Genomic DNA, 72,089 nt, shown 5'->3' with positions numbered 1-72,089 from the left:
ATTTTTTTAAAAAGCTTCTGATCATCTGTTCATTGCATTCATGATTGTGCATTCATGATTTCATGTTTCTGTTTTTAAATATTTTTTAAATTTATTTTAATGTATATGTATTTTTGAAGGACAGAGAGATGGAGCATGAGCAGGGGAGGAGCAGAAACAGAGGAAGACATAAAATCTGAAGCAGGCTCCAAGCTCTGAGCTGTCAGCACAGAGCCGGATGCAAGGCTTGAACTCAGGAGCTGTGAGATCATGACCTGAGCTGAAGTCAGACGCTTAACCGACTGAGCCACCCAGGTGGCTCCCTAATATTTTTAATAGTAATAATATTAATACTGATTATGCTTTTCTAAAAGTTAAGGAGAAAGTATTTGAGATGCCTCAATCTCTGAATGTATGTACTTAGTTTCACCTAGAAAATATTTGAAGAAAAGACTCTAAAATTTAAAACAACTGAATATTAGAACAAAAGCCATTTATCTCTCGTTTAAAAAGGAATCTTATAACAACTTGCAAAGCTAAATTAAAATTCTTAAGTGATTCTGCTTTTCAAAGTCATAATTGTTAATAAGCTGAAACATCATAATCCTTCTGGGTTCACATAATCCTTTAGTGTGTGAGAAGTAGAAATCTTTATTGGCAATTAGTAAATTGCAGTAATGGTATGAAAATAAAAGAACATTTTGTCACTCTCTAAAACTTTAGTTTTCTATTTTTAATGTGTTCTATTAACCAATTTGAAAAAGGAAAAAAGAACACCACTTCGTTGTTTTTGAGGTTGTGAACATTTCTTGGGCATTTGAAATGATCTAACTTTAAAGTAATTGTTATTATGTTATTAACTATTGCACGGGGATGTAGTTCGTAATTATTTACTCTCTCACCAGTAAGATCATCTAGGATGAGATTACAGAAAAAGTAAAGAATGGTGGGTCTGATATACAAATAATTTGAATTTGGGCTCGTTTGCTTAAGTAATAAATTCCATATTGTTTGACTTCTTATTTAGCCAAAAACTTTAAGTGAAATTTCAAATATGCAGAAAATAAAAAATATGTTAATACAAATAGAATTCCAACAATTGTCATCAGGAAAGAAATGTGTTCATGCCTCTGGTTTGGATCGTAAACTCATTGTGACACCTGGTGGATATTGCTGAAAAGGCAAGTAACAGCTTTATGCTTCCAAGAAAGCAACCACTAGCCACCTGTGGCCGTTGAGTACTTCAAATGTGGCTAGCCCAAACTGAGAAGTAATATTCAAAGACTTAATATGAAAAAAAAAAGTATAATATCTCTCTAATAATGTTCTAGGTTGATTACATGTTAATATTCTGGATATATTGGTTATGTAAAATATATTATTAAAATTAATTTCACTTGTTTCTATTTACTTTTTCTTATGTGGCTATTAAAAGTTTTAAAGTTACATTTGTGGTTCACATTTATGGCTTGGATTATAATTCTATTAGACAGTACTGTGATAGCATCTAAGCCTTAGATATTACTATAAAGGTATTACAAAATTTCTCAACTCATTAGTGAAGATAGGAAAAAGATTTGCAATTTAAAATTGATAGATGTGGTAGGCAAAATTTTAAGAAGACTGCCAATGATCCACATCCTTTTGTAATCCCCTCCCCTTGAGTGTAGGACCTGCAAAAATGGTGAGATATCATTCTCTTGATTAGGGCACACTATATGGCAAAAATGAAAGGATTTTGCAGATGTAATTAAGGTCCTTCATTAGTTAACCTGGAGTTAATCAAAAGGGAGATTATTCTGGGTGAACCTGCCCTAATCAGAAGAGCCCTTAAAAGAGACTCAAAGTAGCAGTAGACACTCTCCAGTTGGCCTAGAAGCAAACTCATGTTGTGGGGAGAGACACGTGGCAGGGAATGATAGGAATTTCTAGGGGCTGGGGGACTCATATCTTTATAAGAAACAGAGTTCTGCCAACAACCACTGAGCTTGGAAGAGGACCCAAAACTCAGATGAGTTACAGCTCTGACAGCTTCATTACAGCTTTCTGAGATTCTCAGAACAAGAACCCCAGCTAAGCTGTGCCTGTGCCTGTGACCCACAGAAACTGGAAGATAATAAATATTGTTGTTTCAAACTACAAGTTTGTGATAATTTATTTTGCAGCAATAGAAAACTAATATACTATACCTTGAGCCATTTTTACTTTGCTTTTTGTGTTACGATCATATTGCTAACAGTAATATTAGTAACAATAGTTTTTTTTTTATTTTTCACCTAAGACATACTCATCATAAGAAGTCAAAACCAGCAATGAAAACCATAACTTTACTATAGCACACACTCAACTATAACGTTATTGTCGCATGCATTTTATCATAGCACATAAATGGAAATAGAAATAAATGCAAGAAAATTATATAAACCCTAACGTAAACCTTTCAACAGAGCTGTGCTACTATGTAAATTATAGTAGCCCCAGCCCAGAGCTATTTGAAATTTAAAGCAGTGATACATTCTTTTCTCTTTATCATTTAGTGGTGTTTTGACACTTACGGTCACTCGACTTCTAATGTTAAAGAGAAAAATGTGTGCTGGTAAAGGGAATTCCAGAGTATATGGAGAAGTGAAACCACTCTTCAGGAGCTCATACCTAAGCTGGGACCTCTAAAGAGGTTTTAACAATTTAGAAGTTCATCTAATGTCAGAGATCTTTCACTCTGCTGCCTTGAATTCCCAAAATTTATAGCGTAGTCTTGACCCACAGTTACTCAAGTTGAAGATTAGCTCAAAGGATAGTGGCACACAGAGAGCTGTGCCTGTAGCCTTGGCAATGAGTCTCTCTGCTCCTCAAATCAGGTTACTATTCGCCAAATGCAACATAATTTTTCTGTGCTCTCGCAAGCCTTTGCACACACATTTTGCTTCTCCTGGAATGAGTTTTCCATTGCTTCCATGCCTGGAAAAGTCACCTCTTCTGTGAACGTTTCCCATTACCTTCTGTTGATTTCTTCAATAGTTTTTGCTTTTCTCTAGTTAGTTTCTTTTATTCAGTGAGGCCAACTAGGAGAACAAGTATGGCAACACGGACTGGGTGGCAATTTTGTGATTAATTATCTACACTGATTTCATCAGGGCTGGTGGGTGAAAATACATATTTGTAAAAAAAAAAATTCTCAAGTACATAGGCTTGGATACACATACTTATACAAAAAATAAAAAATCCCTCTCCTTTTGTTTCTTTCTTTGACCACTTCCCCTGGGATTGCATTAGACCCACTCCTTGGTTTCTCCCATTTGCATACTATGATAATACAGGGAGTTATCTGTCCCCTGCTTGTTATATCTCCCTAATGTCTGCTAGTATCAGTCCAATGGGTCTGTTTTCTCACTATCCTTGTATTTTGGTTTCTAATTTTTGTATGAGGCTTTTCTTTCTTAAATTACGTTTTTCTATGTCAACACATTTCCAAATACAACAAGACCTACTTTTATATCATATTACATTTCTTGTCACCCTAAGATAGAGTTAATTGTTCTTGGCACTATAGTTTCAGAACACTTTGCAGACTTCTGTTACAGAATTTACCATATGGTATAGTAACTACTTCACGTCTGTCTCATAGGGGCCAATGACAGGCTGCCCCAAGATGAACCCCTTTGGCATGAAGACTATTTTCAGTTAAAAAACAATCAAAACCCAGCAGATGCAGGAAAAGTTCTTTACCTGTGCCCCAACTACCTTGATCTCTGAAAAGCAACAAAACGAAATAAAATACACTAACTTAATTAAAACGTTTCAGACAAACATATTATCACTAATAGTAAATTTCCTATCCCTTTTCAATAAGCTAATGTTTTTTATTTTTTTAATATTATTTTATATTTTTTTTTATTTTTTAAGTTTATTTATTTGAGAGAGAGAAAGCACGAGTGGGGGAGGGGCAGAGAGAGAGGGAGAGAGAGAAGGAGAATCCCAAGCAGACTCCATGCTATGAGTACGGAGCCTGACGCAGGGCTCCAACTCACAAACTTCGAGATCATGACCTGAGCCAACGTCAGATGCTCAACCAGCTGAGCCACCCAGGTGCCCCATTAAAAAAAATTTTTTTTTGATGTTTATTTATTTTTGAGAGAGACAGCAAGAGCAGGGGAGGGGCAGAGCCCAAGAGAGGGATAGAGGATCCAAAGTGGGCTCTGCGCTGACAGCATCAAGTCCAATGTGGGGCTCAAAGTCACAAACCATGAGACCATGACCTGAACCAAAGTCAGACAATCAACTGAGCCACCCAAGGGCTCCTAAGCTGTTGTTTTAGATGTCTGACTCCATGGGAACAGGAAAAAGAGAACCGGCACAGAAATGTCAAATTTGCAACAGTTTGTGTCTCCTCCTCCTCCTCCGGCACCCATAGGGAATGAACCATTGTCATTATCTAAGATTTCAGAGCCAGAACTTCAACAAGAATTTAAGAAATTGTAAAAAATGTGACTTTCCTGTAGGTGAAGCTGACGTTGTAGATTTGTAGAAAAAAGAAGCAAGTGAGGGCTGAAAAGAAGAATATGGGTTCTTAAGGAAAGAAAAAGACTAAAAATGCACTCCAGTTTTCCTCACTGAAGGTCATGAGTACCCTTGAGGTGTTTTGGTTAGTTTCACTTCTCATTACTGGTGATATTTACTTTGATAATTATAGTGTAGAAAGGTTTTTAAAAGGGAACATTTTTCGATTCCTGTATTTATCTGAGTTATTATCTCTGTATGAGCTTAGCTATTGTTTGAGCCTGTCTCAGTCAAGTTTATTGGCAATTGAAATCTATTTGCCAACAACTTAAGGAGCACTCATTTTAAACTAAAGTACACCCCAATCCTTAGACGCAATCCTGCCTCACGCTTCATAAAGCCGAATCAATAGAATCATTCAGATCCAAGGTTAACTCTTATCTTGGAGCCAAGCTCATTCCTATTGATTAAACTTTTTCGCCTTATTATGAAGAACAAAAGGACCTTGGGAGGGCTGTAGGAAGAAAAGCACCATAAACAATCAATTTACGACCCTTTGAAATACCAATTAATTCATATAACTTTTACTTCCATCTTCATTCCAAATATAATAGTGTATCTTATTATTTATAAGAATTATTTTTCATGATTGATGAAAGGCTTTTCAAATGCCAACTGCTATTAGTGTTTACTAAAATTATTTCAGGAACAAGAGGAATGGAACTAAATCAGATTTATTGCACAGGAAACAGTCACAGAGGTTGTTTTTTTTTTTAATTTTTTTTTAAGTTTATTTATTTATTTTGAGAGAAATAGAGAGCATGCACAAGTGCACATGATCAGGGGAAGCACAGAGAGAGGAAGAGAGAATCCTAAGCAGGCCTTTCTCTGTCAGTACAGAGCTTGATGCAGGGCTTGATCCCACAAACCGTGAGATCATGATCTGAGCCGAAATCAAGAGTCAGACACTTAACTGCCTGAGCTATACAGGCACCCCTACAGATGTTTCTTTAAAACTGAAGAAGAGGGGGACCTTGGTGACTCAGTCGGTTAAGCGTCCAACTTTGGCTCAAGTCATGATCTCGTGGTCTGTGAGTTCTAGGCCCGCATCGGGCTCTGTGCTGACAGCACAGAGCCTGGAGCTTGCTTCGGATTCTGTGTCTCCCTCTCTCCCCACCCTGCCAACTTGCTCTCTGTCTCTCAAAAATAAATAAACATTTAAAAAAAAAACTCGGGGAAGAAAAAAGTGTATTTGTGGGTGCTTATTTCTAAGAATTAATCTGTTTTTAAGGAATTCTAATTTAAGTTAGAATTGTAATTGGCACTAGAAAAGTACTTCATATTTTTATTGTCTCTGCCTTTTCTCTAAGGGCATTCCAATATCCTTTTTATTTTGTCTTCATTGACAAAAGCAAATATACAGATAATTGTAAGGATTAAAGATTTTTGGAGCAAAACTAAAGTTTACCAGAGAAGAAGGAACTCTGGCTCAAGATGGTAACAAGGCTGCAACACCAAGTCTTGCTTGAGTTTACACCCTGCTCTAGAAATTTCAGGCTGGCTAGCTCCCAAAATCATATGAGCCAATTCCTTATAATAAATAAATATGCACACACATTCTCTGAAGAACTCTCACTGAAATAGTAGGAATACACTGTATTTCCAACTACAAACACATTTGCAAGAAATGTCAAATTCCATTATTTCTTATAAATCAAATTAATTCCAAGTTCCCATCCCATGAGCCAGCAGAAAATTCTTCTGGGTCCCTAAGATTTCACAAGCATCCATCCTCTCATCTTTCTTTATTGTATTGTCCTGCGATATCTTCCAAGGCCACAGGTTCCTGAAGACAGAGAACTCTACTCATTCCATGTCAGACTTGAGCACTAGAATCTTTGTCAAAGCTGGGAGTCCCATTGTCATGGACCAGCTCTCTGGGAGCACCACACAGATGCCTTGCCAGTTCCTGAGGGTACTGGCAGGGACTAGACTGTGGATCATCACTATTCTTGAGGTTCATGAACCTCCAGCCCCACTCTTGGGGAATTTCTCTTCTGTCATTCACTTCCCTCAAAGGGATTCAACTCTGAGCTATTCTTTAGAAGCTCAGTTCTCTCCATAAAACAAAAGAAGAAAACAAGCTGTTTGCAATTAATATCTACTTTCAATGAGGTAATACAGGTTCTTCTTGAGATGAGGAAGAACAAAGGCCAAACTATCTGCTTCTAATGGAGGGGAGATACAAATATAAGAGGAGAAAACTCAAATTAATGTAATAAAAAATCATCATATTCATTGACATTTTGGTAAATACTTACAAACCAGCTCTCTGTGGGGGAAATGAGGGGAAGAGAGGGGGGGAAAAAAACCCTCTGCTTTGTAGGAATTGCCTATTTCCATGTTGTAAATATTCCCATTGTGGTTGATTTCAAGCTAATCATGTGGCATGACTGAATACAGTTAGAAAGAGATGCACACTAGCACATAATCATGCAGTGTTGCCACCATACAGATATAACACATATAATCTCACGAGTGTGGAGAAAGCTGAATATTTAGTACTTATATATCTACTACTTTAACAATATATACCATTTATTTGTTTGCAATACAATTTATTTAATTGTTAAATTTGTATAATTTAATTTTTTAAAAATGGCTGTGTTTAACACCTGTACACGTAATTCCTAAAAATTGATCAATCCACTTTTAGGAACTAATGCAAGCTGTAAAAAATATCAAGAGTGGAGTGCCTGGGAGACTCAGTTGGTTAAGCATCCGACTTCAACTCAGGTCATGATCTCACAGCTCTTGAGTTCAAGCCCTGTATTGGGCTCTGCACTGACAGCTCAGAGCCTGGAGCCTGTTTCAAATTCTGTGTTTCTCTCTCTCTCTCTCTCTCTCTCTGCCCCTTCCTTGCTCACACTCTGCCTCTCTCTCTCTCTCTCAAAAATAAATAAACATTTAAAATGTTTTTTAAAAATAAATGCCAAAAGCAAACAGCTGGCTGCAGCCCACCACTGATCCTACTGCACAGGGAAAAGCCCCAGGCCTGACATTGATGGGAACCCAACATAATGAAAATTGACTGAGCTTCTGCAAACAAGGGCAACAGACCCAAAGTTCATTTTCTCTCTTCAGGATAGACAGAAACCTTATCTGTTCAACTTAGGACATCTAAGTTTTCCAATCAGATCTGTCTTACTGGTTACCATGTACAACAGCAGTTCCCCAATTTGTTGGTCTCATGACCACTTTGTGCTCTTAAAAATTATTAAGAAGCCAAAGACCTTTTGTTTAGGAAGGCTAAACTCTCAATATTGAACATACTAGAAATTAATTCTAAGAAGTTTCTTTAATACATATTCATTCATTTTAAAATAACACTAAACCTCTTACATGTTAACATAAATAACATATTTTTATGAAAAATGAAAATAATTACCAAGAAAACAAAAATGACAATATTTATCAGAACAAAAAAATAAATGGAAATAGAAATATTTTTGTAAATTCCTTTAAATATCTGTCAATGGAAGATGCTTGGATGCTCATATCTGCTTCTTGATTAAAATATGTGATGAAAATTCAGTCTCACACAGATACACTGTTAGAAACGAGAAGACACTTTACTTAAAAAAATTATTGTAAAAAACATTATTTGATAATACACCATGACTCGACAAATGCTAGTTTTTTAAAAAGGTTAGTTGTAATGTGGAATCTGAAAATATATCAACAAATTTTCCTAATCTGTTACATTAAAATGATCCATCTTGCACTTTTTAAAGTTATTTTACCCACTTGTAATTTTGTTAATTCAGGCAGTCGCTGGTCTTTATGGTTTGTTTGTTTATATTTACTTATTTTTAAGAGAGAGAGTGTGAGCAGGGGAGGGACAGAGATGGGGCTCTGAGCTGACAGCAGCAAGCCTGAGGCAGGCAGAGCTGAAAGTCAGATGCTCAATCAAATGTGCCAGTGAGGCGCCCCAGGCACTGGTCTTTTTAAATAGATCAGTTCAGGGGTGCTTAGGTGATTCAGTCAGTCAGTTAAGCATCCGACTCTTGATTTCAGCTCAGGTCATGATCTCAGGGTTGTGGGATGGAGTGGGATCAAGCCCCACTTAAGGCTCCAGGCTGAGCATGGAGCCTGCTTGAGATTTCCTCTCCCTCTGCCCCTCTTCCCCACTTGCGCTCTCTCTCTCTCTCTCTAAAATGAAGAAAAATATATATATCAGTTCAATTAGTTGTGTCGATTTTCCAAATGTTCATTTTTTCTCAAGTTTTTATTTAATCCATTTACAGTTAATTAACATATAGTGTAATATTAGTTTCGGGTATAGAACTCAGCAACTCATCACTTACATACCAAACCCAGTGCTGGTTATAAGTGCCCTCATTAATACCCTTCACATATTTAACCCACCCCCTCACAATCCCCCTCCAGTAACCCTCATTTTGTTTTCTATAGCTAAGAATCTATTATGGTTTGCCCCCCCTTAAATTCTGTTTTGTTTTGTTTTGTTTTGTAAATTCCATCTATGAGTGAAATCATACGGTATTAGTCTTTCTCTGACTGACTTATTTTGCTTAGCATATACTATCTAGCTCCATCTATGTCATTGAAAATGGCAGGGGTGCCTGGGTGGCTCAGTCGGTTAAGCATCCGACTTCAGCTCAGGTCACGATCTTGCACTCCGTGAGTTCAAGCCCCATGTCGGGCTCTGGGCTGATGGCTCAGAGCCTGGAGCCTGCTTCCGATTCTGTGTCTCCCTCTGTCTCTACCCCTCCCCCGTTCATACTCTGTCTCTCTCTGTCTCAAAAATAAATAAACGTTAAAAAAAATTAAAAAAAGAAAATGGCAAGATTTCATTCTTTTTATGGCTGAGTAATACTCCACTGTGTGTGTGTGTGTGTGTGTGTGTGTGTGTGTGTACATATCATATCTTCTTTATCATTCATCATTCAGTGGACATTTGGGCTCTCTCATAATTAGGCAATTGTTGATAATGCTGCTATAAACATTGGGGTGCATGTATCCCTTCGAATTAGTATTTTGGTATCCTTTGGGTAAATACCTAGTAGTGCCATTGCTAAGTCCTAGTGTAGTTCTATTTTTAACTTTTTGAAGAACCTCCATACTGTTTTCCAGAGTAGCATTCCTACGAAGACTGTAAGAGGGTGCCCCTTTTTCTGCATCCTCACCAACATCTGCTTTTTCCTGTGTTGTTAATTTTAGCCATTCTGACAAGTGTGAGGTGATGTCTTATTGTAGTTTTGATTTGTATTTCCCTGATGATCAGTGATGTTGGTCATCTTTTCATGTATCTGTTAGCCATCTGTATGTCTTCTTTGGAAACATGTCTATTCATGTCTTCTGCTCATTTTTTAACTGGATTATTTGTGTTTTGGGTGTTGAGTTTGATAAGTTCTTTATAGATTTTTGGATACTAATCCTTTATCAGATATGTCTTTTCCAAATATCCTCTCCCATTCCATAGGTTGCCTTTTAGATTTGTTTATTGTCTCCTTCACTATGCAGAAGCTTTTTATCTTGATGAGGTCCCAATAGCTTTTTTTTGCTTTGGTTTTCCTAGCCTCAGGAGACATGTCTAGTAAGAAGTTGCTATGTCAAACTTGCCAATGTTAAAGAGGTTACCACCTGTGTTCTTCTCTAGGATTTAATGGTTTCCTGTCTCACAGGTCTTTCATCCATTTTAATTTGTTTTTGTGTATTGTGTAAGAGAGTGGTCCAGTTTCATTCTTTCACATGTTGCTGTCCAGTTTTCCCAACACCAACTGTTGAAGAGACTGTCTTTTTACATTGGATGTTCTTTCCTACTTTTTTGAAGATTAGTTGACCATACGTTGTGGATCCATATCTGGGTTTTATATTCTGTGCCATTCATCTATGTGTCTGTTTTTGTGCCAATATCATACTGTCTAAATGACTATAGCTTTGTAACATAGTTTAAGTCCAGAATTGTGATGCCTCTAGTTTGCTTTTATTTTTCCAGATTGCTTTGACTAGTCAGGGTCTTTTTTGGTCCCATATGAATTTTAGGATTGCTTGTTCTAGCTATGTGAAAAATGCTGGTCATAGGGGCACCTGGGTGGCGCAGTCGGTTAAGCGTCTGACTTCAGCCAGGTCACAATCTCGCGGTCCGTGAGTTCGAGCCCCGCGTCGGGCTCTGGGCTGATGGCTCAGACCCTGGAGCCTGTTTCCGATTCTGTGTCTCCCTCTCTCTCTGCCCCTCCCCCGTTCATGCTCTGTCTCTCTCTGTCCCAAAAATAAATAAACGTTGAAAAAAAAATAAATGTCTGATAGGGACACCTGAGTGGCTTAGTTGGTTGAGTGTCCGACTTCAACTCAGGTCATGATCTCACTCTTCCTGACTTCAAGCCCCACATCAGCCTTGCTGCTGTCAGCCTGTCAGTGCAGAGCCCACTCTCTCTGTCCCTCACCTGCTTGCACTATCCCAAAAATAAATAAATACTTTTTTTAAATGTCTGATAGAACTCCCCTGGGAAGCCATCTGGCTCTGGACTTTTGTTTGTTGGGAGATTTTTGATTGCTAGTTCAATTTCTTTGCTGGTTATGGGTCTGTTCAAGTTTTATATTTCTTTCTTATTCAGTTTTGGTAGTTTACATGTTTCTAGGAATTTATCTATTACTTCCAGATTTCCCATTTTGTTGGAATATAATTTTTCATAATATTCTGTTATAATTGTTTGTAGTTCTGTGGTGTTGGTTGTTCTTTCACCTCTCTCAATTTTTTTATTTATTTGGGTCCTTTCTCTTTTCTTTTTTTTTAATTTTTTTAATTGTTTATTTATTTTTGAAAGAGAGAGAGGCAGAGTGCAAGTGGGAGAGGGGCAGAGAGAGGGAGAGACACAAAATCTGAAGCAGGCTCCAAGCTCTGAGCTGTCAGCACAGAGCCTGATGCAGGGCTTGAACTTGTGAACCACAAGATCATGACCTGAGCTGAAGTTTGATGTTTAACCAACTGAGCCACCCAGCTGCTCCTCTCTTTTCTTTTTGTTGAGTCTGGCTAGGGGATTATCAATTTTATTAATTTTTTTAAAACAACCCACTCCTAGTTTCATTGATCTGTTCTACTGTTTTTGTTTGTTTGTTTCTATATTATTTATTTTTGCTCTGATCATTATTATTTCCCTTCTGCTAGCTTTAGGCTTCATTTTTTGTTCATTTTCTACCTCCTTTAGTTGTAAGGTTAGGTTGAATATTTGATATTTTTCTTGTTTTTTGAGGTAGGTCTCTATTGCTATATATTTCCTTTTTATGACTGCTTTTGCTGCATCCCAAAGTTTTTGAACTATCATGTTTTCATTTTCATTTGCTTCCATGTAATTTTTAAATTTCTTCTTTAATTTTCTGATTGACCCATTCATTCTTTACTAGAATGTTCTTTAACCTCCATGTATTGGTGGTCTTTCCAATTTTTTTCTTGTGGTTGACTTCAACTTTCATAACATTGTAGTCTGAAAATATGCATGACATGATCTCAATCTTTTTGCACTCATTGAGGTCTGAACTGTGACCTAGTATGTGATCTGTTCTGGAGAATGTCTTATATGCACTTGAAAAGAATGTGTATTCTGCTGCTTTAGGATGAAATGTTCTAAATATATCTGTTAACTCCATCTGGTCCAGTGTTTCATTCAAAGCCATTGTTTCCTTGTTGATTTCTGCTTAGATGATCTACCCATTGTTGTAAGTGGGTAGTTCCCTTCTATTATTGTATTATCATCAATGAGTACCTTCATGTTTGTTATTAATTGTTTTATATATTTTGGTACACTCAAGTTAGGGGCATAAATATTTACAGTTGTTAGATATTCTTGTTGGATAGAACCCTTTATTATGATATATTGCCCTTCTTCATCTCTTGTTACAGTCTTTTGTTTAAAATCTAGTTTGTCTGATATAAGTATTGCTACTCAGGCTTTCTTTTGATGTTCGTATGCATGGTAAATGTTTCTCCATCCCCTCAATTCCAATCTTCAGGTGACTTTAGGTCTAAAATGAGTCTCCTATAAGCAGAATATAAATGGGTCTTGGTTTTATACCCATTCTGACATGCCATATTTTTATTGGAGCAATTAGTCTATTTACATTCAGAGTAATTATTGATAGATATGAATTTAGTACCATTTTATTACGTTTGTCATTGTTTCTGGAGATTTTCTGTTCCTTTCTAGTTTTTGTTGCTTTTGTTCTTTTTTCCAAAAGAGTTCACTTTAATATTTCTTGCAGGGATGATTTAGTGGTCACAAACTCCTTTAGTTTTCATTTGTCTGGGAAACTCTTTATCTCTCCTTCTATTCTAAATGATAACCTTACTGGATCAAATATTCTTGGATGCAGATTTTTCCCATTCAGCATGTTGAATATAGCATGCCACTCCCTTCTTGCCTGCCAAGTTTCTGTGGAAAGATCTGTCACTAACCTGATATGTCTTCCCTTCTATATTAAGGGTTTCTTTTGCCTTGTTGCTTTCAGGATTATTTTCTTATCTCTGTATGTTGCAAATTTTACTATGATACATCTTGGTGTTGGCCTGCTTTTGTTGATTTTGATGGGAAATCTCTGTGCCTCCTGCATTTGGAAGTCTGTTTCCTTCCTCAGATTAGGAAAGTTTTCAGCTCTAATTTATTCAAATAAATTATCTGCCCCCCTTTCTCTCTCTTCGTCTTCTGGGACTCCTATGATATGAATGTTATTACATTTTGAGTTCCCTAAATCTACTTTTGTGATCCAGTATTTTTCTTTTCCTCTTTTGATCAGTTTCATTATGTTCCCTAATTCTATCTGCTATGTCACTTATTGGTTTCTCTGCTTCTTCCATCCTTGTGGTCATTATACCCAGTCAGTTTCAAATCTCCATTATTGCATTTTTCATTTCAGCTTGCTTGGTTTTAAGCTCTGTTATCTCCGTGGTAAGGGTATCCTTGATGTCTTCTATGTTTTTCTCAAGCCAGATAGTATCCATATGATTGTTGCCCTAAATTCTAAATCAGGCATCTTATTATATCTGTTTCAATTAGATCCCTGGTCATGACATTTTCTTGCTCTTTCTTTTGGGATGAATTCCTCCATCTTGGCATTTTGTCTGGGTCTCTGTCTTCTCCCATGTATTAGGAAAGCCTGTTATGTTTCCTGCTCCTGAGAGTAATGGGTTTATGAAGAAGAGTTTGTATAGAGCCCTGGACCTAGCACTTCAGGAAATGTCACTGGTATATGCTATATACCTTTTGCTATTGTATTATGGCTTCTCTATCCCTCAGGTTAGCCCTCTTCTTAGTTTTTCCTTGCCTGCAGTGAGGAGCGTACGGACCTTTCCCAAAGTGTAGTGACTTTTAAATACATGTGCTCTGGTCTGCTTGTTAAAAAAGACCTGTGCTATTCCCACTGAAGCTCAAGCTTTGGAGAACTTTATGTTCAGTAGACATGGTGCATGCATGGGTTTGTGCTGGTCTTCTGAGGGAGAGGCCTCCTGGGCTAGTTCTTGGGCACACCTGCCCACGAAAAGCACTACTGGCAGAGCACTGCAGGGTAGGATTTTGTGTAAGCAATTTCAGTGGCTAGTGTTGGTACTGTACTGTTTACTGAAGTTAGTTTATGCTGACAGGAGGGGGAAGGATATAGCACCAGCCAGCTCCTTTGTGCCCAGAGAAAGGAATTTGTGCTCCCTGCTGTCAGGGAAACTGTCCCAGAAAAGGAAACAGTTTCCCCTCCTGAGTCCTAGGTGTTTTTCAGATAGCTGCTTACACACTGTTTTTGTCCAGGTTGTTTGCCTGCTGGGAACAACACAGTGCACTCTGGGCTCTATCCCATCCAGGCCAGCTTGGTTTTAAAGCTCCAAACTTTAGGGACCTGGTGTGGTGGGGACCTGTGTTGGTCTTCTAGGAGAGGGTCTCCACACTCTAGGGTTGATGCAAGTTTGACTCAGGAGGCAGTTGCACCAGAGCTCAGGAGCTTGCTGTTTATAAGCAAAGTACATAAAAGAGCCAGTGTCCAGGTTAGCCACTCTTAGCAGGTGTCTTTGCACCTATGATGAGGGGCAGGGAAAGAAAATGGCACCCACCAGTTCCTTTGTCCCAAAGAGGAAATTCCACCTTTCTCAGATGCACTCCAAAATGTGGGAACCATCTTTCCTGGAGCACTGCAGCACCCTCAGGGCTCTATACCAGCCATGTCATAGGTCTCTAAAACTCTAGTCTTTGAGCCCCACTGGCTGCAAAAACTCACAAAAATCAGCCCCTCTTTTTTTCCCAATCAGTGGCTTTGGGGAAGTATTTTACTTGTGCAAACTCCTGTGCATTCCTCTCACATGTGTGCACATGGGTGTGCCTCTCTCCACAACCAGTGCTCCCTCCCCTCCACAACACCTGTGATCTGTTTCTCCCTTAAACCACAACTCCGTACCTCCAACCTTCTAGGATGTGGCCTTTTCTCTCCTCTTAGTTGTGCAGTTTGTTCTTTCTGAGTCCTCAGATCAGTCCCTTGGGTATTCAGAATGATTTGATATTTATCTATCTGTGTTCCAGGCATAAGGCAAGCTTAGGGTCCTCCTACTACTCTGCCATCTTAGCTCTTCCCTCCACATATTTATTAAATTATTTTAATAATCACAAATCACATTTGTTAATATTACCACCATGTCATTAGAAAAATCTTTAAGTATTATAAAGCTGTCAAGCCCATGATGACAAATCCAAGTTTCTCAAAATTCTATATTTTGCATGAAAGATTGAATTTTATCATTGACCACACATAATGTCAATGATTTTCCTTGAAGCTTTTTTCTCACTTAGTTGTTTTCCAAGAAAATATTTGCCAAATACCCAAAATCTGAATAAACGTAGTTCATCAGTACCTCTTTCTTTGTTTTTAGTTTATTTATTATTAGAGAGAGAGATAGAAAGAGAGAGCATGAATGGGGGAGGAGAAAAGAGAGAGGGAGAGAGAGAGAATCCCACTGTTAATGAAGAGCCTGATGTGGGGCTTGAACCTATGAACCATGAGATCTTGACCAAAGCCAAGAGTCAAATGCTTAACCAAATAAGTCACCTAGTCACCCCATATCAGTCCCTCTTTCAAGCAAAAATTCTGTTCCATAAGAAAAGCAACTAATTCCTCTTTCAATCCTAACAGTTGCATAAATGCTTTTCTTTAAGACAACCATTGTATTTCGGTATGCAACAGAAAAGCATTATAAATACTTTTGATTTTGCCACACAGAATGCCACAAAGACATGCTTAGGAGTCAAACTTTAATAAAATTAATAGTTCATAATGTTACCAAAAATTGCTTTTGCATTATATAGTACAGATGTTAACACATATAAAAAGCAAATAAATTCCCAACTTTATTATGAAAATAAATTTGACCTCATGGATCCCCTAAAGGTTTTGGAGACTCCCTGTCACTAACATCTATGTACCTTAATTTGAGAACTTCTAAGCTACAACATTAGAGTACCAGGAACCAAGGAATTGGCACAATTCTCCCATTTATCTCCTGGCAGAAGTGGGTAACTCATTACCAAATAACTGCAAATTTATGTATTAATCCCCATGCCAGACTAAGCAGAATGCAAAGGCCAAGTTTGTATGGGACAGATTAGAAGAAAACCAGGAGGAGGGCATTTGCAAGCTTTCAAAAATAATCTAATAGGAGGTTGAACCTAGGGTAGTAAAAATCACAATAGAAAAAAGGAAAGATATCGAACAATTTAAGAAGAATTGGAAAAGTAAACATGTTAATAATGCCTTGGCTTTGAGAAAACATGGCAGAGATGAGGTAAAATACAATCAATTTCTTAAGTCCAACATTGGTGGTACAAATAGAATAAAAAGTAGAATCAGGAGAAAACAATGGAAAAGAAAAATAAAATAATAATAAGTGGCATTTACTGAACTTTTACTATTATATTAAGCTGTATTCTAAGCACTTTAGTTTTAGACACCTTTTAATTTTTAGATTGGAGCTTTAATTTTTTTTCTTAATGAGAGAGGATGCTAATAAACTGACAAATTGTAAAATCTGTCCTGCCTCTTTGCTAGTGCATCTTTCTTCTTTCTCTTTTACCATATTACCACTATAGTATCTGGCAACTGTGTCATAAAGACTATTAGGCCCAAGACAAAGGGTAACATTAAAATCTTAGCATTTTAAATCTTTAATGTATAAAAACAAAAGTACATGCTGATTTAGTAAAGGGAATGTGGATCAGTCAACACGTTAGTCTGTGAAATTATTGCTATTAAATTAATAAATACAGATTACGTGATGTTAATAAAATGAATATCAATGATCCCAGGAACCCTTTCCTGGTATTCATGCCCTATGTAAGTCCCTTCCCTTGAATGTGGGCTGAACTTAGTGATTTGCTTCACAAATAGAATACAGGAAAAATGGCAGACTATCACTTCTGAGATAAAGTTACAAGTCTGAAGCATACAACTTGTTCACCCTTTCTTCCTCTCCCCCTTGCTCATTCTGATAGAAGCCAGCTTTCATGTTGTGTGTCCAATGAAGAGACCCACCTAGTAAGGAATCTGAGAGAAGTCTTCAGCCCACAGACTATGAGAAACTCAGACACTAAGCCAAACAGCCCATAAGGGTATGAATCCTGTCAAAAACCAGGGTGAGCTTAGCAGTAATTCCTTCCTTATTCAAGCCTTCAGATAAGATCACAGCCCTGACTACCCCTTGACTTCAGTCACAGGACTCAGTAAGCCAAATTCAGATTTTGGACAAACAGAAAATGTGACATGATAGACGTTTTTTGTGTTAAGCTGTTGTGTTACTGAGTTTTTGGGGAAATTCATTAAGCTGCCATCAAGAACTAATACAGATGGGAATAGTTTCTCAGCATTCATTCATTTGTTCAGTGAGTATATATTGGATGTCTTTGTGCCAGTCACTAAATCAAGGAGAGGGGAAGGCAACAGGACTATGACATGGGCCCTGCCTTCAAAAAACCAGTCTGATGAAGGAGATAAATAGGTAAATAGATAACATGCAATATCTATAATGACATAAGAAAAAATTACATAGTACTATAAGAAAGAAAATAACTAACTCTATTTGAGAAGACTTCATTTAGTAACCGACATTTGGCCTAGATTACAAAGTCTAAGCACATTCAGATTCTATTACATGTACTGATTCTGTTGAAGCTGCTAATTCCAGAAACCAAACCAAGGAGACTGCATGTAGTCATTTTTGAGGCACCTACATACAGTTATTAGATAAAGCCATGACAGAGAATGAGACTTTTTCAGAGAAAAGCAAAGACTTCAAGACACATGTAGGTAAAATACGGGAAGACAATGTTTGATAAGATGAATAAAAACATGATTATAAAGTGCTTGTCTGGGATGACTTTGGACAAAGACCAAATTTTTCCAAACTGGAAAAAGCTTTCTGAAGGAGGTGATAATTTTAGGAATTGTTCAAATCATTCAATAATGAAAAAAGTGATTTTTTTTAAATATGAAGGGGGTTAGTACCAAAATCAAAAAAATTGATTACCAAATTAAAACAGTACACAAAAACAAGTACTTTTGCAAGAAACTAAACAGAGAGATATGTAGTTTTCTAATTAGTTTAAAACTACAAAATGAAATCTTAAATTATAATTTAATCATTTTAAAAATCACTTTCACCAAAATAAATAAAAGCACAGTACCAAAAGTATATGGCTTTCAGTATATACAGGTTAAATGGAAAACTGAATACCAGTAAAATCTGTGCTGCCTAGTTACATAAAAACCTAGACTTTGAAGAAAAGTGTTCGTGACTCCTTGACTTACATAGGTGACTCTAGACAACTAATGTGTTTTATATAAGCCTAAATTTTTTACTTGAAAACTTGAGGTTATTATAACTGCATCTTTAAAACCATATCTTTTGTGAGCTCATATTAGGTAACATAAGTGAAAGCACTCTGCAAATGTTTAAACCACTAAACAATTCTTGTAGCTGTTCAAGCAAGGCTATCAGACTATAAGCACCAAGACTAATTTTCAGATTACAGCAACTTAAAACCCTACTTTCTAAGCAACTGACAAAAAAGTGTATTTTGATTTTTAGCCTTGACATATGGAAATGAAACATGAATTACACATTGGATTCACACATAAATGTCAGAAAATTTCCTTGATTTTTTACATGAAAGTTACTCCATTTGGAAAATCTGTTGCATTTTCATAGGAAATCAATAACTTGATCGAAGCCATGAAATAAAGTTTGCTGAGTTTACACTGACTTCTTTCACACAATAGCTCTTTGAGATCTGGGTGTGCTACCTACCTTTGCCTCACAATATGGAAAGGAGACCATTTACTAAAAGAGACTATTTGCTCTGTGTATCTTTGAGTTTTGTTTGCACTTGACATTTGAATTAACATGTTCCAATTCTCACTCCAATTTATTTGAGTTTATTGTACCTGGTTAAAAAAAAAAACCTGCAGGTGAGTCAGATAATAAACTGTGATTTACTAAGCCATTAATTTTCAGTAATAAGTAGGAGTCAGAAAGCTGCACACACTATTGGGCTATAGCATTCAATAAGACAACTGATAGTGAATTAACATGTCACTTTCTATATCCTATTCTGTATGCCTCAATGAAGCAACTGGCATTTTCTTCCTCTAATAGAAGTTAGATAACCTACTCCTTTTAAAGAAAAATCCTTACCTTACAAGAACATACAGAAAAGAATATATTTTAAACACATTAAAAACCCCAATGGTGGGGCGCCTGGGTGGCTCAGTGGGCTAAGCGTCTGACTTCAGCTCAGGTCATGATCTCACAGTCCATGAGCTCGAGTCCCACATCAGGATCTGTGTTGACAGCGCAGATCCTGGCACCTGTCTCAGATTCTGTGTCTCCCTCTCTTTCTGCCTCTCCCTGGCTTGTGCTTTGTCTCTTTCTCTCTCTCTCTCTCTCTCAAAAAATAAATAAAAGCACTAAAAAAAAATTTTTTTAAGCCAGTGGCATGATTTTCTTCAACAGTATTCAATAGGAGATGAACTGAAGAGGAAAGGTCCATTGTGGAAAGAGACAGAGCAAGGAAGGAAAGACTGGTCTGGAACGGCTGCAGAATGCTTCCCAGTGAACTCAAAAGTTACCTGCCTATCCACCCTGCTCTCCTTACCTTTACCCAATTATTTTTCTTTTAAGTGGACTATGGAAAAAAACTTAACATGTTTTTACCTTTACCTCCAAATACCTTTATTGTACCCATTCATACTCCATTTCTTCTGATTATAGGGACTAGTATTGTCCCAACCTTTCCAAGGAAAGCATGTCTTCCTATGTCCTCCATGCAATCATATTCAGTCCCCTTGACTTTGACTAATTCACTTATAATGCTACATCTAGGCTGTCTTTGCCCTCTCAATCCATAAACACATTCAAGCTTCCCCAATATCTTAGATCGTTCCTTATTTTCATCATTCCCTCAATCTACATTTTTTTCTTTTACTGCCAATATCCTTAAGAGTCATTTATATTTATTGTCTTCATATTCTATTTGATTTTTCTGTTACTTTCATTATTACAAATGTTAATATAATGGATTTCATTTAGATCACCAGTGCCCTCCTAACTGAAAGGGCAGACCTACGCCGGCCGACTCCATCTTGTTCTGTGTCCTCCACCTTGACCACCCTCCTCCCCTTGAGTAACCTCCCACTCACCCGTTCAAACTTCCCGATCAAAACACGCCCAGCGACCTGCGTAACAGGACTCCGACACTTCCCCAGCCAATCGGCTGAGGCCACAGCCATTACCCCAACTGCCCCTAGACCCCAATAAAACCTTTGTGCTTTTGAAACTCGCTCTCTCTCCCCGGCATCTCACCGCTGCATCGGTGCAGGTAGGGGATTGAGCTTGAGCTAGCTCAAATAAAGGCTCTTTTGCTTTTGCATCGGACTCGGCTCCCTGGTGGTCTTTGGGGATCATGAATTCTGGGCATAACACTAACCAGAATCAAAGGCCTTTTCCAATTGTAGTACTTTCACCCATTGCATTTGACATTTCTCCTCCCAGAAATTCTCTTCTCTTGGTTTTGTCAGCACTGTTCTTTCCTTGCTTTCCTTCAACCTCTCTGACAACTCCTTGTTGTCTTGTTTTCTTCAATGTCTTTGTATGTTATCTCTTCCTGTGTAATGAATCATCCTAAAACTTAGAGGCTTAAAACAATAAATTTTAACTAACTCAAAGTGTCTGTTGGTCAGGGATTCAGGAGCACCTTGGAGTGGGGAGATGGGGCCATTCTGGCTCAGGGTCTCTGATGAGAGGCAGTTAACACATTGACTGGGGCCACAGTCATCTAAAGGCTTGAATGGGCCTGGAGGATCCTCTTTAATGATGTGTCTTCCACATGGCTTTTGGCAGAAGTACTCAGTTCCTCTCCACTTTTTTCAGATGATTCAGTTCCTCACCAGCTGTGTGCTAGAAGCCTCAGTTCCTCACTACATGAGTCTTTCTGTAAGTTGCCTGAGTGTCTTCACAACATGGCAGAGGACTTCCCCCAGATCAAGCAAAGAGACAGACAGACAGAAAAGCTGCAATACCTTTTATGCCCTAGTCTCTGAAGTTGTACACTGCCACATTTACTTTAATTCTATTTGTTGGAAGTTAGCCACTGAGCTCAGCCCAACACTCCAGAAGAGAGGAATTAGGTTCTACCTCTTGAAAAGTATCAGTTAATTTGTGGACATATTTTTATATTACCACAGACTTGTACATTTCATCCCTTGAATGTTACTGTTACCTAAGGGTTTCATCTCCATGCTCTTGCACTCTTGCTTTATTTGCTTTCTTGGTGATCTCAACTACTCCCATGGTTTCAAGTGCCGTCTATATTGTTGAATATATCTGTCTATATTGAATCTCAAATCATTATTTGAGATTCATTATTCTAGCACTGACCCCTCTTCCAAAACTTGTATTTGTAAATATTTATTTATTTATTTATTTTGAAAGAGAGAGTGTGAGGGATTAGGAGCAAAGAGGGGTGGGGGGGAGGGAGAACCCAAGCAGGCTCAGCGTTCTCAGCGCCGAGCCCAACACAGGGCTCAGTCTCACAAATTGTGAGATCAGGACCTTAGCAGAAATCAAGAGGAAGACACTTAACTGAGCCACCCCGGTGCCCCCCAAAACTTGTGTTTGTAATGTCAACTGCCTATCATACATCACCAGAAAGCCAATTCAGCCTAAACAAAATCATATTCTTGTTTTCCTCTCTCCTTGCTTCCAATTCAGCTTTCTTCTGTACCTTCAACCCAGTTATCCAAAATAGAAAACATGAAATTATCCTCAAGTCACACCTCTCCTCACCTCTTATATTCTTTGATATATTCTCATTGTTTATACCTCCTAAATAACTCGCGATTTATTTCCTCTATCCATCATCACTATCTCTGTAAAGGGTGCCATCATTTCTCTCTAAGACTACTACCATAGCGTAATCATTGATCTCTATGTCTAGTCTCTCCTCTTTCTAATTTATCTTTTGTCAGATTTATCTTGGCTAAAATATATATCTGAGATCATACATCTCTATAAAAACCTTGAATGGCTCACTAATAACTTCAATTTAAAGTCCACGTCCTTTAAAATGATATAGAAGGTCCTTTAAAATCTGATCCTAAAACGTTTTTAGCTTCATCTCTTGTCACTGTGTTAACACATCTTCACCAAATCATTGGTGTTCCCCAAAAGTGTCATCTGCTTTCACAGTCATATGTTTGCACATACTATCTTCTCTGTCTGAAATATCCACTACTCCCCACTCTGCTTGGTAAATTTGTATATTCAGAGTTCAAACAGCACCTCCTCTAAGCTCCTCTCTCTGACTTCTGAGGTGTGAAGTCATTTTTATCACACCATTACATCTTGCATATACTGATGGCATATCTTTGTCACCTATATATATAATGAACGTTTTTAGGGCTGCTTCAATTTCAGATGTTCTGTCTTTATTTCTGTACATGAATAAATTTGTCAGACTATGTTTCCCACTTTTTAATTCAGAAAATGTTACTCCTCGTGACATTCCTTGTACCCTCTAGGAATTCCAGAATAACTAATTGCAGGAAGACACTTTCTCTCACAGAATTTTTGGAATATTGTTAGATTTTATGTTGCAGACACGCACCATTAAAGAGGCAAAGAGTCATTTCAAGCCCAGAGCACAAGTAAATATTTTATTAGCATTTATACCCTTCTCCACATTGCCCATTCCCCATCTACCACAACCCCCAACACACCTTTGCAAACCCACATTTCATAATAAGCAGCTGAGATGTCATCAGGAGAACTGGAAGAAAGGAAGCCTACAAATGTGTCTCTATACCTAATTAAAGATGTTTATCTTCAGAAATCTCATCTATTAATTTTGTCCTTTTCTTGTGGAATGTTGGCATTTAGTGACATATATAGCACATCTCCATAATTACTGGAAAATTCCCCAGATGGAACTGGATGCTCAAAACATTTTGGCCCAGAGGCTTTTATTAAATTCATCTCCATAGATAAATACCAAAACTAAATTTAGTCTTACAGAGAAAATGGGAAGGAACTCTCATCTCTCACCTTAGTTCTCAGCCATCATTTACTTTTTTTTTTTTTTTTTTTTTTTTAACACATTTACGGAGTTCCTTCTAAGAGACAGGTTGTGTTAGGCACTTTTAAGGCAAGAGACTCAGGATCCCTACTCCCAGGAAGCCTACATCCCAGGGCAAGAGACTAAGAAACCAATTAAGAAATAAAGAAACAAAAGCACAAAGTAATTACAGATTGTGGCAAAAGCTATTAAAGAATTGAGAACTAATGAGATAGAGACTAACTGGGAGCAGGGGATGGGAGCCCTTTGTATATAATGGTCACAGATAGCCATTTGGAGGAATTGGTATCTGAACTGAGACCTCTGCCAAGAAAATGAGCCAGGCACGTGGAGATCTGGAAGAAGAGTATATATACCCCAAAGAGGGAACAAGGGCAACCATACCCTAAATGGTACCCTAACCACAAAATGCAGGTTACCAGCAGATGGCAGTATCCATATATACAAGAAAAGAAATATAGACCAAGACTGAAATATCTAACATCAGAATTTCATGTCTTAAATTGAATGTCCAGTGCAATTCATCCTAACTCTAAACGTGTAGCCATGTTTTTAAACCAACTCCAAAGTCAAAATTACCCTGTCGACAACCTCCTACATGAAAGATTCTTCTTCCTAAGTATCCCTGTCACAGTTGCCTCTTCTCACTTTCCTCCCCGAGCTGCTTTTTCTATATTTGCCTTTTAAATGTTGTTCCCCTGCATTCCTATTATTTTTGCTATATATTCCCTCTCAAAGTTGTCTATTCCCACTGACACCCATATGTTCCAAAGTCTCTCCTGAGTTTCCAATAAGCCATATGTCAAATATCCACATGCCATTGGATTTCTCCACATGAATGTCCTGCTAGCACCCAAAATTCAACACAACAAAAACTGTGTACATTACTGCCTGCCTTGTCTGCACACTCCATGCATTACCGATGTAACCTACCTAATATCATAACTGATTATTTGGCCATGCTTGACACGTGGAAATCCTCTCCTTACTTTCTGACTTCTTCCCCCTCAGCTCCCACACCTAGTAGCCCAATCTCTCAATTTTGCATTCCTAATATTTCTTGGAACAAATTCCTTTAGAAATTAATGAGTCAACACTAACTTACTTCTTTACACTATGACTTGGATCATATAGTAATATAAACTAATAATGTGCTTACTATCTGCCAGGCACTCTAATTCACATGCATTAGATCATTTCATCCTTCTAACAGCTTTATAAGCTACGAACAGTATTATTATTTCACTTTTATATATAAGGACACTGAAGCTTTGAGGCATTCGGCAATTTGCCTAAAATCACTCACAGAAGTGGAAAGGATGAGGTTTAACCCACACACTTCTGACTCTAAAATTTGATCTTTTAAACACTGTATCACAGAGAAGTAGAAAGCTAACTTTCATAACAGAAAAATCAAGGAATTAACTTGATGGTTCTTTCCAGGAACAAACTTACCACCTCAAAGGTTTTAGCATTCTGGGATAATTGGCACTAAAAGCAGATATGTAGGCAACATGGTATTTGATTAATTAAATCAGTTATTCTAAAATGTGTTCAGGTAGCAGATGTCTGGAAGTTGTGGTGTTATTTGGACAATAACAAAAAATATATACATTTCACAAAAACCTAGCTATGTGTCTAACAGAAAATAAGACTATTTTTTATATAATATCCTCAGATTATTTGTAATGTATACACAACATTCTTTCATCGCATGAAATATTTTATCCATTACTACTTGTTGCCTCTTTGTTCATTTGATGATCTGCTTACTAAAAATGTAGCAATCTACTAACTTTTTAAGAATAAATGTGAGGGAGAAAGCTTGAAATTGAGAAAAAGACTTTCTTGCAACAGCTCAAGCAAGAGATGTGGTCCTGATATAAGGTAGTAAGGTGAGAAGGGCAAAATTCGAAAAATATTTAAGAGGTAGAGTAATTAGGACTTGACTGGATTTGGAGGTTGAAGGAGGAACCAAAGATAACTCACCAAAGTTTCTATTTATGGTGCTTGGAGAAAAGGTAGACAGTTTCTGTTACATACCTAAGGCTATATATGAAAAGCTCTAAGAGTGTAGAGAATATATTGGATACAGAGGGGATAGGAAAAGTTGACCTAAAATGGAGAGTATAAACTGAAATAACCAGATGAAAAGTAGACACTCTTGAGCTGAGGAAAGTGTAGAATCCTCAGTATTGAATTCAGAGGGGCGTGGGAAATCATCAGAAAGCTATTACTAGGGAAATGACATGATTGATGGGAAATGGTTTTAACTTCAATGAAGCAAAAAATATTTGGAAATTGTACATCTTGATATCTTGACAAATGCCATAATAACTATTATCAGAATGACACCAAGGAATATTTCAAATAGCAACAGATAAGTCACCCACACAAGTCACCCATTTAAGAAAATTTTGTCAGTGTAGGTTGAAGTGAAAGTTTACAGAATTGAAACTCAAACTGACAAGTTAAAAGAGATTTTACATGCTCTATTGAAACATTAGCAAATCTTTTGTAATAGTTTATTATTTTGGAGAGAAAAAAATGTCTTAAAGGAAACTGCCTACATGTCAGAAGCTTTTTGAAGAATCCAACACTTAAATCAAAATACTTTCTAATATGTACTGCCTCAACTCATAAAATGCATCAGTAACTTACATGTCCAGATTAGTCTTGTCTCTATGACAAGACTTTATTTAGAAAAGCTAGCAGTCCTGTCTCTGCTCACCATCAGAGCAACAGCCACAGCATAGATCGATCCTTTATCAGTCAGGGTCTATTGTTAGAGCTGCCATAACAAAATATTACAGACTGGGTGGCTTAAACAACAGAAATTTAGATTCTTATGACTCTATAGGCTACAAGTCCAAGATCAAGGTATTGGTTTCTTCTGAGGCCTCTTTCCTTGGCTTACAGATGGCTGTTTTCTTGCTGTGGACATGTGGTATTTTCTTTGAGTGTAGGCATTTCTAATACCTCTTTGTGTGTTCAAATTTCCTCATCTTATAAGAATACCAGTTAGATTGGTTTAGAGCCAACACTAATAGCCTCATTTTAACTTAATCGGATCTTTAAAAGCCCTAGCTCCAAATACAGTCACATTCTGAGGTGCTGAGATTAGTGTTTTTAACATATGAATAAAGGGGGTATAATTCATCCCAGGACAGAGTCCTTAGTTGCAGACAACTAAAATCAAGTCTAACTTAACTCAAAAGGGAATTTATTGGAAAGATTGCTTACAGAATTTAAGGAATCCTGGAAATCTTAGTAAACCAGAATCTTGGGAAGCCTAGAAACTAGGCTAGGAAAACAAAAGCAGCAAGAGATAATAGCAAAGAATGCAATTAAAGTCTAGTACAGATGCTGCCACTGGCCTACCACCACTGGACTTGTAATACGTTTAATGCTCTTTAGGGGAAGAAAGGAAATGGGTCAGAGGGGAGGGATATAAGCTAGAGTTTGTCAAATATAACATCTTTTGTAGCTTTGCTTTTAGAGCCATGTAATTATTTTATAGTTATGAAACAAGGGTTGTGTCAAAATGGCTTGGGGGTAACTTTCAAAACCTGCCAATGGGCCAATATGGGACAATTTGAGGATCAGTGCAAATTATAACTCTATTTGTATGGAATTATACCAAAATAAAAGTATCATTCAAAAAGAAACAAAACAAAACGAACTCAACGCTTCCAGAGTCTTGTCTCATTCCTTTGAGAGCAAAAGCCTTCTGCATAGGTAGCAGATAACAGGAAGAATCTGCCTAACTCTAAATTATGTATCTAGGATTTGGTTGAGATAAGGGAAAAGGAAAAACTTGCCCCCTTTAGCTGGTAAAGTAGGAATTTTAATGTAATGGGGAATTTCTCGCTCACACATACACACACAGGGAGGACCTTTGCTTTGTTTTCGATCTTGGATCTCTACCCCTTTCTCTTTCTTCCCCCATTTTTATTGGTACAAGTAACATATAACAGTGTGTAAGTTTAAGGTGTACAACATGATTTATGCATACACTGTAAAGTGATTACTACTATAAAATTAGTTAACACATTCATCTCACCTCACATTCACCTCACATAGTTACTTCTTTTGTATGTGTGAGAGACCTTTTAAGATCAACTACTCTCAGCAATTTTCAAGTATACAAAACAGTATTATCAACTATGGTCAGAAAGGACCTTTGGATGTTGGGTAGCAAAAAAAAAAAAAAAAAAAAAAAAAAATTCTACTTCAATACCAAATCTCCTAGAGCCTAGTGACTCAGGTTTGAAAAATACATTCTGATGTCTTCTAAAGATGTAGTTTTGGGAATGGTATCCAAGGCAGTAAATTCTCAGCCTGTCCCTCAAATCAGCCAGACATTTTTTTGCATCTTTTTTTTTTTTTTTTTTTGAGCTCTTTTATGGTGGGCATTTACTTCAGGTTTGGTCCTGGTCCCACTATTCCCTAATGTATTTCACTCATCTTGACACCCAAGTTTATATCCCTGCCTTCTGGGCATTTGAATTTGTAACCCCAGACTACAACATCAAACTTCATTTAGTGGAAGTTCACTTTGAATTATGAAGAAATAGAGTAGAAGGTCATCCCTACTCCTATTGCCATTTTCTATTAGAGACCGCAAACAAGAATTACCTTATTTCAGAAAATAGTGAATTCATTGACTGAGACTTATTTCTAATCTGTGAAGGAATAACTATGAGAGGGAGAGAACTATCAGAGAAGATACCACATTTAGAAATGTATATATTTCCACCTGAGGCCAGGAAGGATCTTTTTTTCTCTACATATCACAACTTCAGGGCAGAAACAAAAGCAAAGGCTATAGGCAGAAGGTATAATAAGAATTATGAGCCTGGGGGTGCCTGCGTGGCTCAGTCGGTTAAGGGTCTGACTGCGGCTCAGGTCAAGATCTCACAGTTCACGGGTTTGAGCCCTGCATTGGGCTCTGTGCTGACAGCTCTGAGCTTAGAGCCTGCTTCAGATTCTGTGTCTCCCTCTCTCTCTGCCCCTCCCCTGCTCATGCTCTGTCTCTCTAAAATAATAAACATTTTTTTAAAAAACAGAATTATGAGCCTGGGGCGACTGTTATAATTTATGACATTCTAGATTCTTTGTATTTTCCCTATACTTGTTACTTATTATTATTCATTAGTTTCATGATTGCCAGTAAAAATTCTTCAAAAAACAAAGGACCCAAAGTGTATCTTTGAAAGCACTAAAAAAAAAAAAAAAAAAAAAAAAAAAAAAGAATAAATTAAGGCAACTACATTCCACCCCTACAGGAAGTCTTAAAGGAGAGGATCTCCAAAGAATCAAACTGATTATAACACAATAAAGGGGGAAGCAGGCTGGGTCCCTCTGTGCTCTAAGAACAACTACAAGAACAAAAGATAAACAAGGAAGTAAATAAGTAAGTAAAAGACAGCATAGTCCATCAACCTGAGACAAGAGACCAGATGAAGTAAATTTCATGAGTGTATACACAGACAGTCCCCAACTTATGATGGTTTCACTTACAATTTTTTGACTTTACAATGATACAAGACTGATATGCATTCAGCAGAAACCATACTTCAAATTTTCAGTTTTGATCTTTTCCTAGGCGTTTATGTGATAAGATACTCTCTTCTGAAGCTAGGCAGAAGCAGCAGCCACAGCTCCTGGTCAGCCACATGATCACGCCATTCTGTTTTTATGCTTTCAGTACAACATTCAATAGATCGCATGAGCTATTCAATACTTTATTATAAAATAGGCTTTGCATTAGATGATTTTGCCCAACTGTAAGCTAATGTAAGTGCCCTGAGCACGTTTAAGGTAGGCTAGGCTAAACTATAATGATCAGGAGATTAAATACATTATGTGCATTTCAACTTAGACGATATTTTCAACTTACCATGGGTTTATCAGGACATAACCATAAGTTCAGGAAGCTCTGTATATACACACTTCAACATTATCTATCTTAACATAGAAAGCTACTATTCAAATAATCAATTGCAGTAAGTAAGGAGATTCCTAGTTCTCTTCTTATGGAAATTAATGGAAAAGATTTTAATTTTGTAATGCTTTAGTTTTAGTTTTGAGAGAGAGAGTGCACTCATGAGCAAGAGCAGGGGAGGAGCAGAGAGAGAGGGAGACAATGGATCTGAAGTGGGCTCTGCGCTGACAGCAGAGAGCATGATGCAGGGCTGGAACTCACCCATCAACCAACCCCAACCGCGGTAACATGACTTGAGCTGAACTTGGACGCTTAACCGACTGAGTCACCCAGGCACCAAAAAGAGATTTAAAACCTTTAACTATAAAGATGACTCCGGGCACGACAATACTTCCTAACAAAAACAGTTTAATAATCATGGAACAATAACAGCCAAGCATTATATATTTTTTTTTAAATAGCATTTTGGTTTATATAAATATTAATGGGCACCAATCACTCATTCAAGTATTTTTTCAAACAAGACCACTTTTGTAATGTTAGTGATAGGAATTTAGACTTCAGAGTTTAAATCCCTGTCTCAGCCTTTACTATGACCTTGGGCATGTGCCTTCCTTTCTGTACTTCATCTATAAAATGCAAATAGTAACAATTCCTACCTCAAAGTCCTTGTAATAACTAAATAAAATAATGTGTGCAGTGTTCCCAGTAGTTCCCAGACTTTCAAGCACTTCATGAAAGCTGTTGAGATGTGCTCTTCACACACAAACTACGTTTGGTTAATTTCACATTAAATTTGGGTTTTTAGGTTTCATCTAGGCACTTTCCTAAAATCTGAAAATAACTTGTTAAGTATTGGACATCAAAAGATTTCAAGTTCCCCTTCTCTGGGAGGTTACTCCTGGCGCCCTTCAAATGAAACTTTTTCATTTCTTTATAAACCTTCACAGGAACCTGAAGCATGCTGTGCTCGCCGGCCGACTGGCCCTGTTCCATCTGTGCACGAGAAGAAAGTAACTGCATAGTTTGGCCCTGAGTTTTGGTGGCTGCTCCGCGATCATTCAGGATAGAGACAGTAAGGGCGACCGTTAACCGAACAAGCAGGATAAAAGAATCTCCCATCTTCAGCGAAAAAGAACGCGAAGGAAGGACCCAAGCGCAGCCGGCACCAACCAGCTCGCCCCACTGATCCTGAGGCCTGCCACAACCTAGAGAGCCAGGTGGATGAGCGACATCACAAGTGACGCCAAGTCATTTTCCCACGTCCCTTCCCTGCCCCCTCCAGGCCTGCCGCGGCACAAGCGCACGCGCAGCTCCACTTCCGGGCTCCGCTCCTCGCTACCCACCATGCTCTGCGGCACCGACCTGTCGCAAAGGCCGCATTTCTGTGGTGAGTGAGCGCCTCGCTTTCCGTGCGGTGCGGCGGCGACGGAGGCCCGTGTCCTCTTCCTCCTGCCGCGGGGCCAGATCCCCTGACGGTGTCCAGCTGCGCTTAAGTCTGGCCGGTGCCACCTCTCTCCGCAATGCCCCCCAAGAAACAGGCTCAGGCCGGGGGCAGCAAAAAGGCGGAGCAGAAAAAGAAGGAGAAGATTATTGAAGTGAGTACCCAACCCCCCTCCCCCACTCATGCTGCGAGCCCTCAGGGAAGCAGCCTCCTGGTCCCCCGCTCCATGGCTCCTGCTCGCGTCTTCCGGGGCGACGTGTCCCTCTGTTTGGCTCTGTGTAGCCCACTGCCCCTTCTCCAGCCCCGTGATGAAGCTCGCTACCTCTCATCGCTATAGTGACGCTGCTGGCGCCCCCGCACCCAGCCTTTGCTTTGCTTCTCCGCCCACACGCCCGCCTTCGCCGACCCCGGTTCAAGAGGGCACCCCCACTCCAGTGCCCGCTTCAGGGATTTTGTCCTTCTCCAGTCCTTAAAATTGAAGACGTTTCTAGGCTTGTGTTTTTAAAAAGTACGCTGAATGGGGTCGGGCTAGACTCCTTCTAGCAGGCCGGCTCAGGACGAGCTTTGTGTTCTTTTTTTACCTAACATTTAGAAGTACTAGTTACTTCTTTCGAGCCAACAAGTTACCATTTCGTGGTTTTCCGATCCATTTCTAAACTGGTACAAATTGCATAGAGAGTGGAGGTTTCTTTAAGGTCTCAGCCCACCGATTTGTACATAGCTCTTGATATATACGTTGTAAATTACATCGACAGTGCTTGAAGAGATTACGTTTCAATGTCACTAGCTGTGTTGTGTCGTATCTGAATTTATTATATATATTCATTTAGCGCACTGAACCTATATAGCTCTTTAATGGCAGAGAATACTGTTGACGTTCTTGAATGTGTTGTGTTTGCCTTCCAACGACTGCTAGTGAGTTTCTGAAGAGAGTGAACCATCAGTGAGTTTTAAGTAGTTCTTCCTGAGCTTTGGATGTAACTGGAAAAAAACATGACCATTTTTCTGCGTGTGGTATATCGGAATAATGGACAGTCTTTGTGGAATCGTCACTTTTTACTACAGCCCGACCAAAATGCCTGTTGGGTGTTTTGAAATGATAAGTTTATTTATAAATGTTTACTATTTTTAATATTTGGTATTTACAGCCGTGAAAAATAGCAATGAAAGCGCTCAGGGCTGCATAGTATAAACTTAATCAGTACTTGTGTTTGTTTCTTTTCACATAATTTTTAACGTTGCTGGTTTAACCTGCCTATAAAGAATTCTAGTAATCTTGGCCAAGTTCCAATTCTGAAGCAGAACCTGTATTCTAATTGCCAATTTGTACTATTTAGAACTGTGAGGAAGCAACATAGCCAGAACTTTAAAGGCAGACTGACTGTCATCTTCACATCTGTGTCTAGTATTATCGTTTTGAACAATCTGGACTACTGGCACTTAAGTAGATCCCTGGGAATGGTGATCTGCTAGCATTCAGTGCTGTGTAAACCAAGGATATTTTAGGGGTGACATTTTACTTGTCAGTTTTCTTTACTGAGAATGAATTAACATGATACAAAGTGAAATTTCCTTGTAGATAAGAAATTAAATGTTACCTGACAAAGTACCTCATGTATTAGTGAGCTTTAACTCTATGTAGTTATTTGTTTCATTTGTAATTGGTAGGAGTATTTTTGTTTTAAGTAATTGTGAATGAAAGTCATTGATAGTATTTATCAACTAGGAATGTCGATAATGGCTTTGTTCATCTTGTACAAGGTTATTCTTAAAGTAAAGAGGAAGCAGCCTTAGTTTCATTAATGAAGACTTAGCCAAAGAAAAAAACAAAATTAAGACAGTTGCATTCTTTCATTCTTTAACTGACAAAAAAAACCCTAACAGAGTGGTGAACTTAGCCTGTCCCCCCCCACTCCCATTTATCATAAATGATGAGCACCTTTTTAAAATTTTTTTTATTTTAATGGATGTAAGGTTTTGCAGATGGAAGTGTGTTGCATGGATATTTACTACCACTCGAGAGGTACAACAATACTGTGAATTAGTGTTAAGTTTTATCATTTGTTGTAAAACTAGATTTATAGAGAAAATTCTGTTACCCAGCCTAGTTAGGAAATAATATATTCCTTTTTGTTAAATACTATAATAGGTGCCTTTTTTTTTTTTTTTTTTTTTTTAACTTTGCTAAAGCCCTAGCATGTCTTGATGGTTAGTGCATGGGGTTAAGGATAAAAATTGATTATCCGGAGCTAAAACTGATGTACCTCTCATCAGCAAAATTGAGTGAATTTCTGTATTACAGAGTTATATGATTCATGGGTTAAATGAGATGACATGTAAAATACCTGACATATGATACATACCCAATAAATGGCAGCTACTATTATTTATTAGTATTATAAATAAGAACTAGTTAGGAGAAATAATCAGACTGACCTATACTGTCACTTGAAATAATTTCTTTCTATTGCCTACATTTTTTCTTTCCTTCTTTAAACCTCCCAAAATTTATGAATTCATTTGGATTAATAGGTATTTTTTTTTCTGAAATGAGTATATCGAAAAGGTTATGGTTCTGTTAGACGTTCATGCAGTTGTCCCAAATGGCATATAGCATTTGCTTTCTTATAGCTAACATTTAATAAACTGAAGTCAGCTTTGAGAAATAAAGGGTTTGATTATGGAAAGAGAGAAATAATCTTTGTGTTTGGGACAAATAAATAAAGGATATCCAGCCAAGGACTTGTAGCAGCAAGGAAGTAGTAATAAGACACCTATAGAGATGGGATCTAGATGTGTGAAGGATGGAGGAAGAGAAATGATTGGTTGCCAATGAAAAACTTAAGTCCAAATCAACTGTTGATTACTTGAAGCTAGATTAACCAGCTGCAGAATATCTCTTGTATGAATGGACAACAAAAATACATTAGACAGTAAGTACGGGGGGGGGGGGGGGGCGGCGGTGGGTGAACATGACCAATTAATGAAATAAAACAATGCTAGCCTCTATTTACTCTAGTGACCCAAAAGGTAGACCACAGTTATCTTGGAGCACTAGTCAGTATTGACCTGCTTTCCCAAACCCTTCCTTTTTTCAGATATCTTGTTTAAGGAGTGGAGGCTGGCTGTAAAAGAAGCATGAATATATAATAAGGTGGGAAAGGGAAGAAGGCTCAGTTTTTTTTAATGTTTATTTATTTTTGAGAGAGAGACAGAGACAGAGTGTGAGCGGGGGAGGGGCAGACAGAGAGGGAGACACAGAATCTGAAGCAGGCTCCAGGCTCTGAGCTGTTAGCACAAAGCCCGATGCAGGACTCTAAGCCATGAACCTTGAAGTCATGACCTGAGCCAAAGTCAGATGTTTAACCAACTGAGCCACCCAGATGCCCCAGAAAGGGTTAGTTTTAAATGAAGTCTGGAGTTCACTGAATGTTAAGGCTGTGGATCCTCAGGGAGCCATCCTTTTTTAAGAAATACTACCTGTTTTCTAAACTCCTTTGTATTCAGTTTCCCAAATCTGAAACACGCACACAGACACCTACACACACTGTTCCTTCCTTATAACCTAACTTTTGGGGCCTTATTGATCCAGTGAGGACTATTTGTTTTATTTTAACCATGATTTGGATTTGATTGTAACCTCCAGTCTTCCTGTCTCATATTCCCCAGACCCCCAAATCCAGGATAATCTTCAGGTAAGTGTTTGTCCTAAATTCAAGAAAAAGGGAGAAAGTCCTTTTAAAGTATTCCAAATTATAAACCATTCTATTTTCACTAGGTGTTGTTGATACCCCAGATCAACAATGTGGTATTCAGAAAGCTTTTTTTGTACCAACCTGCACAATAACCTAATTAGGTTTCTCTGGGAAATAGTTTTTCACAGTGGGAAGAACAAAGACTTTGCTTGGAGTCAAATATACCTTGGTTCGCATATCATCTGTGTCACTTAATAGTTAACTCTTACTGAGCCAGACATAGTTATCGATGTGTTGGAGAAAGGAGAGAAGACAGCCATCTACAAGTGATAAACTTATGCAGCTTCTTTAATTCTCTCAGTAAGATAAGTATTATTACCCTTTTTATAATTGGGGAAACAGGAACAGAGATTAAGCAATTTGCCCAAGGTTACTAAACTGGCCATTGGCAGAGCCAGGATTTCAACCCTGTAGGTCTGGCTGCAGAGTCCTTACTGTTAACCAGTGTGCTATACGACTTCTTTATAGTGAATCTTTTAACTTTCATAACAATCCTAAGAGGTTAGAGTGGGACCCACTTTATAAATAAGAAAACTGTGGCAAAGAAGGTAATTTGCCCAGTTTTGTTTGAGATTAGAACTTTGGCAGTCTGACTCCAGAACTCATAAATCGTCACACTATACAGTCTGACTTAAGAATTATTGAAGATTTCTGAGCTTCAGTATCCACATTTACGGAGTGAGATAATAGTACATCATAGAATCGTTAAGAGGATTCAGTAAAATAATATTGAGGTGTTTAGGTTTCGTGAATGCTAAATGGATGTGTCCCCTGTCTCCGTGGAAAAAATAATTTCTGAGCTCCAACCTAATTAGAGACTTTAAAAACACAACTCATTCATTATCTCTTAGGCTGGTTAATTATGTGCTAAAGCAGTGTAATTAAACCTGAAAAACTGTTTTTCTTCAGGGATCTGGAGCTTATATACCTCCACTAGAATCTGTTGTCATGAGTATTTCTTTCTAGCTGGTCAAGTCCCCTTAGAGGACTTTTGTCTTTCCTAAATCTTTATATGTCAGTATCTGCCTTGATATTTGGCCTTGTTTATTCATAGTTTGTTCATTTTCTGTCGTTAACGTTTGGGGCATGGTTTGAACTCCAGTTATGCTTTTCTCTGGCGAGGCATATGTAGATGCTGTTGCACTTTTGATACTGATTTCTTTTTATCTAGGGTTTTCCATCTTCCCTGCCCCCCATGAGAGCTCACTTTTTGTAAAAGGAAAGTATGGCATTTCACACTAGTTGATGTATGTCCTCACCTCTCTTCATATGTCACGTTATACTTGACCATCTTTCCTTCTTAATGAATTGAATGTTAAATTTTCTTACCTAAAAACAAGGAAAACCAGCCATTAAAAAACTCAATTTCAGCTTGTATGTACCTTCTTTTTTAAAAAAATTTTTTTTTAATGTTTTTTTTATTTTTGTGACAATGCAAGAGACAGAGTGTAAGCTGCGGAGAGCAGGTAGAGAGAGACACAGAATCTGAAGCGGGCTCCAGGTTCTGAGCTGTCAGCACAGAGCCCAATGTGAGGCTTGAACTCAAGAACCGTGAGATCATGACCTGAGCCGAAGTTGGACACTTAACCAGTTGAGCCACTCAGGCTCCCCACCTTCTATCTTTTTTTTATATATACATGGGTTATAGAAAATTCATGTAGAATTTTGTAATATGGGATATTAAAACACGAGAATGGAAATTTAAGTAGGGGAAAGTGAAATTTTGATATATGGATGGATATAGATGTGATGAATGAATAAAAAGAGAACTTTGTAGAGCTAAACCCCTCTTCAACTTGTAGTCTTAAGAACATTGATCTATTTTATTGATTCTGAGATTCTGCAAAGTTATGTTGTGTTGGAATGTCTTCACATACTAATCCTATCAATACTGTTGTTCTTTTCCAACTTGTCCACATAGGTATTCTTTACCTATAATACTTTCTTCCTATTATCTTGTCCCTTTCCTCAGAAATAATACCAAAATAAAGGCTTCAAAATAGTCCATTTATTTCAGACTAAATTCCTCTCAGAGGGTCTCAGGTCCCTTTCAAAAGTAAAGACCTTTTTGCCTCTTCCTTTTTCAAACCCACCCGTAACCGAGAATGAGAAAGAGATGCAAACTCCATTTTAAAATTAAACATATAGGGGTACCTGGGTGGCTCAATTGTTTAAGTGTTCAACTTTGGCTCAGGTCACGATCCTCATGGCTTGTGAGTTCAGGTCTGCTTCGGGCTCTCTGCCCTGAGTGTAGAGCCTGCTTGAGATCCTGTGTCTCCCTCTCTCTCTCTGCCCCTTCCCCACTTGCATGCGCTTTCTCACTCTCTCTCTCTCTAAAAAATAAACACTAAAACAAATTAAACTTCTATTTCAACCTCAACCTACAAAGTTTGGTAGTGTATGGATAAGTGGGTAACTGGCTCAGTAGAACAGAGCATTCAGGCCTGAGTGCCACCTAGGATTGTGTCGTTAAGAACCAAGTGGATTTGCTCTGCAGAATTCTGGAAAAACTCAATAATGGGAGGCACTGGTTAATGCAGAAGATGAGAGGCTGGAAACTGAGGGTTACAAGTCTTAGAAGTAGCTGATGGTTCTTATCTACAAAGACTAAGCCAGATAATTTTCCCAATGAAAAATCAGGGGTGGAATAAATCAAGAAGCCTATGTTTCTGGAACTCTAGGCACAAAGGAGGTGGAGGGGAGAGTAGGAGTGGGGGTGGTTAAAATATGAGACTGAAAGGAGTCTGTGCAGTGAAATGACCTAAGAGACACTCTCTCTCACCCGCTCCCTTCTCAAGATCTTTAGTCAGGCTTAATGCACTCCTAGGCAGAGGATCCTTCTGAGAAACAGAAAAGCCATTAAAAAAAAAAAAAAAAAAAAAAAAAAAAGACTTCAGATACCAGTATTTGGTGATTTCCTGACAGCCTTGCCACCCATTCATCTAAGGATGGAACCCACACAGCAAGCCTCCTGTATTAGTTTCCTAGGGCTGCTGTAACAAATTGCCACAAACTGGGTGACTTAAAACAACAGAAACTTATTTTCTCACAGATGTGGAAGCTAGAAGTCTAAAATCAAGGTGTAAGCAGGGTCATACTCCCTCTCAAAGCTCTAGGAAAACATCTTTTCTTGGGTCTTCCAAGATTCTGGCGGTTTCTGGCACTCCATGGCATTCCTTAGCTTATACCTACTCAAATACACACTCAGACTTGTAGAGTGGCTTCTGAATGTTTTTGTACTAAATGCTTATGAATAGATAGCCAAAGATCATCAGTGCCTTGCACATAATAAGCATTCCATATGTGATAGCTGCTATCATATTAATAGCTTTCACAAATTACTATATTAATATTCCAAATTTAAATAAGGTATCGCTTTTAGTTAGGTATACCTCAATTTTAGTATTTCCATATTAACAACAGCTAGGAATGTGTACGTTTCAGTAATTTGAGTTCTATAAATTTAACTGTTTTGAAGGTCTCCTGGCTAGCTCAGCATGCAGCTCTTGATTGTGGGGTTGTTAGTTTGAGCCCCACATTGGGTGTAGAGATTACTAAAAATAAACTTTAAAAAAAGTTGTTTTGAAAAGATAACTTACCAAAACAGAACAAAACAGTGCAGAACTTAATGCATCTTATGCAGTATTTCCCAAAATGTGTTCAGTACTACACAATCCTGTAGGATACTCTGAGAAGAATGCATTCTGAGGTAAAATAAGATGTGGAATTGCTCCTAACTATATCCCTTCTGGTAAAGGCTCTAAGATATTGTACGCTTAAGAATTAAAAATACTGTTAACCAAGCATTTTCTTAAACTTACTTGACTGTAGGTCATCTTGTCATGTATCACAATTCTGCACATCCAGAATTTATATTCAGAAACAGACTTTGGAAAAAGCATCATAGAGTAACAGGTTTAGTAATGATAAGTATGTATTAAATTGTAAAGAATCCTGGGTCATATGTTGCCTTGACTTGATGTTTTAGCGTTTTGCATGTCTATATAGCATAAGAAGGAATAGTTTTCTTACCAATAATTAAATGAAAGAATGACTTTTAGATATGACTGAAAAAACAGATAAAAAATAATATAAATTGCTAAGTTATTTCTGTACTCTTTTTCATTCAGGATAAAACTTTTGGTCTAAAGAATAAGAAAGGAGCAAAGCAACAGAAATTTATCAAGGCTGTCACTCACCAAGTTAAGTTTGGTCAACAAAATCCACGTCAGGTAAATAACTTAAATTTCTGCATTTTCTTCATATGAATGTAATAAGGCGTCTGTTACGGATAAAAGTATTTGGCATGGTAATTGTATTTCAAAATGTAATCCTCTAAAACTTTTCTGCATCTTCCCTTTGTTACTCAGCAATACCTCTTAGATATTCCTCCAAGCCATTTTGATATAGCTCTAATTTATTCTAATGGCTGCGTACTGTTCTAGGATGTGGATGTACTATATCCATCTGTTTCAACTATTTATAAATGATCCCTTTGTTTCCAGCGTTTTGACACTAAGAACAATTCTGCAAGAAGTATCCTTGTACATGTGTTCTTATAGGCATTTGTGCTTTTTTTTCTGTGGCGTAAATTATCTATGACACATTTCTAGATCAAGGGAAATGGATTTCATTTTTTCTTCCAAAGGAAATGGATTTCTAATTCAATAAATTATGTCCCTTTCTGTAGAGATTGTAATACTTCACATTTTCATTTTCAGTACATGAGTTATAGATACTAAAGTTCTTTTTAAGGTTTTCCAATCTGGTAAGTATAAAATGAGATCTCATTTTTACTTTGTTTCCCTCACTACTAGGAGTTTGAGTATCTTTTGTTTTGGTTTGGTATGTTTTTGTTTTGTTTGAGTATCTTTTCATATGGTTGTTGACTGTCTGGGTTTGTACTTTTCTGACTTGTCTATTCATATCCTTTACTTTTCTGGATGTCTTTTTCATGTCATTTATGAGAGACACTTTATGTCTGCATTACAGATAATTTGTGATGTTTCTATTATATCTGCTATACAACAATTTTTACTTTTTGTATTGTTAGATATGTCTAGATTTTTTAAATAATCTGCACTACTAGATCATGTATGTTTTCTTACAGTCTATAATTTGTCATAAATTTTTATGTCACAAAGTTAATTTTCTTTCAAATGAATAGCCACTCATACCAGCATCATTTACCACTGAATTGAGATACTACTATTGACATATAGTAAAGTCTCAAGTATGTTAGGATCCATTTCTGGATTCTCTTTTATGTTCTATTTATTATATGTCCATAAACTAGTGTCACATTGATTTTGATTCTTGTGGCCTACTAACATATTCTATTAGATATTAAAGGGAGTCCTTTCCCCCAGATGTTACTCCTTTTATATTTTTCTTGGCTACCTTAGGCATTTATTCTTCCATATGATTTTGAAATAATTTTATCTATTGGCAGTGCATTCAAAAAAAGTTAGTCCCTTTTCTTCGAGTTATTTAAATCTTTCACTTTCTTGAATTTAAGAATTTACAGACCTGCATCTTTACTTTTAAAATGTACTTTTTTCACCACTCTGTCCTTTTTCTTAACTTTTGGAAATACTTTTCTTTTCATCTGTGATATCAGAATATATATTTGTGATCCCAGTCTGAAACAAATTTCTGTCACTCAGATTATCTCTTTAAATTAGTGCCTCCAACATAGAGGCACAGCCAAAAACTATTAATCTTCCATGGTGCTAATTTAGTAGCCTGGTTTACTAAAAACTCATGCTGAGATCTTGGAGTCAGATCAATTTGGGTATGAATTCCCCTATCTTCTTTGTTATATGATCTCAAGTTATTTAGCAACACTGGTCTTAATGTGTACAGTGGAAGGGCACTTACCCTTGTAAGGTTCCTATGGTCGTTAAATGAGAACATAACATAAATCTTCTGGTGTAATACAGGTGTGTGGAAATAATTCACTTTTCTTCCCTTATCCCTTTTTTCAATCCTATTCTGCTCTCCATATTTTCACTTGTGGGAAGTATATTGACTGGTAATTTTATATTTCATAGACCTGAGAAAGTCATAACATTCGTGGTGGTGGTAATTGGGATTCGTAGTACATTCAGGATTATATTTTTTGATAATTTCTTGGGTACCTGGGCTTTTATCTGTGAAATGAGCAGCAGTCCTGCTGTTAGAGCCAGGCAATAGGCACCCTACTGTAGGTCTTGTGTTGCAGAGGATGACCCTACTCTTTCGCCTCCAGACATAGCTCTCCCACAGGCAAGGAGTCAGTGAGGTCAAGGGAATTTGTACCATCTCTCTCCACAATAGTTCAGGGCCTGCAGAGGTCATGTTACCCATGTTTATCTTAGAGTATCTGTGCTGCCAAGTAGCACATATGCCTGAAGTAGTCAAAGGTAGGGTGTGTGTTCACTTCAGTGACACATGTATGACAAAAGAAGGGTGTGTGCTAGGAGTGTGGACAGAGCCTGAATCCATACCATATCCTACCCCATACCTTCCACCTTCATGCACTCACATGATGGGATGAAATTCAGGGTGGGAAGAGGAGGAGGAGGAAGGCGTTGACTGCTGCCATGCTCCAGTGTAGAACTCCATGGAACCTAAGCATTTTAAATTTGAACCTGTCCTTCCAGGTCACAAGGTATATTTCTTAAACAGAGGTATAAACCATACTTTGTTTAGCATTAGCTTGATTTCTAACTTACAAATACTCTAACTTACAAAAATGGTTTATGAAGCCTCCGTTGTACTCTTGCTCTAGGCCCCATAAATGTTAGACATGTGCCTAGTGAGCAAAGATATTTTCATTAAGATAAAATGACTTAAATTTTTTCTTTTTAAAAAATGGTTTATAATTTTTCTGTTTAAACACATCCCATCACATCATCAAAGTCAGGATTTGGGATGTCTTTAACCTAGCATTTAGTCATTCCCTTCCTAAAATTTCTTCTTCCATGAATACTTCTTTGTGCTGGATTTCTATCTATTTCTTTGATGTTTCTTGGACCCTTTTGTAGGCTTTTTAAGGTTCTGTTGCCTCATTTAATATTGGTATTCTTCAGGGAACTGTGCTCTTGTCACTTTTTTTTCCTTGTCACTTCTTCATGCTGTCCTATCTCATATACCCTAAAGTTTTAATTATCTATAAGCTGTTTCTAAAATTTTTATTTTAAAGCAGACCCTCTCTCCAGATACCAAGATCCATGTCCACTTGCCTTCTGAGTATTAGCTCTATCCAGATGCTCTGTAAGCATCTCGTACTCAGTATGTCTAAAACTGAGCTCATCTCTAATTTCTACCCTGAAACCCGTTCCTCTTGTATTCCCTGTCTCGTTTAACAGCACTAACCATAAATGTAATAATTCTAGACTCCACCCTCTCGCTTACATTTTATATCTAGTCAGTCACTTAGTAGTGTCAGTTCTGCCTCTTTAAGAGCTCTCTCTCTCACTTCTCTCATCTTTTCTGCATCCTTGCTACTAATGTCTATGTTAAGCTCTTGTGTTTTCTTGCCTACAGCAGTTGCATTAGCCTCCTAATTTTCCTTGCCATTCTTTGGCTCCTTCTAGTCCACTTTTCACACAGTTGCCATTGTGATCTTTATAAAACACAGTCTGATTATGTCATTGACTTACTTTAAGCCTTTGAATTTTCCCTGTCACCTACTGATACAGTCCAAACTTTTCATTGATGTTTCTCATACCCTGTTCCTTCTGGTCCCTGTATCTTTGCATTGGCTGGCTCACTCTGCATTCCTTTCCTTGCTCATCAGAAGAATTCATCCATAAAGTATTAGCTCAGTCTGATTTTTATAGGCATGTAGGTAGGCATTCCTTGTTCCCAGAGAACCACATATTATATTATAGTTGTTGACATGTCTGTCTTCCCACTAAATTCTGAGCTTCTTTAAATAAGCATCTTTATCTTTTCATCTTTGTATTCCCTGTCATCTAACATAGGACCTGACATATAAATATTTGGATGAATCCTCTAATCATATTAGGTATGTAAATCGTGTGCCTGGGACTGTGTCATATGTCATATTTGTTTTGTTTAATCTCCCACATTGACCTAGCTCAGTGTTTTCCCACAAGGGTACTGTAGGTATTTTGGGTGGTACAGTTCTTTATTGCGTGGGACTGCGCATTTCCTAATGTTGGCATTTCTGATCTTCAAAACGCACCCACATGTTTCTGGGGAGTGGGTGGTTGTCATAAGAAAATCCCAGGTGAGAACCACTTACTAAAAAAGCTGGGCATGTAGCAAATGCTTAATAAATGCTTATTGCTGTAAGCTTTTGAATATGCTTTTTACTTGGCATGGTACCATTTATAAATTTTTTTTAAAGTCAACTGATATAAAATCTCGCAGTTTCGTTTAAAAGTTTAACCACACTATTTAATATATACCGAAAAGCCATTGTAACACTGATACTAAGAGGTAAGGACTATGTACGTGTACATGTGTGAATGTTTTGTTATGTTAGTGATGCTATAATGTACTATTGTATAGTGAAAACAATTTTATTATATGAAATCAAATTACATATTATACCTGGGAATATTATAGGTAGCACAAAGTGAAGCTGAAAAGAAGTTGAAGAAAGATGACAAGAAGAAAGAATTGCAAGAACTAAATGAGCTGTTCAAACCTGTAGTTGCTGCTCAAAAAATAAGTAAAGGTAAACTTTAAATGTGAGGGTATTATTTTTATCAAATAATACCAAATATCAATATCAATATCAAATCAAATATTCATGGTTAAAAACTCTTAATTTATTTTATGAATACACAGACAAAAAAAAAAAAAAATAGCAGAAACAGACCCATAAATTACAGAGAACAAACTGATGGTTGCTAGAGGGAAAGGGACTGGGGGGCGATGGGCAAAAGGTTGAAGGGGAGTGGGAGGTACAGGCTTCCATTTATGGAATGAATAAGTCATGGAGATAACAGGTACAACATAGGGAGTGTAGTCAGTGGTATTGTAATAGTGTTGCATGGTGACAGATGGCAGCTATACTTGTGGTGAGCATAGCATACAGACTTGTCAAATCACTGGGTTGTACTCCTGAAACTAATGTAACATTGTGTTATCAACTATACTTCAATTAAAAAAAAAAAAGTCAATTTGTTTTAATGTCTATTTTCTTCAGATTATAAGCTGATGTGTCTGCTATGGAAATGATCCTTCCTTTGTCAAAATCTGTATCAGTGACTTTTTTATGAGTCCTTTGTTTATCTGCTCAGCTATGTGATTGTACAACTATAACTCCAGCTACTAGCCCCCCACTTAAGGCAAAATTAAGGATTAGACAGTCCACTAATTGATTTATAATATCCATTCTTTGGTGGTGGCCAAGGCAAACCTATGGTTCTATAAATTGTAAGTTCTAAACTCTTGGCAGTATACCTCCATGTATATTTCTCTTTTGTCTCTGCTTCATTGACTCCAACTAGACAATGACTGTGGAATGTGTAGGAGTTTGTTTGGTTTCCCACCCCTGGAAATAAGAGTAAGAACGGTAAGAATAAAAGAAACAAATACAGATATGAAATGCTGTAGAAGGGACTTTAAAGAAATGTCTTAACAGTCATTTGTAAGTGGTATTTTCCTCTCACATCAGTGAATAGAAAAATAACCAGTTCACCAACAGTAATTATATCTCAGATAGAAGCTATACTTTGTGATCTGGCAGGTTGTAATACAAATATCGTGTGCCATTTGACATAGGTGCAGATCCCAAGTCTGTGGTGTGTGCGTTTTTTAAGCAAGGACAGTGTACTAAAGGAGATAAATGTAAGTTCTCTCATGACTTGACTCTGGAGAGAAAGTGTGAGAAGCGAAGTGTTTACATTGATGCAAGAGATGAAGAACTTGAAAAAGGTATTTTTTTAAGACCTTTTCTTAAAACTATCTTTTGGTTGTTACCAAGATATTTAGTACTTGAAGAATATTTTGGTCTTTATGAGGGCTGTGTTTGTATAGATAGATAGATAGATAGATAGATAGATAGATAGATAGATAGATAGATAAAATTGTTTTCCATAAAGCCTGAATTTATAGCATTATGTCCTTGATTAAATGGACATAATCACCTTCTCTTCCAGTACCACCTTCTTACTTGTCTAAACTACGTAGGATTTTGGTGAATAATTTCATAACACTGTTTATTCCTACCTATGGCATAATTTAAAGAAAATGTGTTAGGTCATAAATCTTATGATACAGTTTTCCTGTTTCAGGAGATATGCAATATGTTTTGCAAACAGTAGATAAAATTATAGTATTTAGTTTTCATATCTCTTTTTATTTAGATACTATGGATAATTGGGATGAGAAAAAACTGGAAGAAGTAGTGAACAAGAAGCACGGTGAGGCGGAAAAGAAAAAACCAAAAACTCAAATAGTATGTCCTTTTCTTGAATTGAGTTGCTGTGATATTTATCATTAGGGAGAATTATGTGGCAAGGTATTTGCTGCCATTTTTTACTGGATCATTTTTTAAATTATTGGATCTTTTGATAAAGATAAAGTGCATCAAGCTTTGTTTTTGGAATTTACAAGTGTAAGTTATATAAAATTAGATTCTTAATTCAAAAGTAACCTTTGAAAACCATGTGACTGAAGTCTTCAAATACCATTTTTTAAGGTGATTTTACTTTCTATCAAATATGGATGAATACAATTACATATTCAGATAAGAATTCTCTCCTTATTTTTTTGTGCAAAATGAATGGAAGGAGAATTGATAAACACTCTGTTTTAGTGTTAGGTAGACTTTAAATCAAGAAGGTTGAAAATATTGTGACATTATGAATTGCAAAATGAGCTTTGGGTAGGTAATGGCTCTAGTATTCCAGGAAATGTACTTTTAAAAATCGGTGCCTGTTTCTCAGACCTTCCATTCATGTCCACATATTTATCTGTAGGGAGGTTATGGTGAAAAACTGTGGTGTGCTAGAAAATTCTGAATACTAGTTTAACTTATATCTGTTGTATTTTTTCGGGAAAAAAGTATTGTTTGTTAGTTTTTCTTATTTCTGAAGTTTATTACATGAGGCTTCAATACAGTTGTATCCTTTGTTGTTCCTTTTGTACCTTGCTTCCTTTCTCTCTTCATAGATGTGAGAAATTGCCTATAATTTCAAATAATTCAAATAATGTATCATTACTGCATGTAGTTTTTAAGAAGGATCAAGCCAAAACAAAATCATTGGTTTTAGTTTTTTATAACCATTTATATTTTTTCACTTCTTTAAAAATCAGACTGGGTGTATATTTACAAAGGCTAAACTGAGACATGTCCTTTTGTATAATACAGAATTTGGAACAGTGTTGAAAATTTTATGTAGATCCTCTCTAAAGGGAGTTTGCCATTGTATTAAGAATTTTAAGATTATATGTACATTTCTGTACAAAGTGTGCTCTGTACATAAGTGAGTAGCATAAGGATGTGAATAAGAATGTACTTGTTCCATAAACTTCAGCATTTACCTTGGAAATGGACTACGCTGAGCCACTACTGGTGAATATTATTGTCTCTATAGGTGTGCAAGCATTTCCTTGAAGCTATTGAAAACAACAAATATGGCTGGTTTTGGGTATGCCCTGGAGGTGGTGATATTTGCATGTATCGTCATGCACTTCCTCCTGGATTTGTATTGAAAAAAGATAAAAAAAAAGAAGAGAAAGAAGATGAAATTTCATTAGAAGATCTAATTGAAAGAGAGGTAACTAGAATTTTCTTATGCTATGAAACTACAGCAGTAACTACAGCAGTATTTGTTGGGAAATTATAATATTTACCACTTGGGGGCATTAGCATGTTATGAAAGGGGGGAAAAAAATGACCTTTTCCCAAAGTTGCCTTACTTTTTATTTAGTTTTTTTTTGTATGTCTAAAATGTAAACCTAGCCATAATCGTCAGCCCATCATGACATTAATTTTGGGATTATAAAATAACTTCTAATGCTATTGGCTTATCAAATAAATTCTTTCTGTAAGATTGATATACTAGTGTATTCATTAAAATAATATTCAGATTGAACTTGAAGTTTTAGATGTTTTTCCTGATGTCTTATTCTTTAGCTATTTTACTAATCAAACGTGTTAAAGGAGACAACTTCTACAGTTTTTCAGTTCATGTTTTTTCATCATTCCTGGACTCAAAGCACTCACTCTGTTGATAGAGGGGAATATGTCTCATTGAAGAGAATCTTCCGCTATTCATTTCTGGCTCAGCACAAAAGAGGTTTACTCCATGAAATAGTAGACACAGCTACTGAGTTAGATATGGCTTCTGGGAGTGACAGGAAAATGTTGAGATTATTGGAAATTCTAGATTTAGGGTTGGATATTTCAAATTATATCCAGTTTTCCCTTCTTTTGGATAACCTAAATACGTTGTATAAATGTCTAAGGTTGGGATTATATATATTTGTTCTTAAATGGTCATATTGTTTAGCGTCTCAACGGAGGCAATATGCTATAATAGAAAATACAGACTTCAGAGTCAGGTATATTTGAGAATGTTTGTATCCTAGTTCTACAACATATTAGCTGTTAACCTTTGGTAAATTTCCAATCTCTTTCTGTTCGCTTATTTGTGGGGATCAATGTGGTAGTATATGTGTATAAAGCATTCAGTACCAAATACCTGGCAGATGGTCAGCAAGTATTATTTTTCCATACATTTATTACTTGATTATTGGCTCTGAGGAGATGATGTTTTTGCTTAGTTTTTTTTCCTCATCTCCTGAGGAACACAGATGAAACCTGGTATTGTCATAGTGTTTTTCATATTTTTTTGTTTTCATCAGTTAATTTACATTAAAACAATTTCTCCTGACAAGTTTTCCTCACTTTCAATTTTGAAAAGAAATCCAGCTCAGGATAATATATTTTACTGCATTTAGAAATGTTTGTTTTTCTGGGGCACCTGGGTGGCTCAGTCGGCTGAGCATCCAGCTCTTGATTTCAGCTTAGGTCATGATCTTAGAGTTTGTGAGATCGAGCCCTGCATCAGACTCTGTGTTTACAGCATGGAGCCTCCTTGAGATTCTGTCTTCCTCTCTTTGTTCCTCCCTCGCCCGCACGCACGTTTGTGCTTTCTCAAAATAAACATTAAAAAAAATAAACATTAATGTTTCTCAAAATAAACATTAAAAAAATGTCTCTCTGGACACTTGTTTTGCTCATTGCTACATAAAATGAAAATGAATCAATTTATTCTAAATTTGATGTCTTAACAGTCACAGGTAAAGACTTACTTGCATTAAGAGAAAACTCTTAAATACTATTAAAGATGATTTGGTGGGGGAAAAAAAAAACAACTCTTTTCTCTTTGCAGCGTTCTGCCCTAGGTCCAAATGTTACCAAAATCACTCTAGAATCTTTTCTTGCATGGAAGAAAAGAAAAAGACAAGAAAAGATTGATAAGCTTGAGCAAGATATGGAAAGAAGAAAAGCAGACTTCAAAGCAGGGAAAGCATTAGTGGTATGTCCCAAACTCACCCGAATAGATTCTTTATTCTTTCTTTCATTTTATAATTTCTGTGCCATGCAAAATTTATTGTAACTTAATCATGTGTATGTCTGAAATCAGTAACCAGGAAATGTTTGAAATTTGCCCTGAGTTGATATGTTTGTGTACCTGAATAGATTAGTGGTCGTGAAGTGTTTGAATTTCGTCCTGAGCTGGTTGATGATGATGATGAGGAAGCAGATGATACCCGTTACACCCAGGGAACAGGTGGTGATGAGGTAAGAGGAAGCTTTGGCACTTGTGCTCATGTTGATGGAGAGAGCCCATAGAAAGTAACAGAGTAACATGGTTAAGAGTAGCAACGCTGGGACATTGGTTCAGATCCTGACTCTAACCTGAGAAATTACCTATACTATAGGTCTCCACACTGTTCTATAATAGAAACATGCAAGGTACTTGTGAGAATTAAATGGATTAATAAAATTATAATTCTTAATAAATTAGAACAGTGACTGGTACAGTTAAGTACCTGTATGTATTAGCTGTAAAAAGTATGTGTTTTATTTTCCCTCTAAAAGAAAAAAAAGATTTGTTTGTTTTCTAATATTTTATACTGAAAAAGAAAGTACAGAGTAGGAAGCAGGAGACAACAGCAGAATCATTTAGTTATAGGTAAACGTAGCTGACTATTCATTCTTGGTATGGTATAAAATTCTGACTTCTGTCTTTGAGTTGAAAATAAAAACATCATATTCTGTATGTCAGAAAGAAGCTTGAAATATGGCATTGCTTTTCTTTTTCTCAAGTTTAGAAAAAGGAATGAATTTTGACAGTTGTCAATCATTTGTTTTCACTTGGCATTAGTAAAAATTTTGTTTCACTAAGATAAATGTCAGAGGTAAAAGGCAAGTAATTTATGAAAACTGTCCTCCTAAGTAACAACTTTCTTTTCTGTGTTTTTAAGGTTGATGATTCAGTGAGTGTAAATGACATAGATTTAAGCCTGTATATCCCAAGAGATGTAGATGAGACAGGTATTACTGTAGCCAGTCTTGAAAGATTCAGCACATATACTTCAGAAAAGGATGGTAAGTATGCTAATTTGTGTGTAATTTGAAGAACTAGGATTCTGTCTAAAGAGGGAAGGGGGTAGTTTAGACCACACTGGCAAACTTGGATGCCTGCAGGGACCAGACTGGCAACATAAATGTGTGGTTTGACTGTATAGAGAAATAGTGAATAGTGGAAGCTGTAGAAATGGGTGACTGGGTGGATATTGAAGCCATTAGCTGAAACTAGAAGGGAACAGAAATGAGTTTGGAGGTGCAGGTAGTCAGTTTGGGATCTCATGATACGAGAACATTCTAGAACACACTGCAGACCTCGGTGTTCTGGAGTAGTCAAAAGAGGGAAAGCTTAGGAAAGACACTGAGAAGGACAGAGGAAAATTAAGAAAGAAGTTTCAGAAAAATCAAGTAGGATGAGAACTGGAAATAATTCTTCAGTTGCTGTTAGGGAAGAAGTTGTAGGAACAGGGTGCCAGTTTTCATCAGGACTGCGATGATAAGAGGAATGAGGAGAAAAATAAGCACATATGTAATAGTGCCATGACTGAAGAGTTTGAAGAGAAGTGAAAGTTCAGCATGGTTAGTATGAGAGAAAAAGGTAGGAAGAATACTAATCGAGGCAAAGGTTGAGAGAGCAAAACTAAAACTTATTTTTACAATAAAGGAATACAAGTTATAACTTGAAAAACTGGCTTGCCTTCCTGAGATCCAAGTGCTGTAAGACAATATTGTCTTAATGCCAGTATGGAGACCGATTTGCTCCTTTTATAAGTAGGACTTTGGTGACAGTAGGTATGATTGTAAGAACTTCCAAGGCTATAATCCCTAAGATTTTTGTGATCAGAGATGTTTGAAATAGCTAAAATCTACACTAGGCTATTAAAAATTATCTTTGTGTAAATACTGGTGTCACGAACACAAAAAGACTGCATTTTTGTTTTCTCCGTCTTTTCGAGCCTGTAAGGAAAAGTAGCTGCATAGCCCTAGTCTAGGTTCTTTTTTCACAACTTGATGACAGGATGAAATGTTTTTGGATTCACATGTATTTGCACCGTTACAACTAGTGTGATTTAACTACTGTTACCCCAACCAAAAGCTAAGTAGCTGCTTAAAACATTTTTTGATTCCATAATTATTTATTCAAATAAAATATGTGGAAGTTGACCGTTTAAAACCTAATTGCTAGGTCAGGTAGGAAACAAAATTGTATAAGGTAAATCTTGTTCTCAAATGTATAGACTGTTAAGCAGTTAAATGTCTATAGTACAAGACATACCTTACACTGGGTCTAGGTAATTGTCACAAATAAGCTTAGAAAAAGAAAGATCAGTTCTTGGTGGAATAATCTTAGGGAAGGCTTTCATGAAAAAAGGAAAAGAAATGTAGTATCAAGTCTGTGACTATCAATTGCTAATGGAATAGTGTTTTTTGTTTCTGGGCCTTATTGATTTCAATATTTATTTTTAGAAAACAAATTAAGTGAAGCTTCCGGAGGTAGGGCTGAAAATGGTGAAAGAAGTGATTTGGAAGAGGACAACGAAGGGGAGGGACAGGAAAATGGAGCCATTGATGCTGTTCCTGTTGATGAAAATCTTTTTACTGGGGAAGATTTGGATGAACTAGAAGAAGAATTAAACACACTTGATTTAGAAGAATGACACCAAACAAGTCTGAAAAAATTAAGCCAGCTCGGCATGAGTTGAAATTGACTACAGTAATTTTTTTCCACCTAGAATTCTTCAACAGGATGTTTATTTCCCATGCTGATTCTGGAGGGCTTACTCTCCTCCCAAAAAGGAATATTCTCCCTACGTCTTGTCTTCTGACTTTGGCTACATCTCATAGTAAGTTCAGAGTAGTTCATGATAAATTGAAAATATAATGGTCATTGCAGAAAATGATTGTTGTAACTGTCCATTCAAGTAGGAAGTGTAACTGCTTTTCCAGCTTTTGATTTTCATTGGGCATGTATTATAAGAACAACATAAATTTAAATTTAAAATACCTTTCATTTAATGCAGTTTTTAATGAGTGATTTCATTTTCTTTGTATTTATATGTTTTAAAGACTGCCTTTAAAATATGAGCACTGTATTTCATAAAGGAAACTGCATATGCAGATTCAGTATTGTATATCTTGGGACAATTAGATGGACATATAAAAGGAACCTTCTTTAACCTGACAGAATCAGCTGCAATGCCCTGTGTTAAACTGTTTTAAATGTTTCCCTCTTCTTTTTTGCCAATAAAGTTGTAAATAAAGACCATCATACATTAAAATCCAAATATGGTCCTTTTTTTTTTTTTAAGTTTTTATATGAATATTTTTTTAAAACCTGTAGCTTAAGGATTTTAATTAAATATTATCTCTTATAGTTACCACAGAAGGAACAGACATTTAAGGATTCTCTTAACTGGATATGGAACTGTGTAGAATACTGACAGTACTACTATGAGTTTAGTAAACTGTTATGAATTTGGCCTTAAGAAGAGACTGTAGGTAATGCTACAGGAAAGTCTAATTTCCTGAATTGATAGATACCAGCCTAATTAAATATCACCGTACAGTTGAACTAAAAACTGCTTAGTATCATTGTGGAGATGGCTGATATTATAGTAGTATATACTGAAGTTTGATTACTATGAAAGCATGTAAACAAATCCACCAAAAACCTGAGCTGAGGGTCTTTGTCATTGAGTTCCCATGAAAAATTAGGGTGATACATTTAAAATAATTTTTTTTGATGTTTATTTTTGAGAGACAGAGTGTGAGTGGGGGGGAGGAGCAGAGAGACAGGGAGACACAGAATCTGAAGCAGGTTCCAGGCTCTGAGCTGTCAGCACAGAGCCCTATGCAGGGCTCAAACCCACAAACCATGAGATCATGACCTGAGCCGAAGTTGAACCACCCAGGTGCCCCAAGGGTGATACATTTTAAATGGACATAATTTGCAAATGACAGATTTGTACTAGTTAACACCTTTCTGTCACTTTATTTTCAAATATTAATACAGTGCTGCTTTTGTTATCTGCAAGTATAAATGGATTTTAAAGCAATCAAGATAACATAGTATTAACATGTCGGGTGACCTGAGCCCTAATCTCATTTTTGCCTCAGATAAATTGTATGATTTTTAAATCTGAATCTTAGTTTCTTCATCTGCCTATAGCAGTTAAAGTGCTTCTTAATTGTAAAACCTAAGAAAAGATTATTATAAATCTTGTCAAATGATATCAAAGTTGATAATGAAATAGACTTTCTATCAATTCAGTACTAGTACTGACACTTTCCAGATGTAGAACATGAGCCAAGTTTATTTCCCATATGCAATGAAAGTATACTGAAATACTCTGCATATAAAAAGACTGCTTGAGTTTTAAAGTTTTTATCTATGAAAGATTTGTTTCATTCTTTATACAAAAGTTTTAAATGTTAGTAATTACTATTTTAATAATGAAACATTTTCAAAATAATCCAAAGAGCTTAAATCTTTCTAAAGCTATAACCCAAGCAATCTTTTTTTTTTTTTTTTTTGAAGCCATCTAAAACTTTTCTGAATAATTACATTTACCTTAGACCCTACCTTTAGTCCATTTACTTTAGACTGTAAGGCGTTTGTGTGTATGTTTAATGTATATGGTATAAAGTATTACTAGCTTGGGGCACCTGGGTGGCTCAGTCTAAGTGTACGGACTCTTGGTTTTGGCTCAGGTCATGATCTCATGATCTCACAGTTCAGCAAGATCAAGCGCTGCATCAGACTTTGCTCTGACAGCTCAGAGCCTGCTTAGGATTCGAACCTCTCTCGCTCTCTGCCCCACCCCCGATGGTGCATGCACATGCACACACACACTTTCTCTCAAAATAAATAAACAAACATTAAATAAATAAATACTATTTTACAGCAAACATGATTTTGAAAACCCACATTTTCTTTAATAAGTGAGTCAAAGAGATGATGCTACAGTGGAGGTAATTTTTGATATCTACAGTTCCTTAAATCTAAGGTGGTCTTCATCTATCTTGCCCTTAGGTTTCTTCCATTATAAATACAATCAAAAATGTTCAGAGAACGCAAAAGTATTTTAATATGAGAAAAAGTACAAAATTAAATCCGCTTCTAAAATAACATATTTCAGAGGCCAGTAGATAGAGTTTTGTATTGTTCACAGTACAGTTACCTTATGTTGGTACAGTAAATGTGAAAATGGCTCCTCTTTTCAAACCCATTTGCACATAACTTTAAGTAGTTTTTTCTTACAAATCGTTCTTTTATGTATATCCCATGATTAACAGTACATCTCTGTAATCTAATTTCAGTTATATGTCGTAGCTTCATTTTTAAAGTTTGTGGTTTATGGGACTCCTGGGTGGCTCAGTCAGTTGAGCTTCTGACTTTGGCTCAGGTCATGATCTCAAGGTTCACGAGTTCAGGCTCACTTTGGGTTCTCTGCTGTCAGCGTGGAGCCCACTTTGGATCCTCTGTCTACCTCCCGTCCCCAACTCATGCTGTCTCTCTCTCAAAAATAAATAAATGAATAAATACATACATACATACATACATACATACATACATAAAAGATTCGTGGTTTAAACATTCAGAACTTAACAATGTTAAGCCTTCCTCAGAAGGAGAACTATGGCTTTGCACTTATTTCCTTATAGTCTATAAAATGAGATTCTTTTCCCAAATGTAACAACTTCTCATTTTCTCTTTAACCTAGGAGATTTCATCAGCCCTCACTCTTTTTATCCTATTTACCATTTCTTTGGTAGTTAATCTCTAGGGAATACTAATGTTTTCAAAGGAACATACATCAGTTTCATTCTACATGTGCAGATTTCTACCTGTGAATCCTTGAAATTATCTCTTTTTTTATCTTAGTCTTAAGGATCTGTATTTCAGTGACAAAGGTCATCTTACCACCTTTACTACTCTACATATTTTAAGAATTTTATGGTGTTTCCATATTTAATAATTACTCATTTTGAGTAAATTTGTCTGTAGCATGTATAGAAATGTAGTATCAAAGAATGCATCATTGAAAGTACTTGAGTAATGGAGACCCCTCAATTTAAAAGTACAGCGTATAAGGGCACCTGGGTGGCTCAGTCGGTTAAGCGTCCGACTTCAACTCAGGTCGTGATCTCATGGTTTATGAGTTCGAGCCCTGCGTCAGGCTCTGTGCTGACAGCTCAGAGTCTGGAGCCTGCTTCAGATTCTGTGTCTCCCTCTCTGCCCCCCCTACCCTCCCGTCTCTCAAAAATGAAAAAAATGTTTAAAAATTTTAAAAAGTGTAGTGTATAATACACTAATTGTGTAGATCTCTTCATGTTTGTGCATTATTGTATATATTGTGTGTATTTCACTTAGAAAAGTTCTGTGTAGAAGAAGTAGAATCCATTGCATTAGTAGGAATGTTCATCTTTGAAATTTTACTCAGTATTGAATAGATAATGAAAATAAAGACTTAAAAAGAAAGAAAGTTAAGACTGTAGTAACTATATCCATTTCATAATTTTGTGAATTAACATGAGTGAGAAGCCAGTTAATTTGTGGAGACAATGTATAACTATACCAGCTGTCACCCATTCAGTTGTATTCAAGCTAGATTAGCCAACTACATTGGTGGCTCACTCCATGGATCATTTTCTTCTAATATGCTAAGAATTATTAGCTATTTCTATATCTCTTGCACTGATTACCCATCATGGGAGGAAAAGTAAATATTTAATTAACCTCTTTATACTCCAGATCTGTCTTCCACCCCTGGAGGGGCGGAAATTAATTGCTAATAGCTGCAGCCTATTTATCTTCAATAAAAAAGTAGGACCAAAAAGAATTATGATATAATCTAGTTTGGGCTAATCATTGCCATTTGTTAATTACTTGCTTGGTCTTCTACATTTTTTTCCCCAGCTCAGTCTTTTAATGGGAAGGGTAAAGCCTCAACTATTTAATATGCAGCCTTCAAGAACCCTTAGATGTGTGAAATGGCTTATATACAGGAGACCCCATTCATCCCTGACACCCATCTTACCCCTCCCCTCTCCCAAGAAGATTTTTGGCAGCAAGGAATTATTTTTAATTATTGATCATTCAACATTAGAGGTAACTAAAAAATTATTTAATTTGTAGGTTTATTACCCATGTGGTTTCAGATTGATGATATGTATAAAAGTCAACACCATATGAAGGATAAAAGTAGATACACTTTATTTAAAAAGCCAGTAGAATCACTATTAAAATTGACGGGGAACTATCAACACAGGTGAGGTATCTATAAGAAAATAGTATTTAGAAGACTGGGAAGACATTCACTGGAACAAGTAGTCTTATGACGTGCTAGTCATAGAATTCTATGGGGGTGCCTGGGTGGCTCAGTCGGTTGGTTAAGTGCCTGACTTTGGCTCAAGTCATGATCTCGTAGTTGGGTGGGTTCGAGCTTAGAGCCTGGAGCCTCCTTCAGATTCAATGTCTCTCCCTCTCTCTGCTGCTCCCCAACTCGCACTCCATCTCTCTCTCAAAAATAAAAAACATTTAAAAAAAAAAGAACCGTATATCCATATATAACATGTTACTGTACAAACAATATTCTTTAAAAACAAGGGAAATGGTTTAGGATCAATTTTCTTAATTCATTTGCATGAAGTCAAAAGGTTTCATCTGGGCAAGAGCATAAATACACTTTTGATCTTTTACATGTGTCATGTGCATGTAAAAGGAAGAAAGAAATCGTTTAAGGTTTCTAAAACTGGGTATGAGAACATCGTACTTGATTATTACAAACAAGCATGATGAATTCCACCTGATAAATTCACTTTAAATGAAATACATTAATGCTAACTATAACATTTGAAAAAGCACAGTTCCATACCCCCATATTTCAAATTTGAAGAATATCACCAGATACTTAGCAATTAATTTCAATCAGCTATTTCTATTAAGGAGTAAACTATAATAAAATTCCCAAAATTAGAAGAACCAAACTTACCCTGTTCACATGTCTTTGTCCCCTCACACCCCACCCCACAGTTTATGTAAACACAATTATTCAAAGAAATACAAGATGAAATAAGGTAAACATTTGTTGAAGAGAAGAATATCAGATAGTATTCTGTTGTTTGCAAATAATTGAGTTTGAATTTTCAAAGGCGTGAATATCAAAATAATAATAATAATAATAATAATATAATAATAATAAATAAGCCATATCAAAATGCTGTGTGGTTTTAGCAAGCACTCTGAAATTTTTCATGGAAAATTGGAAGTGCTACAGAAAGGCACTCTAGAATTTTTTTTATTATGTTTGAAAAAACATTTCTTCAAATCATTTTTTTTTTATAGTATTTAAATCTTCAAAAGACAGTTTTCAGGTCATTTCTATAGATTAATGTTTATTTTTGAGAGAGAGAGAAATATGAGCGGGGAAGGGGCAGAGAGAGAGGGAGACACAGAATCTGAAGCAGGCTCCAGGCTCTGAGCTGTCAGCACAGAGCCTGATGTGGCGTTTGAACTCACAAACTGTGAGATCATGACCTGAGCCAAAGTTAGATGCTTAACTGACTGAGCCACCCAGGTGCTCCCATATCTGGAAATTTTAATTAGAAGAAACCTAGTATGTGGAGGAGATAGTGACAATGGTAAATATTTATCACTACCCCTTCCCCCCCACCCAAAAACATGCCATTCAAAGAGTAGAAACAGCAAAATTGTAATTTAAGTTTTCCTGAATGAATTTAGCCAATTAACATTTTAAAGTTAAGAGATATGATTGACAGCAATAAAGCCTGTTACTTAAGCATCATTAGTCTTTATTTTGTCTACTTTTACTTAGCTGTATGTAATTGGATTGAACCTATTCAAATTTTTTTAGGTTTTTTTAAAATTTATTGTTTAATTTACATTCAAGTTAGTTAGCATATGTCACCCTATTGAAATTTAATAGGAACTTTCTATGCTGTCTAGAACTCTGCCAGTTTATTTGAATTCAAATGAAAATAACCGATTTTTTTTTAAGTTTCAGATTCTTAAATGCATAATGTGAGATGTCACTTACTTCTCATACTTCCTGAACAGAGTTGAGTGGTGCTAACAGTTTTCAAAAGCCTGTCCATCTTTTCATCTTCTCTTCCCTTTGATAGTTGAGGATAAGAAGAGTGAATGCAAAATTGACTCTCAGAACTTGTCCAGAGGCAAAAATAAAAGCATAGGAAAAAATTAAAGTGAGCCAATAGTATTTCAATAATATTTCAGAGGCTTTGACAAGAAACTTAGGCTGCCAACAGGTTTATTCTTGTACTTCTATTTTTGTATCTGATTCAATTGCATACATAAGTAAGAGTCATCATACTTGTGTGTAGAACTGAAACTGAGCTTTTCTATGAGAAATAGAATAATATGTTGGAATTTGTTGTGCAGTAGCTGTGACATGGAGATTTTTGCCCCAGGTTTTTTTTTTTTTTCTTTTTAAACTTTTATTTAAATTCTGGTTATTTAACATATAGTGCAATATTGGTTTCAGGAGTAGAAGTCAGTGATTTATCATTTACAACACCCAGTGCTTGTCATAACAAGTGCCCTCTTTTTTTTTTTTTTTTTTTTTTTTTTTAATGCAGAAAAGTAATTTTATTAAAGCACAGAGACTGGAACCATGGGCAGGAAGACATTCCTTTTTTTTTTTGGACAAGTGCCCTCCTTAATATGTATCACCTATCTAGCCCATCCCCCACCCACCTCCCTCCATCAACCCTCAGTTCTCTCATGGTTCATTTCTCTTTTTTTCCCCATCCCGTATGTTCATTTGTCTTCTTTCTTAAATTCCACATGATGAGTGAAATCATATGGTGTTTGTCTTTCTCTGACTTACTTTGTTTAGCATAGTGCTCGCTTCGGCAGCACATATATTTCGTTTAGCATGATACACTCTAGCTCCATCCACGTAGTAGCAAATTTGCCAGTTTTATAGGAGACTGATTCTTTGAAATGTGAGCTTATAGAGTTATTAACATTTAAAGGTGTAAAATAAGCCAAATTTCAGAGGTAAATTGATAGAAATGTCTGAATTAATTTCTTTGATAAAACTAAATGGCTTTCTTTTCATAAGTCTTCAAAACAGATTTATTGAGGTATAATTGACATAATAAGCTATACATATTTAAACTATACAATTTGGGGCACCTGGGTGGCTCAGTCGGTTAAGTGTCCAACTTTGGTTCAGGTCATGATCTTGCAGTTTGTGAGGTCAAGCCCCACAGTGGGCTCTGTGCTGACACCTCAGCCTGGAGCCTGCTACTAATTCTGTGTCTCCCTCTCTCTGCCACTCCCTTGCTTGCTCTCTCTCTCTCTCTCTCTCTCAAAAACAAAATAAACATTAAAAAAATTTTTGACTATACATTTTATGTTTGATAAATGTATGTACCTGTGAAATAATCACAGTCAGGATATATTGTATATATTCATCTCCACCAGAATATTTCTCATGGTCTTGGTAGTCCTTACCTCTGCAAATAAGACCTCAACACATGGTTTAGTTTGCATTTTTCATAATTTTATTTAAATAAAATCATATTTACTCTTTTTTTAAAAAATGTTTTTTAAGTTTATTTTTGACAGACACTGTGAGTGGAGGAGGGGCAGAGAGGTAGAGGGAGAGAATCCCAAGCAGGCTCTGCACTGTCAGCACAGAGCCTGATGTGGGGCTTGAACCCACCAACTGTGAGATCATGACCTGAGCCAAAACCAAGAGTCAGTCCTAGATGCTTAACCGACTGAGCTACTCCGGTGCCCCCTCTTTTTTAAATTTTAACTCAGCATAATTATTTGGAGATATATCCATGTTACGGGAGGTATCAATAGTGTATTGTTTTTTTGTTGCTAAGTAGTAGTTTCTTGTATGGATATAACATAACTTGTTTATTCATTAATCTGTTGGTAGATTTTAGGTTTATCTCCTAGGACTATTATAGTTACTGTGAACATTTACATACAAGTCTTTGTATGAATATATGGTTTCATTTCTTTTGGGTAAGTACATAAAAGAGGAATGTGTAGTTCGTATTTTTAACTTTTTAAGAAATTTCCACAATGTTTTTTTTTTTTTTTTAATGTTTGTTTATTTTTGAGAGGGTGACAGAGCATGAACAGGGGAGGGACAGAGAGAGAGAGACACAGAACCTGAAGCAGGCTCTAGGCTCCGAGCTGTGAGCACAGAGCCCAATGCAGGGCTTGAACTCAAGAACCACAAGATCATGATCCGAGTTGAGGTCAGACACTTAACCCAGGCACCCCTCTACAATGTTTCCTAAAGTGGTTAATACTGTTTTATACTTCCACCAGCAGTTTATAAGAGTTCTGTTTGCCTCGCATTCTCACTAACACTTGTGGTCTGTTTTAATATAGATCTATTACCCATTTGGGGTTAATTTTTTTATCTTGTCCAAAGTATAGGTATAAGTTAAATTTTTTGCACATGGTGAACAACCTAATTGTTCCGGCACCATTTATTGGAGGACTGTTCTACACTGAATTGCCTTTATACCTTTGTTGACCATCATTGACAATTCAGCTGTTTTTTTTTTTTAACTGTATTTTGATTCACGTATCTGTCATTACATCAATGCCATACTTTCTTCATGATTGTAGCTTTATACTAATAAAGTCTTGAAATCAGAATAATCCTCCAACTTTGTTAATCTTTTACAAAGCTGCTTTGGCTATTCTAGATTCTGTGCATTTCCATGTGCATTTTAGAATAATGAGCTTGCCAATTTTTACCAAAAAACTATGGAATTTTGATCAGGCTTGCATTAAATCTGTAGATCAGATTTGCAAGGAGTTGACATCTCAGTATTGAATCTTCTGATCCATGAATATGGTATCTATCTCCATTTTATTTAAGTCTCTTTTAATATCAGTGTTTTGTAGTTTTCAGTATGTAGTTCTTACACATCTTTTGTCATATTCTTCAGTATTTCATATATTTTGATATTACTGTACGTGGTACTTTTTAAAATTTTTTTTAATGTTTATTCTTGAGAGAGACAGACAGTGTGAGTGGGGGAGGGGCAGAGAGAGGGAGTTGCAGAATCAGAAGCAGGCTCTAGGCTCTGAGCTGTTAGCACAGAGCCCAATGCAGGGCTTGAACTTATGAACCATGAGATCATGACCTGAGCTAAAATCAGATGCTTAACTGACTGAGCCACCCAGGCACCCCTGTACGTGGTACTTTTTAAAATTTCAGTCTGCAACTGTTGATGGTTAGTATACAGAAATACAATTGATTTTTGCATTTTGATTGTATTCTGTAACCTTGCTAAACTCACTTATTCTAGTAACTCTTTTTGTAGATTTCATGTCTTCTACATAGATGATCATCTGAGAGTCATATGTGAATAAACACAGTGTTCCTTTCCAATCTGGATATGTTTTGTTTCTTTTTCTTGCATAATTGCATTATTGTGCATGAATCAAGAAACCTGTTTTTGTAAATGAAGTTTTATGCAGAAACACTTGTTTGTGTATTATCTTGCCTGCTTTCATGCTACAAGGATAGTTCAGTAGTTGCCACAAAGATTAAATGGCCCCACAAAGCTTGACTTATTTACTACTTGACCCTTTATAAAACATTTTTTTTTCAATGTTTATTTATTTTTGGGACAGAGAGAGACAGAGCATGAAGGGGGGAGGGGCAGAGAGAGAGGGAGACACAGAGTCGGAAACAGGCTCCAGGCTCTGAGCCATCAGCCCAGAGCCTGATGCAGGGCTCGAACTCATGGACCGCGAGATCGTGACCTGGCTGAAGTCGGACGCTTAACCGACTGCGCCACCCAGGCGCCCCTAAAACATTTTTAAAAGGCCAAACTGCCTTATTGTACTGGCTAGAACTTTTATTAAGTATTGAATAGAAGTGCAAAAGCAAACCATTTTTACTTTGTTCATGATCTTAGGTGAAAAGCATTCAGTCTTTCACCATGAAGTAATGTTAAGTGTAGATTTCTCATGGATTCCTTATATAGATTGAGCAGGTTATCTTCTTAACTTACTAAAAGTTGGAGGAATTTGTTTTGTTTTAATGAAGAACAGGTGTTGGCTTTTGCATCTACTGAAGTGACCATATGGCTTTTTCTTATTGTAACATGTTATGTGGTGAAACCAGCTTTGATTCCTGAAATAAACTATACTTGATTCTTATGTAATTTTTAAAATACACTGTTAAATTTGATTTGATAAAATTGTATTTAGAGAAATTATGGCTATGTTCATAACTGATGAGTTAGTCTGTAGTTTTCTTGTAATGTCTTTGGTTTGGGGATCAGAATAATATTGTTCCTGCATTATGGAATGAGTTGTGAAATATCTTGTGAAATATCTCCTTGTCTTCCTTTCTGGAAGATTCAGTGTATTATGTCTTCCTTAAATATGTATGGTAGAATTCACCAGTGAAACCACCTTGTGGAGAAAGGGTTTTTTTGTTTGTTTGTTTGTTTGCTTATCTAGAGTACCACTTGTGCGAGTGGTGGAGGGAGGGGGCAGAGGCATAGAAAAAAAAATATTAAGCAGGCTCAGGAGCCCAGTGCAGGGCTTGATCCCAATCCCATGACCTGGAATCATGACCTGAGCTGAAATCAATAGTCTACACTCAACTGACCGAGACACCAGGTGCCCCTATGGAAAAGGTTTTAATTACAAATTCATTATCTTTAATAGATATTGGGATGCTTACATTATTTTTTCTTGTGTGAGCTTTGTTTGTGTCTTTCAAGGGGTTTGGCCATTTCATAATTTTTTTTAGTATCTTAGCATACATTTATTTATTTCCTTCTAATTACTGCTTTAGCTGAATTTCATAAGTATTGATATACTATATCTTATAAATTTGCATTTTTATCCAGATTAAAAATACTTCCTAATTTCTCTTGGCCAGTGAGTTATTTAGAAATGTGTTATTTCAAAATATTCGGAAAACTTCCAAGAATCTTCTGTTACTTATTCCTAGTTCTTTTTTTTTTTAATTTTTTTTTTCAACGTTTATTTATTTTTGGGACAGAGAGAGACAGAGCATGAACGGGGGGGGGGCAGAAAGAGAGGGAGACACAGAATCGGAAACAGGCTCCAGGCTCTGAGCCATCAGCCCAGAGCCCGACGCGGGGCTCGAACTCACGGACAGTGAGATCGTGACCTGGCTGAAGTCGGACGCTTAACCGACTGTGCCACCCAGGCGCCCCTACTTATTTCTAGTTCTATCGTGACTGGAGAACATACTTTTTAAATTTGGATCCTTTTAAAATCATTGGGACTTATTTTATGACCCAGAGTATGGTTAATCTTGGTGAATGTCCCATGTGCATTTCTGCTGTTGTTAGTTGGTGTTCTATAAATATTTATTAGGTCAAGTTGGTCAATAGGGTTTTTCAGCCCTTTTGTGTCATAACTGATAAGTGCTAGCATTTATCCTATATGTGTCTTTATATATACTTTTAAAGTTCATTTATTTTAAGAGAGAGAGAGAGCGCACTGTGCACACATACACATACACATGCATGAGTGGGGAAGGGACAGAGGGGGTGGGAGAGACAGAGAGAGAGAGAATCCCAAGCTGACAGCACAGAGCCTGATGTGAAGCTCGATCCCACGAAACATGAGATCATAACCTGAGCAGAAATCAAGAGCCAGACACTTAACTGACTGAGCCATCCAGGTGCCCCCGTGTCTTTATATTTAAAGTGGGTTTATTTTAAGGCAACAAGTAGTTGGGTCTTTTTTATCTAATCTAATAATCCCTGCCTATTAACTGAGGTGCTTAGACCATTTACATGTAATGTGATTACACATACAATTGGGTTAAAGTCTACCATCTCACTATTGTTTCTGCTTGTTCTTTGTGTCCTTTTTTCCTTTTACTACCTTGTTTTTAGGTTGAATGTTATGTATGATTTCATTTTATTTCTTCTCCCTTCTTAGCTATAATCTGTGTTAATTTTGATTAAGTTTTCTTCTCATTATGGGTTATATTTTCCTTCTTTTTTCACCTGAGAATTTTTTATTAGATATTAGACATTTTTAACTTTTCCTTGTTGAGGGCTGGATATTTTTGTATTTCTGTAAATATACTTGAGTTTTGTATGTAGTTAAGTTACTAGGCACAGATTTAGTCTAGGTCTAATTTTCCCCACAAGTGAGGCAAAAACTTTATGAGTACTGTGCCAGATGCCCCATGAATTATGAGATTTTCCTCTCTGATTGTTGAGAGCAGGAACTATTCTGGCTCTATATCAACTCTGGGTATTAGTCTCTCTAAAACTTTTAGGTGGTTTTTCCCTCCAGCCTTGTATAGTTTCCTGAAATGCTTGGGCTTGTCAGTACTACTTAGTTGAAGACACAAGGGGGAGCCTCTGTATATCTCTAGAGTGGCTTTGTGTGTGGCTTTCTTCTCTCTGGTACTCTGTCTTGCAAATTGTAGCTGCCTTCGCATTCCTGGACTCCCATCTCCTCCTGGGTTTCCCGTTCCTGCCCTATGGCCTGGAAATTTCAGGCAATAAGCTGGGAGCAATCAAGGGACTCACCTTTGTTTTCGGTCTATTAGGGATCACTACCTATTGTCTGATGTTCAGTGTCTTGAAAACCATTGTTTTATATATGACATCTTACTTTTTAATTGTTTCAAAAAGGAGGTAAATCTAATTCATTGTGACATCTTAGCCAGATATGGAAGTGAAGTCTAAATTTAGATTTGCACTACTTCTTTGATACAGAATATATTTGATTGAACCTTGCTGATGAATTTTCTCTTCAAAATCTGACAGAACTGGGGGGATTCATAAAGTACCAAATCCATCCTCTCCCCCCCACATTAATTCTTCACCACAGATCCTTATGTTTACCCAGGTAGCTTATGTTTCTAGGCAGTACTACTTGTAAAATCTACTTGACAGAAATAGTTTTGTAAATATAAGAGTGTTCATATTCAAAAAAAGCAATTTGCTTTATTCTATTAAGATTCTTTTTTTAATAGCTAAACATTTAGTAGAAAAAGTCTGTATGTGAATATAGTATGAAATATTAAAATCTCATGAAAACTCAGGTGTAATATAAGTAAATGTCAAGAACTTAAGGGGAAATTAACAAAAGGGTCTACAGAGTGGCTGAAAGTATGATCTTGTTACAGTACACAATTGCTTTGAACTCACTGTTAGATCTATCTGTACTTAAAGTGATTCTGTGAAACTGGGACGCCTGGGTGTCTCAGTTGGTTGAGCGTCTGTCTTCAGCTCAGGTCATGATCTCACACTCCATGAGTTCAAGCCCCGCGTCAGGCTCCTGTGCTGACAGCTCAGAGCTGGATGGATCCTGCTTCAGATTCTGTGTCTCTCTCTCTCTCTCTCTGCCCCTCCCCTGCTCATGCTCTGTCTCTCTCTTGTCTCAAAAATAAATAAAAACATTAAAAACATTTTTTAAAAAAGTGATTCTGTGAAACAGAAAAGTTTCCCCCCAAATTACTGCTTTATCTTTCCCAAGACTTTTCAGGTAAAAGCCATAGTAACTACCAACAAATTATTTAAAACTATAGAAATTTATAGAAACTGAAATACTTAGTGGATTGCCTTCTTAGAAAAGACACATACATATTTTTATGTTTTGTTTTTATTTCCATATATTTGGATTAAAAGCTGTTGGTTAATTTATTTTTTTTTTTTTAATTTTTTTGTTTTGAGAGAAAGAGAGAGAAAGAGAACAGGGGAGGGGCAGAGGGAGAGAAAGAATCTTCAGCAGGCTCAATCTCACAACCAACCATGAGATCATGACCTGAGCCAAAATCAAGAGTCAGATGCTTAACTGACTGAGCCACCCAGGCACCCCAGAAGTTGTGGCACCCCAAAAGGTGTTGCTTTAAATTGGATCTTAAGAAATATTTTGGCACATTTGACCACTTTTGGTTTCTTGGTTCATTTACTTGCCTATATGTTAATGATGAAAACTGAAGTTAATGCCATCCTAAAAATGGAGAAAACATTTGAAGTGAACTGTGAAGTCTGTTCAAGATCTCCACCTTAAAAATTAGGTTCTGGAATGCCTGGGTGGCTCAATTGGTTAGGTGTCCGACTTCAGCTCAGGTCATGATCTCACTGTTCGTGAGTTTGGGCCCCACGTTGGGCTTCTACGCTGACAGCTCAGAGCCTGGAGCCTGCTTAGGATTCTGTGTCTCCCTCTCTCTCTGCCTCTCCCTTGCTTGCACTCTGTCTCTCTCAAAAATAAACATTAAAAAAAAATTAGGTTCTAGAAAGTCAGGGAACATAAAGGATGGCAGTTTATTTTGCCTTATCCTCTGAACATATCATTGACACAATCATTTAGGTGTTTAATCCTGGAAAAGAGAAAACTTCTCAGCTCTGTGTAGGCAATTCTTTACTAAGCACATTGCCAAAAATGGTTTACAGAATTTTTGTTAATAACATGAATGTTGTAGTCCATTTTCAAAAAAAACAAAGATGAGGCCATTAATGTCAAACAACATAGTGACTGGCTAGAGCTATTTGTTGACTGTTGACAACTTATTACTGTATGTGTTTTTTACCATCAGGAATAAGCTTCCCACGGTGACCATACTACAAATTTTCAGTTTTACATGTGAAAAATCCCAGTGCCAACCTGGAAGGATTGGTTGTGTTGATGAGTAATGAGCTCTGCATATTGCAGATTGCCATGTTACCTAAGCCCATCTCACAATATTGGCAAAGACTCTGAATTCTTGACACATATATTTTTTTTCCAAGCAGGTATTAAAAACACATCGTCTGCTATTCAGAGAGTCTTAGCAGAGTTGCTGTGCAGTTTGTCTTTTTGACGGTAGGTTAAGGTTTGAAATGTATTGAAATTGCTTGGAAAGATTCATTATACTGCTCTTTTTTCTCCTTCGTAAATTAATTCCTAGTGGGCTGTCACTTGTTTTCAGATAGATGGAAAAATATGTTGTCTACTTTAAACTGTTTTTACTCCCAAAAGTGAATTTTGTTAAATGGAGGGGAAAGATAGCATAGAAGTTTCAAAGTCACTGTTTTCAGACTTGTAGTTAATTACAAATGTTGGTATTTACTGAAACATCCAAAGTGTTTTTTTTTTAAAAAGAGATAAGTTTAGGTCGCCTGGCTGGCTCAGTTGGTAGAGCATGCAACTCTTGATTGTGGCATCATGAGTTCAAGCCACACATTGGGTGCAGAGATTACTTAGATACATACATATGTACATAAGCACATAAAAGACAAGTTTAAAAACCATGCGGGAACTCCTGCTATTTAATTTCAACTTTCTGCACAGTTAAATGAAGTTTTGCATTTGAAATGCTTTCATGGCTTTGTTTTAAGGGCAAAAGAATATGAATTTGTATTCTAAAATGTAACATTTTAAGTGTGCTTTTTTCTCATTTATCAAAACAGCCTTAAGATTATTTTCTCATTTATCAAAGCAGCCTTAAAATTAAATTCAAATGTCTTTTTATAAATGTGTATCAATTTCATATAGTAATTTTAAGGTGTACCTGGTGTTCTGTGGGTGAGACTTTCATCTCTATATAAATCAAACAGTGAGTCATGGGCTTTCACATATGAAGGCTAAACAATTTGTCAATATACCATGTAGTTCTGAATGCGCTGGTAATACAGACCTAATTCTGTTCTTTAGTGTTCATGTCATCGCTGATAAATTGTGGGCAAACCCTCAACTTGACAGTCTATGGCAAGTTATGTGGGAAACAGTATTATTATCCTTATACATATGTTAATGTACAGGAAAGTGAGTGACAGAGAATGTATATACTTAGGTGGTTCACATCATCTACTGTGATATTTACCTTCTATCTGGGGCGGAGCAGAATATGCCACCCCAAACTATGCCATGTCAGCATTTTGATTGTTTTGAATTAAAGTTACTTAACAAGGGCACTCTGATCCTCTTGTGTCCCTCTGGAAGCAAGAAATAAATCTCCCATGTGAAGGTATCCTCCCTATACCAAGAAGGTAGAATGTATTCTTATCACCAGAGATAGGGAATTCAAGGCCAGGAAGGCTGCACACACACATTTTGTTACTTCTTCTTTAGTTTGTTACCTCAAGCCCAAACCTCTTTGTTTTGTCAAATCTTCACAAATATTGTTTCTTTGTCTGAAAGATAAGACACTGCTTATCTTTGGTCACTTTTTGAAGTTACTTATCTTTGGGGCTCCCATGAGTACAAAATTAAATTTATTTTTCTCCTGCTAATATGTTTTATGCCAATTTAATTATTAGACCAGCCAAAGAATCTAGAAAGGAGGAAGGGAAATTCACCTACATATCAATCACTTCTAGTCATGGGCTAAGAATATGTGTATAACCTAACACTTGGGAGGAATTCACATTCACAAGAAAAATGTTGATGCAAATGTCATGAAATGATAACAAGCAGGGAAGTTTATGAAGTTGCCCTTTGGTTTCTTGACCAGCTACTTTCAGACTCATTCCACATAGGCAGTTGTTGATAATTTTGACTGGGCTCAAGATGATCAGGTAATTGTAGAATTATCTATTAACTATCTATTAACTTAGTATTTACCATTTGAGAAATCTTCTAGATAGGCCTTCCTTGAGGTCCTCTAGGCCTCTTTGCCATCTTAAATTATTCCCTATTCTTTGGAAATCTCATTCACTTTCATGATTTCAGTAATCACTTCCATATGGGCAACTGTATCTTCAGCCTCACGTTTCCAATAAGCTACCACACCACTCAACTTGAATATCCTGCTGGAGCATCAGATTCCAAGCTAAAGTCATCATTTTCTCTCCTAAATCTTCATTCTTATTTTCTTTCTTTTGTCCTCCTTGTTACTGAGATTTCATTATCCAGCTACTTGAACTAAAAAATACCTATTGGTTATTCTACCACACCAAGATTTCTCTCATATCCATCCTCCTGTATTACTACCCTGTATTACTCAGGCTCTCAACTCTCTTCATAATTAATCATATTACTTATTTTCCAAACTGGTACATTTTTGAGTGTGAAAGAGATACCATGGAGAGTGAAGAGACTCTTTTAATACTTATACTAGGACAACTGATATACATTGAAACTGCCTGTTACAGTAGTAATAATGATGATGATGATAGCACTTTATATCTATTGAGCACTTACTGTGTACCAGTAAGCATCATGTTTTATTTAGCATCATGCTAAATTCTTTGCGTGCTAGTCTCCATGTATTCCTTACAAGAACACTGTGAGCTGAGTACTATTATCCCTATGTTCCATTAAAAGCAAATGAGTCCCAGAAGGTTAAGAAAATGTCCCAAGGCCAAATAGCTACTAAGTGTCAGAAGCAGAATCAAATCTCAGTTCAGTCTTTTGGGCATTATTTTATGAATAGCTCTTTATTTTCAACCTTAGTGGTGTACTGTGGGGGTATTGTGGTTATCAATACAAAAATCAAAATTACTATGATTTAATTAGAAGACTATCTGAGTATTCAACTACTCACTTCTGGGCAGTGGATCTGCAAGATGAATTAACTGGGCAAAGGCACAGCAGGTTCATTCAGAATGAATACTGAACCCTGGGACCCAAATGATTATGCACTGATACCAGTGAACTCCCATGGCAAAAACTTAGCCATTTAATGAATCCATTCATTCCATTTTTGTGATCTACTCATTTCCTTCTTTTCAGTGTAACATTATCCTCACAATAGTCTTTATAACTAGAACTTTATAGTTAGAATGACCAAAATGTGCTGTGATTATATATAGCTTTAATTAGGTGCTGTCATTATATATAGCATTAACTGCAGAGTATTTCACCTGAAATCATTATAGGAGAAGTAATCAGCGTAGAAACTGACCACTGTTTACTTACCAATGACTAGTTTAGTCAAGCATGGAGGAAAAAAAAATAGTCAAATGCCCACAGTTTTGTTCCTTTGTTAAGCATCTTTTCCATTTATTCAACAAACACTTGTGCAGGTATCATGTACAAGCACTGTGCTAGGTATTGGGGATAACAGAGGTTAAATTAAAAAAAAAAAAAAAAAAACCTCTTCACGAGGCCCCAGTCCAATGGGGAAGATGGAAAAATAAATGGGTGAATTTAATATAGTGTCGTAGATATGTACGTATGCTATGAGTGGATGTGAGATGAGTGCCTAACTCAAATGGGGAGGACCTGAAGATATCCAACAAGAAATAATACTTTATTTAACTAAATCTTGACATGCAGAGGGACAGAAATGTGAGCAGTTATGGCCCGTAGTTCAGTATAATCAGAGGAGAGGAGGAGTCATGAGCGATTTCTGATTTCATGGTTGAAAACATTGTAAGCATAAGGAAACCATAACAGATTCTGGATCATAAAAATCCAAAAGCAAGTTTGCACGGTCAAATGACATTGCTGAAGGAATATTGTAAAGGAACATTGCAAAGGAATATTCTAGGCTTGGTATTTTTTCCAAAATGATCAAATTCTTGGATTCTTCTAAGGCTTTTTAACGACTTAAGTAAATCAAGTACTGCTGGCCTTTAGATAAGGCCAGAAGTAAGATTTGAAGTCCTGAGGTGGTCTGTGCAGGAGAATGAAGACTACAGTAAGGCTCATTCCTGAGATGGTTCAAGAAAAGAGCCCACAAAGCAGAGTTAATCAGTTCCTGTTTCTTAAAATGGCTAAAAAGGCCTTGCTGCCTACTGAGTCCTGAATATTACCAGATATGGTGATCTTATTTAGCAGTCAATTCCCTCAAACCCAAGAAGCAGCCAAGTTAATTCTATTGACTATGTTGCACCATCAGAAAGGGTCAGATTTTGATCTCTAATATGTGGATTTTCTCCCTTACCTGCGTATCCCACGCACTCCATCTTCCTCCAATTCTTAATGAATTACTCAGCTGTTGTTAGTGTTTCAGTCGAATATACTAAAATCGATAGACATTAGCCCATGTACAGAGCATAAATTAGATTTGCTTTAACTACATTGATCAAATTTTCTTGTATTTATTGAGTTAGATAACCCAGGAAAAAAAGAATTAAACAGTACTATCTAATTAACCTGTTAAATAAAAATTTTGAAACCATGGATTAAGTTATACATATCCAGTGTAAAAATACAAAATTTATTCTTGAGTTATTTCATATATTCAACATTAAATGAAAAAAAAATCTTATTTCCAGAGTTTACCCCAATTCAAGTTAATTTCTAGCAACTTTGAAGGTCTTTCAAACATTTTACTTTAGGTTTTTCTTTCTATAAAAATAGTAAAATTACATGTTAGAACTTAATATTTCCCATTAAATTCGAAGGTGTTATTATAAATATGTTTTGGAGTCTCATGTTTGAACATAGAAGAAATGTTGCTTTCTCCTTACATTCTTCCACACTGCCCCCCATACTTACGCAAGGACCACAAATTGACAAAGTTGTGTATTCCATAACTGGATAAAGAAGAAAGATTAAAATTATTTTTATATCATGGTAACCATTTTAAATCTTGGTAGCCATGGTTTCTCGCTTCTTCAGGTCCCTGAAAATTTCATCATACCCAAACACATTCACAACAATCATAGGTGCCTCACCAAGTCTCCAGAAACCATATAAGCCATATAAGCAAGGCATGGCTCCCAGCACTAATAAGGGTTTCTTGAATCTGGACCGTCGGAATCCCAGAGTGGATTGAAGAGTGCAAAAGCGCAGGCCTAAGGGCTCTCTTGGCTTCAGAAGCGAAAATTCATAGCCAGGGTGTCATCCCTCTCCTCCCTGAGCCGTGTTGTCGTCTTGTTTGCCAAGTGGTTTTCCCATCCATGTACAGATACTGCTATATATGTGTGTTGAAAGGTGTGGCTAATTTGGACTTGAATACGCTTTTTCTTGGAATCTTTCAACTGTATGATATAACACCATGAACAACTTCCTTGTTATATGAAAGGAAAGCATGTAACACACTGGTGGCCCTAAATGGAGATTGGCTGCTATTACAAATTCTTGAGAGGGCAGAAACAAACAAACAAAAATGTTATATAGATTAAAAACTTGTTTTAATTGGCACGGCACAAAATGTTAATGGAGGTGAGGACATTTTCAGCAACAAATGAACGAAACGTTGGATCTAAAAGGAAAAGTAGGTATCAAACTAACATGGCTAGAATATCAACAATAAATCTTGCTATGGCACCAGCCCAATGAAAACCCCAAATGATGACTTTTTAAATATATATGTTTTTCATAAGAATTACTGGAAAATTTTTGTGTCCATTTGTATCTCAGTACTGAGAATATGTAAAGTATTTTGGCATTGATTCAAAGAATAGCAATGAAAGTAATTAATATGCAAGACATTTTAATTTAGAAGACATTTAAAGGATTAATTGTACGTTGGTTGTGCCAAGGATTTTGAAAGCATACTCTGCCCTTATTTCAGTTCTCTTATTCCACCAAGGAGGTAAGCTGGCCCACTTAAATGCTTGCTTTGTGCTCAGGATATATAGCTCATCCCAAATAGCTTTTGCGTTGCCTGGGAACTCACAAAAGAAGGGGCCCCTCAAGGACTTCTAGAGGCTATGGACTAGTTTGAGTACACCATAATCTCTTTGTACATAGTATCCAACTGAGTGCAAAGCCCAAATAGACACTTAATGAGTAATGTTACTTGAATAAACTAACCTGGTTTTTTACCATAATTTGAAGTGAATCTCTCTTGGGATAGATATCAAATTATCCTTCTTTAAATGTCTCTAATATAATATACTTTAAACCACAATATAACAGGGAATAATCATAATTTCTTAGACATATACTGTTCGAAAATTTTTGCTCACTAAAAAGAAAGTTCAGGGAGGTTCTTAAACCAACACTTACCCTAGATGCTAAATTTCACTGCATCTGATAAAAACTGATGAGTTGATTTTTCTGTTTGTAGTTGATTCATATCCTTCTCCATCATAGAATGGGTTCCAAGAAATAGGTGGGTTATGGTCCCCGTAAGCAGTAACATTTTATCACTCTTTAATTAGTTAAAAGTGCTGATGGAAAATTTCTTCTGTTCCTCATATTTTCACAAAAGCCTGAGTTGCAAGATTTTAAGCTCAATGGTAAGAACACAGCTACATATTATCACCCTTGACATTTGCAGACTGAAAAGAATTTTTTTTCCCCCCCGCTTGGTTTCTGGCTTCACTCACTGACTCAATAAATAGTACTTATTTATTGTAGAAAGATTTA

General features: G+C 36.7%; 1 protein-coding gene across 1 annotated transcript; it reads left to right on the top strand.

Annotated features, from left to right (window-relative positions):
* Positions 1-30,414: 30,414 nt before the first annotated feature.
* Positions 30,415-51,144, top strand: ZC3H15 (zinc finger CCCH-type containing 15). Its single transcript, XM_047872122.1, has 10 exons — positions 30,415-30,692; positions 38,424-38,525; positions 42,874-42,985; positions 44,038-44,190; positions 44,622-44,713; positions 45,855-46,037; positions 47,658-47,804; positions 47,969-48,070; positions 48,757-48,880; positions 50,327-51,144. Exons 1-10 carry the CDS (start codon positions 30,618-30,620, stop codon positions 50,515-50,517), a joined length of 1,281 nt encoding a protein of 426 aa, XP_047728078.1. The 5' UTR covers positions 30,415-30,617; the 3' UTR covers positions 50,518-51,144.
* Positions 51,145-72,089: the final 20,945 nt, after the last annotated feature.

This window comes from Prionailurus viverrinus, chromosome C1 (assembly GCF_022837055.1).
Source record: "Prionailurus viverrinus isolate Anna chromosome C1, UM_Priviv_1.0, whole genome shotgun sequence".
Lineage (NCBI taxonomy): Eukaryota > Metazoa > Chordata > Mammalia > Carnivora > Felidae > Prionailurus > Prionailurus viverrinus.
This window is presented reverse-complemented; position numbering and strand designations above follow the sequence as displayed.

Coding starts and splice junctions, on each gene's coding strand:
- ZC3H15 (XM_047872122.1), top strand. CDS start 30,618: ATGCCCCCCAAGAAACAGGCTCAGGCCGGGGGCAGCAAAAAGGCGGAG. Junction 30,693..38,423: donor AGAAGGAGAAGATTATTGAA/GTGAGTACCCAA, acceptor TTTTTCATTCAG/GATAAAACTTTTGGTCTAAA. Junction 44,714..45,854: donor AAAAACCAAAAACTCAAATA/GTATGTCCTTTT, acceptor TTGTCTCTATAG/GTGTGCAAGCATTTCCTTGA.